Source organism: Rutilus rutilus (genome assembly GCF_951802725.1).
Source record: "Rutilus rutilus genome assembly, chromosome: 1".
NCBI lineage: Eukaryota > Metazoa > Chordata > Actinopteri > Cypriniformes > Leuciscidae > Rutilus > Rutilus rutilus.
The window spans coordinates 62954547-63016674 of record NC_140209.1 but is presented as its reverse complement, the minus strand read 5'-3'; the positions used below and the strand labels follow the sequence as shown (position 1 = coordinate 63016674).

The 62128-nt window shown below is 36.7% G+C and overlaps 1 protein-coding gene across 1 annotated transcript; it reads right to left on the bottom strand.

The window, feature by feature from the left end:
* Positions 1-9083: 9083 nt before the first annotated feature.
* Positions 9084-45804, bottom strand: LOC311295497 (protein NLRC3-like). The gene is made up of 6 exons (XM_084416922.1): positions 45632-45804; positions 34417-36354; positions 30379-30552; positions 15332-15505; positions 10301-10356; positions 9084-10223 (listed from the first exon to the last, which is right to left on the bottom strand). The coding sequence occupies exons 1-6, from the start codon at positions 45775-45777 to the stop codon at positions 9670-9672; spliced, it is 3042 nt and encodes a 1013-aa protein (XP_084273048.1). The 5' UTR covers positions 45778-45804; the 3' UTR covers positions 9084-9669.
* Positions 45805-62128: the final 16324 nt, after the last annotated feature.

Genomic DNA, 62128 nt, shown 5'->3' with positions numbered 1-62128 from the left:
CAACGCACACAGACATCAAGAAACAGCATGAATCTCAACAATGGTGACAATCAAAACAAAACAAAATATCCAGATAATCAGATCAACTCCAGCAGCATAATTTACTAAGGCCACAATGCATGCTGGGAGATATGGGTGAGTTTTGATTGGTGGTACCCAGCATGCACTGCAGCATGAAGCACTTCATTGATTGTCACCATTGTTGAGAGTCATACACTGATTCTTGATGGCTAAGTAATAATGTAGAGGAAAAAGTTTAATGCATTAACTGTTTTTAAAATCCTTTATATTATTTGACAAACAACATTGCTCTCATGCTGTAAAATTAAATGGCTTCTATTATAAAACAACATTAAAAGCACAAGTCCTATATAATCAAAACATCAGACACCGAATAAGATCAGGGATTCAGGCAATTACATGATGATGATTTCATCATCAATAAACAGCCAACATCACCTGATCTAATTTTCGCTAGGCTTTTTAGCCACAACAAATGTGTTTTATAAACACACAATTATAGCAGTCAGAGAAAGTTTTATATTAAAGGGGTGGTAAAATGCCCTTTTCACAAGATGTAAAATATATCTATGATGTCCCCAGAGTGTGTGTGTGAAGTTTTAGTGCAAAATATCCCACAGATATTTTTATATAGCAAGTTAAAGTTATCACTTTTTGAGGGTTTGCAAAAACGCACCGTTTTGTGCCTGGCCCTTTAAATGCAAATGAGCTGCTGCAGAGGGCGGGGTTTCAAGAGCTCCTGTGTGTTAGCGGCTGCTATTACCTCACGCAGACACACTAAAATGACAGAAACTGTTCTGCCTTTAATGTTAAAACGGAGTCAGACACAGATGGAGAGACTCAAGAAGAAGTGACAACATGTAGAATGCAACAGGACGTCTCTGAATGGTTAGTTGATGAATTTATGTTGCTGATGTGGAGTTAACTATCTTCAATTAAGATATTCTGTCATGATAAATCTATAAATCGCTCATATAGGAACTGTTGTGAGATGCACACAGAGTGACTTTCTATTGCATGTGAAAAGATGGATGCTAAAGTTTGAGCTGACTCACAAATGTACTCTTATACAACAACTTTTCCTCTTCTCAACATGGACTGCGTGTTCCCGGGGGCGGGGTTTATGTAAATTCTAGGGTTAGTGATGTCACTAACCCAGGAGGAATGTCCTGTAGTCCCAACCAGCAGTTTGTTGTAGTCCTTTTCTTTAGACGCAAATATCTTCCTTTGCTTTGAACTTTGAGTATTGTAACTTTGCAGATGTATTTTATTCTCAAACAGCAACATTACACACTAACTAAAGTTAGAAAAGTGAAATCATAATCAACCACCTCTTTAATCAAGAGCCCAACTAAAGCAAACGCTAACCACCATCATGGTGACTTTAAAATACAACTATTGATTTCATTAAAATGTAAATTAAATAAAGTAAATCTGGTTAGTAATAAGTGAAGCTGGTAATGCTGTCTGTGGAGTTGTTTACTCCTCCTCTGCTGAGATCTTCACAGATTTAATGTGCTGCCATGCATGTCACATTTTTTTGTGGTGCTTATTACGCCAAACAAACATTGGGTTTAGACGTCAACCTGACTTTCATTTTCAACCAAAATATGACGTCTGACTCCAACTAATCCAACGTCTTCCTGACGTCACATTGACGCACTGTGCCTGCTGGGTCTAAACCTCTTTTAACTATAAACCATTGCTTCCAGTCTACCGTTACATGAGCAGTAGCGCGGGAAGGGGGGTGCTGCGGGGGCTGCAGCCCCCTCGTCATAGCATCAGCACCCCCAAGTGGGGGGCTGTGGACAGTGGACTAATAATATTGTACTTTAAAAACGTGAAATAAAAATAAATAAATGGACAGCGTTAACTAACTCTCTTATGCCTAATTAAGTGAGTGTTCAAGCTACGGAGAAAATGAAATAAAGTTTGAATTTGTCATGCTTTGTTCTGATCAGAGCACGTGAGCGGAGAGCGCATTTCTGAATATTCCGCTCCCTCGCTCATTCCGCTCAGGGTCGCTCGCTCAACCCAGAATAGCCTGCTGGTACCAAAATATGTGGAATAAGGGCTGCCTCCGACTAAAGTTTTTTTAGTAGTTGTTCATTTAAGCCATCAGTGGACAAATCGCCCCTTTATATTAATTTTATTACTTAAATAGGCTATATACAGGTCAGGATAATGAGCGTGTACATAATATAGCCGCACTCAAGCGCACGGCCGCACGCATTAAGCTTGCCACAAAGAACCGGCAAAAGTATGAATGTGTCCAAAATAGCAAGGAGACATTTAATTGTTTATTAATAAACTGGTGTTTTCTGTGTCACTGCAAAGATGGAGTTGGCGACGTGGACTCGCCATGAACGCCAGAGAGAAATGCATGTGAAATACACATTTCATATGATATAATCAGAGAGTAGCCCATTTCTTTTCGTTTTGAATAGTTTCGTTTAAAAGTAGACTTTTCAAGCTTTCTATAATAGATATATAGCATATTTCTCAAATCTGTGAGGCACAAGCTGAGTTTCGGCGCCCTCCAGTTCACGTGCAATGCAAGTGATCATGCCGGTGCCTTATTACATTGTCTGCTATATATTTGCGCTACAGGCAATTGGTTAATAAAACATTGATCAAAATTAAGATACAATTTATACAAAACGAAAATCTTCTAAAAATTGTTTTTCTACAAAACAAAACTCAATGAAGTGGTAAAAATCATGTCTTACCCACTCCATGTCTCCAGTCATATTGCATCTCATGATGTATCTTTATCTTTCTCATGCTGCATATGCTCACTTTCATAATCAACATCGATTAAATTAAAAAATAACATTAGCCTATAATATTTAAACATAAATATGAAACTAAATGTTTTCTTTAATGGCTACAACACATACAGTACAGAGAAATTTCATGTCTTGTCGTTGGCCACAACATAATGACGTCACATATTTTCCAACCCAGCCCCCAGCCCCCCCTCCATGAAACAGCTTCCAGCGCGCCTGTACATGAGTGATCATTGGGGGGACATTTTTGTTGTGGTGTGTATGCCGACTGTTTTTTTTTTTGTGTGTGTGTTTTTTTAATACCTGATCTAAAGTTAAAAATATTCATTATTTGTAAATGTTTATAAATGTTTGCAAATAATTTAGTATCTTTATGGGCATTTTATTTTTTAGCTGTGACCACATTTATATAAAGATTTTTAAAATTAAATTATGTAATGATTTAGAGTTTTTGTGACCATTCCAGCAAACTTTGTCCTTGAAATAAATGTAAGTGTTTAAGTGACGTCATTTGCGCTTACTGGAATGCCCAATCAGTGTTTTTTTTTTTTGTTTGTTTTTTTACAAATGAGTAAAACAGACGTAAAAAGAGGTGGCTGAGGATATGGGACAGTGAAATAAGAGGAAGACATCTGTGTAGGGGAATCTGTTAGTAACAGGAAAGAGGATGTGATACTGACACGACTATGTATTGGGCAGACAACACTAAATCAAAGTTTATATAAAATAGGGAAACATGAAACTGGAAATTGCGATGAATGTGGATATCCAGAAACAATAAATCAGATATTAATAGAAAGTACAGTAGCAAACAATAGTGAACGTTAGTTGTCACTAAAGGAAACGGCTGTAAGCAATTATGCACTTCAGGAAATATTAGGAGCAAATTATAGAATTCGTAAGGATTCATTTACATTTTTGAATGATACAGTACTGGTAAATAAGATTTATTCATATTTATACATATGTAAGCTGGAGAAACTGGAAGAACTGGTTGAGGAACGACCACTCCTCGAGAAGACAAAGGACCTTTCTGGAAATTACACTTGAACTCTCTCTTGTGAAACTATACCTCTCATTCCTAATCTACATTTCTTCCCCTCCTCCCTCATGCTAATATCACCAAAATTCACCCAAGAATCTCCATAGTGTAATATAGCGTATAATGTGAATAATTATCATTACACATGTTTGGTATCATTTGAAATGTCTCAGTGTGACTGGTATAAAGGTCTCATTTCCAAATAAGTAAAACAAAAGTTAATAAGGTTTTTAAGAGTTTAGAGATAACTGGTACACAAAGGAAGGTGGTCTCCAGACAAATGGTCTCCTACTCACAAAAGGTGTCAACTCTGAATGTAAATTCCCATTGTTAGCAGATGTTTCCATGTGAAAGAAGTTTCTGTCTATATAATGAAATGCAACAAGAGGATCAGCACGATTCTATACCTCAGATCAGCCAGTGATGTTGAAGGACCTCAAAGACTTCAGCATCATGTATTTCCTAATGTCGGGTTCGCATCTCTTCTCTATATTCCAGAGCATTTGATGTTTTGTATTGATTATCTTTGAATTGATCACGTAATTGGCATGATACATTTACCTGACCTAATAAATTGTAAACATTTGATTTTATTCTAACGGACTCATTATTTAAAGTAAAGAGTTAAAAAGGAATAGTCAAACATTCATTCACATTTAACAATGCACAGATATCATTAAAGCCTTTTCATTTATGGAGTCATATGAAATAACGAGAAAATACAAATGAGAAAATGTATTTAATTTAATCAAAAATACTTTGCCACGTGGAAAGCTGGACCTTCCCCGCTGATCGGATCGGATTGCGACCTTTGGACCGATTGAGCGCGGGCTCACACACACACATATAATATAATATATATATATGGGTCATTATACGAAAACGTGCCATTTTGTGTCCCTCAGAAAAAAAAAGCTCTGTAAATCTTAATAAACCATAAAACAAATAAAATATTTTATAATTTAGTTTCCATAATATGTCTCATAATATAAGAATAAATTAATTTCTGTTTCTTTTGTTTTTAAAGGATTTTAATCACATTTTTTGTGCAAAGCATCTTGCAGAAATGTTGAAAATGGCCTGTCCCTCAGTATGATTTTTCTACTTCTACTTGCTATGGAGGCCAAAAAAGTCAAACTATCATAAAAAAAAACATATACTTGTATAAAGCCTTAAGTGTCAGTTCATTAGTCATGAATGGATTTTATTCTTAACATGTGTCAAATTGTGAACACTAAGGCACATAATGTGGTGTCATTACCTATACCTCATGGCTAGTTATGGCCGTCAATAACATTTTCCGTCAACCCTGTTACCATTCCAGGGTAACAGGGTTGACGAAAGTATGCTTTTGTGTGTCTTACCCATGTTGTATACCCAAGAAGGGTTAAATCAAGGGCAACTGGACTTGGTACTTTCATATTTGAAGATGTTTTGCCTCTCATCCAAGGGGTTTCTTCAGTTATAAATGACTGATGGGGAGTGCCAGGTATTTAACCTCTGTGGGGTTGTCACCCCTGAGCCAACCCTTCTTGGATAACTATGACCTGGATGACTGAGAATTTTCACAGACGTACTTTTCTTACTAATAGTATTTACATAATATACAGTGGGGAGAACAAGTATTTGATACACTGCTGATTTTGCAGTTTTTCCCACTTACAAAGCATGTAGTCTGTATGTAGTCTTTTTATCATAGGTACTCTTCAACTGTGAGTGACGGAATCTAAAACAAAAATCCAGAAAATCCCATTGTATGATTTTTAAGTAGTTCATTTGCATTTTATTGCATGACATAAGTATTTGATACATCAGAAAAGCAGAACTTAATATTTGGTACAGAAACCTTTGTTTGCAATTACAGAGATGATACGTTTCCTGTAGTTCTTGACCAGGTTTGCACACACTGCAGCAGGGATTTTGGCCCACTCCTCCATACAGACCTTCTCCAGATCCTTCAGGTTTCGGGGCTGTTGCTGGGCAATACGGACTTTCAGCTCCCTCCAAATATTTTCTATTGGGTTCAGGTCTGGAGACTGGCTAGGCCACTCCAGGACCTTGAGATGCTTCTTACGGAGCCACTCCTTAGTTGCCCTGTCTGTGTGTTTCGGGTCGTTGTCATGCTGGAAGACCCAGCCACGACCCATCTTCAATGCTCTTACTGAGGGAAGGAGGTTGTTGGCCAAGATCTCACGATACATGGCCCCATCCATCCTCCCCTCAATACGGTGCAGTCGTCCTGTCCCCTTTGCAGAAAAGCATCCCCAAAGAATGATGTTTCCACCTCCATGCTTCACGGTTGGGATGGTGTTCTTGGGGTTGTACTCATCCTTCTTCTTCCTCCAAACACAACGAGTGGAGTTTAGACCAAAAAGCTCTATTTTTGTTTCATCAGACCACATGACCTTCTCCCATTCCTCCTCTGGATAATCCAGATGGTCATTGGCAAACTTCAGACGGGCCTGGACATATGCTGGCTTGAGCAGGGGGACCTTGCGTGCGCTGCAGGATTTTAATCCATGACGGCGTAGTGTGTTACTAATGGTTTTCATTGAGACTGTGGTCCCAGCTCTCTTCAGGTCATTGCCCAGGTCCTGCCGTGTAGTTCTGGGCTGATCCCTCACCTTGCTCATGATCATTGATGCCCCACGAGGTGAGATCTTGCATGGTGCCCCAGACCGAGGGAGATTGACCGTCATCTTGAACTTCTTCCATTTTCTAATAATTGCGCCAACAGTTGTTGCCTTCTCACCAAGCTGCTTGCCTATTGTCCTGTAGCTCATCCCAGCCTTGTGCAGGTCTACAATTTTATCCCTGATGTCCTTGCTCAGCTCTCTGGTCTTGCCATTGTGGAGAGGTTGGAGTCTGTTTGATTGAGTGTGTGGACAGGTGTCTTTTATACAGGTAACAAGTTCAAACAGGTGCAGTTAATACAGTACAGGTAATGAGTGGAGAACAGGAGGGCTTCTTAAAGAAAAACTAACAGGTCTGTGAGAGTCGGAATTCTTACTGGTTGGTAGGTGATCAAATACTTATGTTATGCAAATTAAAATGCAAATTAATTATTTAAAAAAATCATACAATGTGATTTTCTGGATTTTTGTTTTAGATTCTGTCTCTCACAGTTGAAGAGTACCTATGATAAAAATGACAGACTTCTACATGCTTTGTAAGTGGGAAAACCTGCAAAATCGGCAGTGTATCAAATACCTGTTCTCCCCACTGTATCTTTTCTTGCATCACACTGGTTTTTGCTCTAGTTCCTGAACAAATGTGACATTTCAAAGAATTTCACAATTTTTAATGAATAAAAAGGGGTTAAATGAAGAAATAGCATGTTAAAAACGTGGTGACATTCAAACTTTAGTGCATTCACTCATTAATGAGAAGTCACTGATTAGATGCAATATGGTTTAAGTTGAACAATATTAAGTTGTGAGTGTTTTCTAAGCTCACGTTCCTCCGGGTCCAAACAGAGCACAGTAAATGATGAAGTGAAACTCATGTGATGGAGGACATGAACCTCTGCGCTCCGCTTGATTTTAACTTGATCTTTGATTCAGGTCAAACTGATTTACTTTAGTTACAGGGACAAAATAATTATGTTAAACTTCAATGAAAATCTGATGTTATATGTAATAATTCAAGATCCCAAAGCAAATATGTTGAAGTAAAACTGTGTGTGAGTTCAGTTTCCATTTGTACATGTTGAGTTTCTTCAACTTTGATGCACTTTACAGATGAAAGAGATTTAATGCTGATCTCTGATAATCTGCTGTGTTTTCTGTTTATGAAATGATAAATTGCCAGAACGGATGTTCTATGTAATATTTGTAAATGAGGTGAATTTGAAATAAAGGCTGAATTGATTGTTACTCTTTGTAAGTCTGTTTATTTGACTGTAATCTGTTTTGTCAGCGTTGTGTTTTTGATAATTAGATGTTAATGGATGGTTTAAACTGATTCACCCTTTTTTATTTCAAAATCTTAATAAATAAGTGCAAAACATGAAAATAAATATATTGAGGTTATATATACACGTGTTTATATACACATGAGATACCTCTCTTTCTCATATATATTTATAATGTTTGCTTGTAAATAACTTTATTAATTCACATTGTAAACTCCTTCCTGAACAATTTACCTTTCCTCAGCTTCGGCCTTTCAAATGTCAAAACTTTACAGCAATCGTTTTCTGTTCAACTATTATTTTGCAAATCAAACAAAACTAATATTAACATTCAGACGTCAAAGAACAGTAAGAATATTAGTTCTTCACAGACAACTAGTCAAAGCAGTGATTGTCCTCTTTCTCATTAGATTTTCCTTCTGCTAAACTAGATCTGTGTGTGATTCCAGTAGAGAGACAAACATCAGCCGAGTGTTTCATTCATTTCAGCTTTATTCACACCTGAGGTCTGACGACACCAGATATGAGACCGAGAGCAGAACTCACACTTTACTCCAGTCAACATCTGCTTCATTTCTCCACACAAATCACTCTCATTTTCACTGTTATTGCACAGGGGAAAACAGCGCATTATTAACAATACACACTGATCTTGTAATGGGGCATGTTGACACTTATCTGGGGGAATGAGAAACTCTTTCCATTAAAAACAACAACAACCATTCATTTTGAATCGTAGTGATAGAGAGAGAGAGAGAGAGAGAGAGAGAGAGAGAGAGAGAGAGAGAGAGAGAGAGAGAGAGATTGAGAGATTAATCATATATTCCTGTTGTTTCAATGACAGAAAAAATAAACAGAGCATTTTTTTTTATTCATTTTTTTATTCAACATAATTCAGATGTAGTCTCACATATAAAGTTGTTTAAGGACAATACAGTATGTACTATTATTTTTACATAAACCACATTCGTTTTTAAACTTGTAGAAAATAATACAAAAGTTTTCTAAAACCATACGAAACAAACACGAATACTGTGTACATTTATAAAAACTTGATACGTTTTGTTTCTTACGTGTTTTTTTGGTAACACTATTTTACAGTGTCATTGTTACACATTACATGTATTTACTGTAGTAATAGCTATAAATGAACCATAACCCTATAGTACAAACATGTACTTAATATTACTCAGTACTTAAATATATAATTACACATTAAAATAAAGTGTGTTTTACTCTGATTTTGATTATTTGTCCCAGACTCATTTACTTTCCTGTTCAACAGTTCTTCTGTATTAGATTCAGTCCAAACTCTCTTTTGATGAAGATTCATAAAGTGATTCAGTCAAAACTGGACATTAAAAAGCAAACGTGTAAAAACAGTGAAACTCAGGGTGACAAACGTTTATCATGAATGAAAATAACAGTCAAAGATCAACAACTGAAGAAACATGTTCAGACTGAAACAGGAACAAGCGTTTATTGACCATAAACTACAATAACATGATTAAACTGTAATAAAACATGTGAATTAACAGTGAAATACTGGAGGTGACAGTAGATTAATGTTCATTTTACAGTTATCTCTATGATTATATAGATTATGCGTTATTCATTTCACATTATTGATTATAATAATCCTTTGAAATCCAGCAGTTTTAATCAGATCATCTGAAGGATTTTAATAACAATAAATAAAGTGTGTGAATATCAATAACGGTGATAATGCAGTAACACACACAAAAAGTTACACAACTGGAAAAATGACAATTTAGTGAGTGTGTGTGTTTATGTAATTACACACTTCTGCTAAAAAATAAAATGTGTTAAATGGTACCACATTTTCTTAGTAATTTTTTTTTTTACAGTGTGTGTGTGTCAGTCAGTGTGTGTATGTGCGTGTGTCAGTCATTGTGTGTTTGTTGTTTAATGTGACACAGAGACACTGAAGAGTTATTATTAAGTCTAAATCCAGCATAAAGGGGTTCAGTGAATGTGTGTGTGAATGTGTGTAAGTGTGTGAGTGTGTGTGTGTCAGAGACGCTGTAGAAGGACAGAGTGCCGGCCGACACGTCCACAAACACTCCTACTCTCTTACAGGATCCTGAACCAGCAGAAACAGCAGTGGAGTTACTATTGTGACGGACAGTGAGTCTGTGATCATAGCAGCTCAAACTCCAGGACTTCTCATTACATCCAAACTCACAGTCATCTCTCCCTCCTTTCCTCTTGATTCCTTTATATGACACTGATATTTCAGCATTTCCACTCCGTTCAGCCTCCCAGTAACAGCGTCCAGTCAGACTCTCTCCACACAGAACCTGAAGATAATAATCAAATCTCTCTGGATGATCAGGATACGACTGTCTCTCCCACACACGCGTCACCTTTCTGTTCTTCTCAGACAGAACGAGATGAGTGTGTGCTGTGTTTGGATCCAGTGTGAGATCAACGGCATCTGAACACAAGAACACACACATTACAACAGCAACATTTACAACAACACACACTAAAACTGTGTGTTTGAGGACTTACATCTGTGTAGTCTTGATGTCATCATGAACTCTTTAACTTCTGAACCGTGATCCACACTAGAAAACACACACACACACACACGAACACACACACACACACACACACACACACACACACACACACACACACACACACACACACACACACTTGACATTGGCTTGCATCGAGGGACAAATTAATTCCTACAGTGTATCGATATTAACAAAAATAAAATAACCTTAAGTAATGTATAATTACGACACACGTCAAGCTTTTTTGAACTTTTTACACACAAGAAACGCATTCAACGTGGACGCTCAAGCGGTTGCCATGGTAACGAACAACACCTGCTTGTAAAGTGAATGATCATATCCTGTATCTGAGACTAAATCACTAAATACTGAGATCAACAGAATATTGTGTTTTTCTAGCGACGGCGTCTCAGTCTCCACTGGGCTTCAGTAAAATAATAATGCAGTTATAAGTGTGTAGAATTTAATCTACATTATTAAATAAGTGCAGTAACAGCAGCTGCTCTTCTTCTACTTCTTCTTCTCTTCTTCTCTCTTCCCTCTTCATTAAAGCTCCACTGAAGGGTTGCCAGATATCACAAAAAAATAAACAAAACTGAACCAGAGGAACAAATATGAACAATACACTCACCTAAAGGATTATTAGGAACACCTGTTCAATTTCTCATTAATGCAATTATCTAATCAACCAATCACATGGCAGTTGCTTCAATGCATTTAGGGGTGTGGTCCTGGTCAAGACAATCTCCTGAACTCCAAACTGAATGTCAGAATGGAAAATAAAGGTGATTTAAGCAATTTTGAGCGTGGCATGGTTGTTGGTGCCAGATGGGCCGATCTGAGTATTTCACAATCTGCTCAGTTACTGGGATTTTCACGCACAACCATTTCTAGGGTTTACAAAGAATGGTGTGAAAAGGGAAAAACATCCAGTATGCGGCAGTCCTGTGGGCGAAAATGCCTTGTTGATGCTAGAGGTCAGAGGAGAATGGGCCGACTGATTCAAGCTGATTGAAGAGCAACTTTGACTGAAATAACCACTCGTTACAACCGAGGTATGCAGCAAAGCATTTGTGAAGCCACAACATGCACAACCTTGAGGCGGATGGGCTACAACAGCAGAAGACCCCACCGGGTACCACTCATCTCCACTACAAATAGGAAAAAGAGGCTACAATTTGCACAAGCTCACCAAAATTGGACAGTTGAAGACTGGAAAAATGTTGCCTGGTCTGATGAGTCTCGATTTCTGTTGAGACATTCAGATGGTAGAGTCAGAATTTGGCGTAAACAGAATGAGAACATGGATCCATCATGCATTGTTACCACTGTGCAGGCTGGTGGTGGTGGTGTAATGGTGTGGGGGATGTTTTCTTGGCACACTTTAGGCCCCTTAGAGCCAATTGGGCATCGTTTAAATGCCACGGCCTACCTGAGCATTGTTTCTGACCATGTCCATCCCTTTATGACCACCATGTACCCATCCTCTGATGGCTACTTCCAGCAGGATAATGCACCATGTCACAAAGCTCAAATCATTTCAAATTGGTTTCTTGAACATGACAATGAGTTTACTGTACTAAAATGGCCCCCACGGTCACCAGATCTCAACCTAATAGAGCATCTTTGGGATGTGGTGGAACGGGAGCTTCGTGCCCTGGATGTGCATCCCACAAATCTCCATCAACTGCAAGATGGTATCCTATCAATATGGGCCAACATTTCTAAAGAATGCTTTCAGCACCTTGTTGAATCAATGCCACGTAGAATTAAGGCAGTTCTGAAGGCGAAAGGGGGTCAAACACAGTATTAGTATGGTGTTCCTAATAATCCTTTAGGTGAGTGTATATATCTATATATAAAGGAACTAAATAAATAACTTTTTTACAACAAAAATGAACAATCACTGACTTTGACACTATATTCTTCTAGATCTGCTGTACAGCAAAAACAAACTTTGTTGCATTATTTTCCTGTTATCACTGTAAACCTGCTTTGAAACAATTTGTATTGTAAAAAGCACAATATAAATAAAGTTGACGACTGTTCATGCGTTTATGTTTTGGATGATTTTGTTGATCTTTAATATTATAGTTATAAACAATATGACTGTCACAGTTATGTTCAGTTAGTTTGTTTTCATCAGTTAGATGTGTTCCTTTGTTTGATTTTTCCTGCCAGTCATCAGTTGTCATGGACACTCACCTAATCATCATACCTGTTCGTAATCATTTCATTATCTCTGTTTAGTTCCTCTGTTTTCAGTCTTTGATTGTTGGTCGATGTTTGCGTGTTGTGTGTGTTTACCACATGTTTTACACATGCACTGGTAAACCTTCTGTCTGTTCCTGTGTTTGTTGTAATATTAACATCACTTCTTATTGGATCCTGTCTACCTTCGTCTTCATCTCCATCATCTTGTGACAAAGACATCCTTTGAAATGCACTGCTGTTATAATAACATTTTCTCTGTTCTGTGATGGAGAATTTGTGATGGGGGGGGGGGGGGGGGGGGGGGTCATTGAGAACGTGTATAGTGTGAAACTAAATTTTAATTATTTGGAAATTGACTGTGAAATAAAATGAATTTATTTTTCACATGCTGTGTCATAAATTGGTAAACAGACATGTTCGAGAAGGTTATCTGTTTGGGCGATCAGTGTAAGATGGGGGTCTCTTAAAGAGTATGATGGGCAATGAAGAAGGAAGATACACTTTCTATGACTTTGTGAGGTTTCTACAGTTTCTATAGTATCAGAGTCCTACACAGTAAATTCCCCGGTGTTAAATTTAACACCGCCCGGTGTTCATATGGGAACCACCAGCAGGGTGTTAAAAGTAACACTGAAGCAGTGTTAGAGTTAATGAGATAATTAAGTGATTAATTGAGTGATGATTGTTCGATTATTGAATACACCTGATGATAACAAGCAGAATCGCTGAAGAAAAGAGAAACACAAAAACTATGACTGAATTCCGGAGATGAAATCAACTGAAGATAAAAGACGAAATTAAATCTCTGAAGATCTCAGCAGAGGAGGATTAAACAACTCCACAGCTTCACTTATTACTAACTAGTTATTGAGAATTAATAGAGGTGTAGATGTTGATGTTTTATTGGAAATAATATGTTTTTGCAAGTTCACCATTATGGTGATCAGTGTTTGCTTTAGTTGGGCACTTTGTCTCTTGGCTTTGTTATGCAAGTTTGTGGTCTTTGTAACAGTGTTTACCAAAACACATTTTTTTGTTACAAAGGAAGCCAGAACCAAAGATGATCAGGTGATGTAGTTTTAACCATCATGAAGTTGAATGATTCACTAATCTCATAAAGTAGCAAAAATGGTTGTTTGTTATTAATATATTCTTTTTCACCAAAGAAACTTTCGTGCCACAGATCAGACATTATGAATATTTTTCTTTATTATTTTATTTTTTTTGAACATTGTGGAGCAATTTATTTAAGACACACACAGACATTAAGAATTAGCATATGAATCTCAACAATGGTGACATGCTTTGTGCAGCAATGCATGCTGGGTACCACCATATTATAAAACTAATGGCTCCCAGCATGCATTGCAGCATGAAGCATGTCACCATTGTTGTGATTCATAAGCTGATTCTTGATGTTAGTGTGTGTGTCTACGGTTAAATTTCTCGCAATGTATTTAGAAGTTAAGATTCAGAATGTTTGATATTTGGCAAAAAATTTGTTATGATGATTAAATATACATCATATCTTTGTTTATGGTTTCCTTTGCAATAAATTATGTGTTTTAGTAAACACCATTACAAAGACAACAACTAACAAAAATATAAATTGTCAAACCACCCAACCAGAGGAAATACTGATCACCATAATGGTGACCAAACATTGTAATACAACTTCAACATCTAAAAATGTGTTCATTCTCAAAAAGACCTTCTGTAGATGAATGACAGAAAAAAGGTCAAACTGGTGTGTAATAAAATCTATTTCATGTTTTTTCAGTTGATTTCATCTAAGGCTTTGTCTGGAAGTCAGTTGTAGTTCTTGTGTTTCCCTTTTCTTCAGGTGTCTATCATCAGGTGTCTTCAATAATCGAACAATCATCACTCAATTAATTACTTAATTATCTAATTAACTCTAACACTGCTTCAGTGTTACTTTTAACACCCTGCTGGTGGTTCCCATATGAACACCGAGCAGTGTTAATTTAACACCGGGGAATTTACTGTGTACATTCTTTTCTACACACATTGTCACTAACAACTCATATGCTTTATCACTTTGTCTGAATTAGAGGGTATGAGACAGGAGCCTGGTGTTTTTTGATGCCTTAGGTAAACAAACCACAGCCCATTGTCGGCTGTATGGGCAAAACAACATTATAGCAAAAATAATAATAATAATAATAATAGGATACTCTAAAATACTCTAAATTATAGGGCTAGTCACCTTTATCTGAACTAAAAAAACTTTCAGAGAGAAATTCAGTCAATACACTAATGCAAATGACAAGGGAAATTTATTGTATTTGGGGTCAAATTTTGTCATTATGACATATATGTTGGGGTATGATTTTCAATTTGAACAGCTACAATAATTTTGAAATATTTGAACACCTAAATGTATTGGTTATTAAATTGAGTATTTTTGGTTTGCTATCATTGGTTATTAAATTTAGTATTTTTGGTTTGCTATCATATTTCATAAAGACATTGATCTGGCAGTGATCGGAAAAGGTGGTTGAGCTTTGATGGTAAATGTACTAAAGTTGGAGGGGCTTTTATTTGTTATAGTATTATCTACTGCCGAAGACCCCAGAGTTGTAAGTGAACTGTCCACAGGAATCTATTATAATTCTACAATTTAGAATGTAAAAACCAAAGTTTTGACAGATATGCACCAATGTTTGTTGACTCCAGTATCCTGGTTAATAAAGAAGTAGTAAAGTGTCTATTGACAACCTCAACTATTAAAAACTCTCAGTCTCACACGCACACCAGCCAGGATGATTCTTACTGGTCCACTTACTTGAGTTTGTCCAGTGTGCAGTCTGGATGGTTCATTGTATCAGAGAGCAGCTTCACTCCTGATTCTCCTGGGTGATTGTAGCTCAGATCCAGCTCTCTCAGGTGTGAAGGGTTTGAACTCAGAGCTGAAGCCAGAGCAGCAAAACCTTCTTCTGTCACCATACAGCCAGATAATCTACAACAACAAGTGTGTGTTCATGTCAGTGTGCTTCATTTTTATAGAATATACACTACATTAAATACAGCAGGGGTTTTCAAATTGGGTGAATGTGAGCCTCCCCTTAGAGTAGGTAAGGACAGCCGAGCCCCCCCTTCCCCAAAATCCCGTCCGCCTGTCCTAACCCACACACACACGCCTCTGCAGTAAATGCCATCTTTTGTGTGCTCCAGGCAATGATGAGTTTCAATAACAACTGATAAAATGTAAATATTATTTTATTTCCACAACTTTCTTAAAAGTGCATTCATAAACGATTCTTTGCAACAGCAAATAATTTCCAACTTCATGAAGGTCTAATTGAGGCTACTTTTAAAATCACTGAACATCAGTAGGCCTAACCACAAGTCAACAAAACACGCTTAACATGTGCAATCGGCGCCAGAGCTACCACCGACGACACCTGACGGCTGAAATCGGCACGGTGTGTCTGGGCTTTAAGCGCACATTTGAAGGAGATGCACATCATCTCGAACAAAATCAGCAGTGGTGGAAAGAGTACTGAAAAAACATACTCAAGTAAAAGTACCATTACATTTCAAAAAATGTAGTGTGAGTAGAGTTAAAAAGTACTTGTCCAAAAAACTACTTGAGTAAGAGTAAAAAAGTAGCTTTTTAACCCTCTGAGGTCGGCAATCACGCGACGTGATTTGCTCTGTTTTTTTCTTATTAGTTCAAACCAGAGTCCAAATACTCTGTTGACTTTGATGTTACAAACCAGTTTCATACATCAATCGATCCTGTTAAGTGTGTATTGTTTTTGTGTATACTCACAATAAAAACAAAGTGTTGTGCTTTTGGCCAAATAAAGAAAAATAAACATGATGTGAGTTCTGCTTTCTCTCTGTCAGTGAAGTCAATTCTGAAACGAGTCCGAAAATGAACCATAACTCCGCGAATACTCAGTCAAACAGGCATACAGACACACAGGCATGAAGCTTGAATTCTCTTCTTTTAAATGATTATAATGATTATAATTTTTATAAAAAAACAAATATTCTCAGTTTATGTAATCTGTATGAAAAGAGCGAGATGTCAGTCGTTCTCATCTCAGCTAATTATTTTTAATGTGACCCCGCCCACAGAGAGCGCGCGCTATTCAAACGCAAATGACTGAGGCATCCAAGCAAACTGTGATATCTGCCAAAAATATCTGCCGCCTCAAATAAGCTTTATTAAAAATAATTTTTATTGTGTTTCATTAGTGACAAATTTGGGGAGAGGATACATATTCCAAAACTGAAAATATGAGAATTAACTTCACAATTACTAGACATGTTTTCCTTGGATATTATACAATTTGCAAGCACAATTTGTGAAAAAAATTAATAAAAATGAGATGCTTCCAACTGTGAACCAATTTGGTAGAATATATATATACATATTGCTCTTGCATTCTTTCTTGTGGCTCAGTGACACACCTGAATGAATGGCTCATTAAGTATGCGGGCCCCATTGTCTCCTCAGGTGTGAACCACTAAATATGCATGATGGTGTTAGATCGTTGACGCCCACTCGCATATGGCCTTTCCAAACAGAAAGTGTTTTGCAAAATTTAAATCAATGTATTGTGTTATGTGAATGATTAGGGAGGATGATTTTCACATCGTTTTGAAGAAAAAACTCTAGGCGACAACATCCATTAGTCAAAAGTCTTATTGACACATATTTAGTATGTGTTTTGTGGCCTTATTTCAGAAACTTTAGTTTGTAGTTTTTTCAATAACCACACAGCAAAAACTCCAGTGTTAAATTAACACTCCTGGGTGTGTATATGAGTCCACACTCAAGAGTGTAAAGTGTTAAAATATGAGTATTAAATTAACACTCAAGAGTGTTCAAGTTAATGAGCTAATTAAGTGATTAGTTTAGTGATGATTGATCATTATTGAAGACACCTGATGTTAACAAGCACAAATGGTAAGTCACCATTATGGTGATCAGTGTTTGCTTTAGTTGGGCTCTTGACCCTTATATGTTTACTTTAAATTTTGCTTGTCTGCTGTTATTGATTTATAACAGTCAGATGAACAAAGACAAAATTAGATCTGATGGTGTTGGTTATGTTATGACATAATCATGTTGTGATCCAAAAAATAAAACTTATTGAGCTAGTTTGGTTTAACTTGTTAATTACAGCAGCTCTGTGATTCTACAGCATATGCTTTTCAGTATTTTTCATATAATCCATAATATTTAAAAAACATTATTCTGATCAAAAGACTTTCAAATGAATTTATTCAGAAACACAGACATCAGTAATCAGCCTGTGAATCTCAACAATGGTGACATTAATAAAGCATGTTGCAGTGGCTGCCACCAATCACAACTCATTAATGGCTCCCATCATGCATTGCGGTATGAATAAATTATGATCTGAATTGTCTATGTAATTTACTTTTCCTAATTGAATATTCTGCTCGTCACCATTGTTGAGATGCATAGACTGAATCTTGATGTCTGTGTGTGCCTAAAAGAAAGCTTTTTTTTTTTTTTTTTACAACTTTTAAGAAATCCTTTGTATAATATCTAAAATTCTGGATATTTATGCAGAATCACAGTTATGCTGTAATCAACAGCATAAAACTAAGTCAGAAATAAGGATCTTAATGAGTTCAGTGATTAAGTTCAAATGACGATTGTCATAATATAACCAACACCATCAGATCACTTTTTTTCTTTGTTCATCTGGCAGTTATAACTCAGATACAACAGCCAAAAAAAAACTAAAGTAAACATAAAAGGGTCAAGAGCCCAACTAAAGCAAACACTGATCACCATAACGGTGGCTTACAATTTGAGATTTTCTCCTTCAGTGATTCTGCATCAGATGTCTTCAATAATGATCAATCATCACTCAATTAATCACTTAATTATCTCATTAACTTTAACACTCTTGAGTGTTAATTTAACACTCATATTTTAACACTTTACACTCTTGAGTGTGGACTCATATACACTCCCAGGAGTGTTCATTTAACACTGGAGTTTTTGCTGTGCATGCATAAACATTATTCTCTCAAAAATACAAACATGTACATTCATGTTGCTCACATATTATGGTAGCCATGTTTGTGCTAAATAGAGTGTAATTATACCTTTGCCATTAATATGTTTATAAGCAACTGAAAAAAGCACAAATGTCAGGGCATGTCAGAACATCTCAAGGACCCCAAAAACACCTCAGACCCCAGAGGGTTAAAAGTACTCGTGAGTAGTGAGTAGTGAGTAGTGAGTACTGAGCTGTGGATTCTACCCCATTATAATAAACACTGTGCACTACAATTAATAAATGTAAAAAAAAATTGCACTTACTGTAATTCACATTATATTTTGTTCTTTGTCAGAAAGATTGAAAAATGCATCAAATCAGTACACTCATCACCATTTAAATCCTGTAATATGATTTAAATGGTGATGAGTGTACTGATTTGATGCATTCTTTCTGACAAAGAACAAAATATAATGTGAATTACAGTAAGTGCAATTTTTTTTTATATTAAAAAAAAGCATTTAAAATTAGGCGAAAGGCCAGAGCCTGAGCATGCTATTGTTGCACATAAAATATCAATATTCATAACTGTGCAAAAAATTCAAAAACCTTTAGAAACTCATATGATAGTTCAGCATCACACACCATGAGATGGGTTAAACCCACTAAGCAAAATGATGTCCGAAAGACGTCTTTTCAATGTCTTTGTTACAAAAATCGGACGTTGAAATGACGTCCACTGAGGAGCCAGAATGAAAGTTTTTATGACGTCTTTTTTTGACGTGTTCTGCACGTCCGATATAGACGTTCATCGAACCTTCGTACAAGTTTAAAACTAGTTCAGATGTGGCCAATGTGGACATATTTCAACATCATTTATGGTCTCATTTAGACATAATTACTTTGACTATTGCTGTCAGATGATCTTAGTGAGAATTAACAGAGGTTTAGATGTTGATATTTGTTTAATTTGAAGTGTCACCATTGTGGTGATCAGTGTTTGCTTTAGTTGGGCTCTTGGTCCCCTTTCTTTTTACTTTAACTTTTCTTTGGCTGCTGTAAAAGTGTGTTTGTGTAACACAATTGTTGTGGCAGAGAAAGCCTAGAAAAAGTTTGAGGTGTTATCAGCTCACTGTTGATGATGACATAATCATCACAAAATGGGCATCTGTGTTTAAAGTTTTGTGTTTATATTTGGCATTCATAACCACCAACCTTGTGGAACTGCATTATTGGTGCCAAAAGCATTAAAATGATCACTTATTTGAAGGTGTATAAATAGCATGTGCTCAACAGCATGATGTTTTGAGCAAATGTATCATATAGTCACACACAGACATCAAGATTGTGCATATGATTCACAACAATGGTGACAATTAAAAAAAAAAAGCTTCATGCTGCAATGCATGATGGGTAGCTTTCGTAGTACAAAACTCATCCTTAATTCCCAAGCTTTTTTGTTTTGATTGTCACCGTTGTTGTGATTCATATCCAAAATCTTGATGTCTGTGTGTGACTATATGATACATTTGCTCAAAACATGTGCTCATCATTTTAATGCTTTTGGCACCAATAATGCAGTTCCACAAGGTTGGTGGTTATGAATGCCAAATATAAACACAAAACTTTAAACACAACATTAAAGGCCCATTTTGTGATGAGTATGTCGTCATCAACATTGATCTGATAACACTTCAAACTTTTTGTAGGCTTTCTCTGCCATAACAATTGTGTTACACATACACACTGTTACAGCAGCCAAATAAAAGTTAAAGTAAAAAGAAAGGGGACCAAGAGCCCAACTAAAGCAAACACTGATCACCACAATGGTGACACTTCAAATTAAACAAATATCAACAGCTAAACCTCTGTTAATTCTCACTAAGATCATCTGACAGCAATAGTCAAAGTAATTATGTCTAAATGAGACCATAAATGATGTTGAAATATGTCCACAATGGCCACATTTGAACTAGTTTTTAAACTTGTACGAAGGTTTGATGAACGTCTATATCGGACGTGCAGAACACATCAAAAAAAGACATCATAAAAACTTTCATTCTGGCTCCTCAGTGGACGTTATTTCAACGTCCGATTTTTGTAACAAAGACATTGAAAAGACGTCTTTCGGACATCATTTTGCTTAGTGGGGAGAGATTAATTAATACCCAATTTCTCTCCAAAACGGTACCAATTTTAGTGTTTTGATAAATGAGAATCACTAATATTCACTTAATGCACTGAAAAAGGCTAAGATAGTAGGCTAACACTAATTACACTGTAATTCCATGCTATTAAATATGTTACAATTTAAACGTAAATGCATATTGTTCAAGAAGGGGTGGCATCATCCCTTACATTTTACACGGCTACATTTACTCACATTGTAATGCTGATAATATAATTTGTAAGGAAAATTGTGCATTAAATAGGGAAGTTATATCCGGGAAACTTTTACAAAAGAAACAAACACACACACACACACACACACACACACACACACACACACACACACACACATAAATGCATGTCTCTTTGTAGTCTCGGCGAAGCTGTTTTATCAGCATCCACACACAAAAAAACAGTTGAACATGAAAAACGTTTTTGCGCAAGTGCACTTGCCAAATAAAGACGGATCGTATGAAATGGATCAAAAAAAAAAAAAAAAAAAACGAGCTGTTGTTTATTAACGAGTTGTAGTCACGCACTGACAGAAATGCAGTTCAAGTTAACGCCATGGTTCATAAGGTGCACTGATACTGAATCTGGCGACATGGCGAGTGCGAGACGTGGCAGTGCACAGATCGTGACGCGCGTCTCTCTTTAATGAGATTGTGAAGTAAATGGGAGCGGGAATTCACCGCATTATGAACCGACGACAATACTACGTGGGAACGGATTGCGAAAGTGTGGGCACGGTTTATGAATTCGTGGGTACAGATTGCAAAAACTGAAGGCACGGTTAACAAGTCTGAGAGCGCGGATTAGAAACTCGTGGGCACGATTTGTTAAACCGAGGGAACAGTTTGAGAATTCGTGAGTACTTCTTATAAATTGAGCGGACGGATTGCAAAACCGTCGCCATGGATCGTTTTTTTACTCACACAGGTGACTTCCCGGGCTCCGTATTCTCCCTTAATGCTGACTTCTGTTGACTTGGGACAAGGAAACGACACATTTTAAAGTTAATACTCGCACACACAATTACAGTTATTTTTTCTTTGCGCGCCTCACCTATTGAAAACCGCTGAAATACAGGGCTCTTCCACTGGCAGATTGCTGGCTAAATTCGACCCATCAACCGTCTTTACAAGGACCTTTGATTGATTGCAATAAATGATGTCGCGATTACCTAATTTCACAATTGACAGTGATTAAAATGGTCACGTTATTAAACCGTAAGAGAATTTGGAAGCTATGGTTAAAAATTTAAGAAATAAACAATGAAAATTAGTCGTTCAGACTTGCGCCCTCTGTCTGGATACTCTAGGTAAGGAAGGGCGCGTGCAAAGCATGAACTTTTAGCGCATGTGAAACTCTCAAAATGAAAACATGGTGGAACTATGCAATCTCCTGGACCTGTATTCGCAGATGTTAATTAAGCTATTGGGGCATTTTGGCAATCTAAAAATGATTCAGGAGTGGTTGATGACGGGTATACAATATGCAAAACATTCAGTTGAAAAGTGTCAGCAAAAGCGGTGAAAACGTCTAATATGCTACAGCGCCAGAGGGATCATCCCCATCCACGCCCAGATGAAAGCAATAATTTTAATAATGTTACTTCTATCCAATAATCACAATAAGCTATGCACTTTGTTATTTTGATAAGAACAAGGTCTCAACCTTTTAAATTAAAACAATAAATACCATTTTAACACTTTAATGCATGTGACAGATCGCTATAGCCACATATCTGTTTCACTAGTTCACACTTACAAATAAGTCAGATAGAATAAATGCGTATTTGGCGTGCTGTCCGAGGAGAGGGCTCCGGGCTCGGTATTCGGCCCGAACCCAGAGTACTCCCCCCGTATTCCTGGCTGTGAAAGAACAAGCCAAGGGTGAGGAGTCGGGGTGGTGGAGGGATGCTGAAACTGTCAAGGAAGTTAGGTGAGTTGACAGAGTGAATATATATATGCTTCCTCTCATGCTGATAGGGTAGACATGGTAATTGTTTGATGAGATGATTGATAGATTGGTTGATTGATTATTTGAACGTGCTCCTCCCGAACTTTGTTTATAAAACATCATTTAAGCGGAAATATGGAGCGCACCTGAACTGATCATCTCTGCATCTGTGCATCTCTGCACCTAAACTGATGATCTCTGTATATGTGCATCTCTGCACCTGAACTGATCATCTCTGCATCTGTGAATCTCTGCACCTGAACTGATCATCTCTGCATCTGTGCATCTCTGCACCTGAACTGATCATCTCTGTATCTGTGCATCTCTGCACCTGAACTGATCATCTCAGTATCTGTGCATCTCTGCACCTGAACTGATCATCTCTGTATCTGTGCATCTCTGCACCTGAACTGATCATCTCAGTATCTGTGCATCTCTGCACCTGAACTGATCATCTCTGTATCTGTGCATCTCTGCACCTGAACTGATCATCTCTGTATCTGTACATCTCTGCACCTGAACTGATCATCTCTGCATCTGTGCATCTCTGCACCTGAACTGATCATCTCAGTATCTGTGCATCTCTGCACCTGAACTGATCATCTCTGTATCTGTGAATCTCTGCACCTGAACTGATCATCTCTGTATCTGTGAATCTCTGCACCTGAACTGATGATCTCTGTATCTGTGAATCTCTGCACCTGAACTGATGATCTCTGTATCTGTGAATCTCTGCACCTGAACTGATGATCTCTGTATCTGTGCATCTCTGCACCTGAACTGATCATCTCTGCATCTGTGCATCTCTGCACCTGAACTGATCATCTCTGCATCTGTGCATCTCTGCACCTGAACTGATCGCTGTACTACTAGTTTGTCATGAACGCTACCTCTGAAAATCCCCCCGTCTGCCACCAGAGGTCTCCCTCACCTGAGTATTAGCAGTTGGACTACAAATCTCAGAACTCACATACCTGGACTGATTGCAGAAACATTTGTTCTCCATTTATTGACTATTTAAGCATAACATGGAGAACAAATCTCCCTGTGAATCTCCCTTGGCAGTGGCAGCGCTAGGATGAACACCCTCTGGGAACTGGTCACATCCATAGTACCACCACAGACATCACTCTACAAGCTGGAATTCTACACACAGAGCAAACATGCTTCTAGCCTCATACGTTCCCCTCACAATCCACTCATCCTTTGTCTACCTTGTCTTCAGAGACACAATCACATACATCAATAACTGTCATGGTAATGAAGGTGGACTGGTTCAGGTAGATTTGGTCATCGCCATGGTGACGGTAAGGACACGGAGACAGGAACCCCATTAAATGACTTTAATGTCCATCAAGTTCACTGGTTACATTGGTAAGGATGGTTACTTTCATGTGTGTATATGTGTGTGGTCTAAACAAAGGAAAGGAGAAATAAATGGCAAATTAAGTGAGCTTAGAATAAACATGATAACATTACCACATGTAAATTACCAGATAACATAGCAGATGTAAAGCTGTACTCAGCACTGTAATACAATATACAAATAATGTGCATCCTTAAACTTGTTAGCTTTATGAACCGAATACACATGCATATGCATTGGTCAATATACATTAGGTGTACATTTGACAGATTAATCACACTTATAAACTAACATGAACTAACAAACTAACATTGAATTAGGCAGAAATATATGGAAGCAGATTAGTCTCAAATATAATTCACGCAAAAAACATGATTCACAAATGCGTAGACAATTTCACATGCATGAAACCTAATTCACGTGCACACAAAAAAAATCCACGTGCGTGAAAAAAAAAATATATTCACAAAAAGCAATTCACATGCGCAAAATAAAATTATATACTCATAAAATACATTTCACAAAGGCAAAACACAATTCGTAGATATACAACTGTGCACAAAAACCTTTGAATGTTTAAAATGTACGAGTGTATTCTTGCATTTGAATGTGCAAATCGTCATTCACGTACGAATCGCCTTAGATATGTGTGTGTGTGTTTTTGAGACTTTCCTGGCAGCATAACACTCGTAACACAGAGCAGTCGTACTCTTTAGCCAATCAGATTTAAGCTTATCAATCGACCAATCAGTATCACGTGAGGGCGGGCCTACCTACATGTTACGTCATCAGCTTTCGACCAGTTCATGGCTGAGCAGAGGTAAGTGCAGTTAATCGTTCATTTCTGTGTTAACTGAAGTTAAAGAAGTTTGAGATCAGTTGAAGCAATAGTTTATGAACTATTAACTGATGTAAGCAAGTGTTGTTGTAATCAGATGTCCCATATCGTGTAAAAAATGAAGAAGAATGATGCTTGTTTTGTTGTATTTTAGCTGAAGGTACAGACAGCTCTCACAGCTACAATCACGCTAATGAGTGCAAAACAATCATCTGTGGTCAATACCCATCGAGATTGTTCTTTAAATAATAAGATTTCAAATAATAAGAAAAAAATGAGAACTAAAACGAGAATCAATATCAGCGCGATGTTTTCGAGATGCCTAGAGCTCCCATAGACAGTATATAAACGAGAGCTCCACGTCCGAGACTTCGACCGCTTCTACATGTACTTTATTAAACAGGTGAGCACATTTACATAAAACTAATCAATGTTATATAGTTCAACAATGATAAAATGTTATAATATGATCTGTATGTTATTCTAATGTTGATATAGCTTACTGCTAGTCTCATACAGACAAACTAAAACATAAATTTCAACACATTGAAATGCAGTTTAGTGTGATAGTGTAATGTTAGACCAAGTGAAACAGCGCTGTGTTACCTCACAAGTTTAATTTGTCTAATAAACTGACCTGTGAATTGTAATTCTGCACTTGTGTGTAGTTCGGTAGAATGAAATGTCCATATTCCTTTTATATCCGCGGGACTCGCGTCGCGTGTGGAGCTGATAGCTGTCTCTTAGCAATCCCGAACTGCTTCATATCACAGTCATGATAAAAGCATCTATGTATTCAGTCATCCATAAACATTATTAGATCGGTCGGCTTGACGTTGACGACAAGATCCATAGTTCTTAGCAAATGTTGCGTCATCAAACTGCGCCTTTGTTATTGTAAAGAGGTTAGCGACCCCTAGTGGCGAAAAATTCCATACTGTTTGTTTAAATTTCTGCATAATTAAGGGTGTCCACTTTTGAGCGACAGGTGGATTCCCGCTGCTGTGGTCACTAGTCATCATTAGCCGTTTGTCTGCTGTCTGTTAGCCGTCACGTTACCTCAGTTCATTGTCTGACTGTAAAAATAAATAAATTCGGGAGTGATGCGCTGCCAAGATGGCGACGGTCGGCTATGCCCACTTTAGGCTTCAAAAACGGTCTTCAGAAACCTACGAGTGACGTCACGGACACTACGTCCATATTTTTTTACAGTCTATGGTTTTGACAAATACTTTTAAACATATATTTAAATCAGATAACTGTTAATAATAACATTATTATTATTAATAATATGCAGGGAGCACCCAGCAGCATTCTGTAAACATTTTGTAAAACTTAAAGACTCTATTTTAATGGTTAAATAAAATTTTAGAAATCAAAAAGCATTTCTAGTTAATTGAAATCATCAAACTTATTCAATTTATTTACAGTTTAACAAAAATTACATTTTTGGGGCCCTATGAAAAACTTTTATTTTGATGGGTTGCCGTGGAGATCTTTGAGTTTCTGTATGTTTATGATATGACGATAGCTTTTCTCAGTTGAAGCGTTAAAAAGCGTCATGAAGTGACTCAAAGCAGATCTGGAGATGATGTTTATGCAATGATGTCCTCATATAATGATGCGGCTGAGGCTGAAAACAGCGCAAGCGTCACACGTGCTCCAGTGTGTGTGTGTGTGTGTGTGTGTGTGTGTGTGTGTGTGTGGTAAATTAAATCACGCGTCAGCGCCATTCAGTTAGAGACACGCAGGATTCATATTTAAAAAGTCTTTTTGTGGTTTAAAATTCGATTTGATTTGTACAAATTCCGTGATATTCCGCTTTATACAGTAAATTCCGTTTTTATGACTGGATTCCGCGATTCCGTCTGTCCGATTATATTGAGGTGTTTTGCAACTTCAGTGTAGTGATTTATTGCAACTTCAGCAAAGTCTGCTGCTACCTTAACTTTGAGAGACAACTGATAAGTGATCAGTGAAGCAGCTCCAGTCAGCAAGTGCTTGCGGTGTGAGAGAGCAAAACTTTCAGTGCCTTCAGCTTTCTGCATTGATTGGCCGGACTTGTGACTCCCAACAAATCAGATGGGAGGGGACATTGGTCTAGTCTACAGAGTGGTGAGTTCCGACAGAGGTGGCAGCGTCAGAGCACATATAGCACATTTCAAAATTAAATTATTTTATCAGCAATTTGGTTTTGAAAATGGCCGTTACCAATAACCATATAAATGCTTAACCCTCTGGGGTCTAAGGTGTTTTTGGGGCCCTTGGGATGTTTTGACATGCCCTGACATTTGTGCTTTTTTCAGTTATTTATAAACATGATAATGGCAAAGGTGTAAATTCACTCTATATAGCACAAACAGGGCTACCATAATATGCAAGCAACATGTATGTAGATGTTTGTATTTTTAAGAGAATAATGTTTATGCGTGGTTATAGAAAAAAATAAAAATGAAAGTTACTGAAATAAGACCACAAAACTCATACTAAATATGTGTTCACAAGACTTTTGACTAATGGATGTTGTCGCTTCGAGTTCTGGCTTCAAAATTATGTGAAAATAGTCTTGCTTTATCGTTCACAAAAAAAACAATACATTGATTTAAACTGTGTAAGACAGGTTTTGCTTGGAAAGCCAATATGCGAGGGGGGCGTGAACGAGGAGTGGTTTACACCTGAGAATACAATGTCCCACCCACTCTGCATAATGAGCCATTCATTCAGGTGTGACACTGACTGAGCCAAGAATGAATGCAAGGACAAAAGATATATTTAGAAGACTTATATTGACCATTTAAGATTTTGCTTACATCTATCTTGTAAATATGTTTAGCTATTTTATTAAAAAGGTTACAATTACAACAATAATTACAATTTCAACAATATTTCAAGTGTACTCTTTCTTTGTAAAAAAATGATTATAGGCCTATTATCATATGTATTCATTAGTTTGAATATAGCCAACATTGGAACAGCTAACATCTAGGTTGATGACTTTATTTTTTACAAAAATAGTATTTTATTTATGAGCAGAAATTGTTAAACAAAAGCTTATTTGATGTGGCAGTATATTCTACAGTAAAAACTGTACCCAAATCTAGTCAACAAAATGTTGTCTTTCATATTTCGCCTGACTGTAACGTTGTTTTTATGAAATATTAGGGCATATAAATGTTAATTTGCAGTTTAATACGTTGCTTATACAAATAGCCTACATTTTATTTCAACATATTTCAGTCGATTTTTACTCATCTCAGTATAGCAATACAGTTTGCTAAAACATCATCATTCATTCACACACAGAAATGCGATTTAAATTTAAACTGTCTTTTTGCGAGCTGTGGTAAACAGCGCGCATCTCTGCCGTTCATTCATTCACAGAAATGCGATTCACTTGAGAAGGAAAAAAAATGTACTACAGTATTCCTCAGCTCAGTCGGATCCTTGCTCCTCGAAATACCCACACTTCTGAGGTACATTTTCCATTATTATTATTCCTCACAGCGCTGCGAGACGGTGTAAACAAGTAGGCTACAATGGTCTGATTAAACTTGTGTTTTCTCGAGCTGATATGGGGGCGTTCACAGGTTTGCGTGGATTGCCTCAGTCATTTGCGTTTGAATAGCGCGCGCTCTCCGTGGGCGGAGTCACATTAAAAATAATTAGATGAGACGAGAACGACTGACATCTCGCTCTTTTCTTACAGATTACATGAACTGAGAATATTTGTTTTTTATATAAATTACTTCATTTAAAAGAAGATAATTCAAGCTTCATGCCTGTGTGTCTGTATGTCTGTTTGACTGAGTATTCGCTGAGTTATTGTATCACTGACAGAGAGAAAGCAGAACTCACATCGTGTTTATTTTTCTTTATTTGGCAAAAAGCACAACACTTTGTTTTTATTGTGAGTATACACAAAAATAATACACATTTAACAGAATCGATTGATGTATGAAACTTGTTTGTAATATCAAAGTCAACAGAGCAAAATGAATCTCTTTTGAACTGATTAAAAAAAATCAAAATAAAAAATGTCGACCTCAGGGGGTTAATATCGGCACCGATAATTGGTCAACCACTAATGTCTACACGAACATTTGCTCGTGTAGAGCTGCAAGTCTTAACAAGATGATATAAACAATATAGACAAGATGAATAAACAGTTGCTTTTAGTCATTAACACACACAACTCTGGCAGGAATTACGAAAAACAACACACGAACCATCTCTATATGATAGAGCGAAAACTAAACTAAAAAGTTCTGCGCACAGTCACCCGACCAATGCTGCTGTTTGATTGGCTGTCCGTTCGTGTGATTGGAGCATGATCACTACGTCAGCTTGTCCTGTATATTTGTTGGATGTATAATACTGGTGTCCAGCAGATGGCGCTGCTGACCTCCTCTTCTAAAGTCATACTTGCACACAGTGAAATCTTCTAGACAACCCCTGCAGGCCTTCTACAGCCACAACACATTCCTGACCCAGAACTCACAAGGTTTCTTAGAATGTACTGTCAGCAGAATTGGTCGGACTGGAGCAGCTTCTTACGCTGGGCTGAATATGCTCAAAATTCCCTTCAGAAACCCTCCACTGGCATTACCCCTTTCCAATGTGTCCTGGGACGTCAACCACCTCCATTTCCCTGGTAAAGGGAACCCTCTGAGGTACTGGCCATTAATGACTGTCTCCGACGGAGCAAAACAGTGTAGAACCAAACACACGTCCAGCTTCAACGTGCAGCAAAAAGATAGAAGAAACGAGCCTATTATCACCGTCGTTCCAACTCCAATTATGCACCAGGACAGTGGGTCTGGCTTTCTCTTCCGGATCTTTGTGTACGTCTGCTCTGCAAGAAGCTCAGCTCCAGGTATGTGCGTCCTTTCAAAATCTTAAGACAAATAACTCCCATATCATATTGTCTCCAACTGACTAATAATTACTGCATTTCTCGAGGTTCATGAGTTTGTCACATTCTTTTAAATAATCTTGATTTCTCACTTGTCTGCTTTTTTGGGCGAGTCAGAGTGAACGGCAGCACTAATCGAGTCTCATGAATGCAGCCATACTTTTGTTAAGTAACAAATTCAATTTTGGTTTGTTTTTCACCAAATACTGTTATATACCCTCCAGAACACTTGGAATATATGACACATGTCGCATGGGACCATTCTGTGATACTTCTGCATATTTTTTCAGCTTAATGCTGTTCGCTATTCACTCCATTATGTGAATGGGTGCCAGTGGGATTTTTTTTTAAATTCTCCTATGGTCCAAAAAAAGAAGGGCATATTGCATTAGAACAACAGTGGGTGAGTAAATGATGACTTAATTTTTGGGTGAAATATCCAGTTGCATAAAATATTAGAATATAACACATTAACAAATATATATATATATATATATATATATATATATATATATATATATATATATATACACACACATATATGACAGCTTACTGTTATTTTGCACAGACCAGTTGAAATCCCCTTAAATACCTCAATTTGTTGAGTTGACAGTTTGGACTCTTAAGTCCAATAGAGAGCAGCTTCACTCCTGAATCCTGCAGGTCATTGTTACTCAGGTCCAGCTCTCTCAGGGAGGAGTTTGATGATTGTAGAACTGAAGCCACAACTTCACAGTGCTGATCACTGAGATTACAGTGTGTTAATCTGAAAAAAGAGAGGACTCTGGTTAAAAGGCATGCTGGTGTTCCCACCAGATCGCACGACTTCCTTGGTTAACCAACTTCAACATAAAAGATCATGCTGATTGACATTCTGGTCTTTTTTAAGGAAAATGCGCCAATTTAAATAGACATGACTTCACATTTCATGAAGATTATGTGTATCATTTTTTTATGTCTTTGTTTATACACACCTTTATAGTGAAAAAAGTCTTGTTAGCTGAAGATTGTCATTTGAAAAGATTTTTTTTAGTTTTGTCTTATTTATTGATAGTACTGTGACACAAAGATGGGAGAGAAAGGAACAGGATCAGGAAGCGACCTTGAATAATACTGAATCTCTGTTATGTATTTTTAAATTTTATTTGTATTACAATTTTCACAATACACATTGTTTCAATGCTGCAATTAACCTCTAAATATAGTGGTTCTAAACCCTGCTTTTAACCCTGGGTAAAGGAACGTTTCAAATTTGTATGTTAGAAGTGGGATTAGCACCACTTCTTACACAGAGTAATGAAACCCTGGTCCGGAGAAGGATTAGAGTCACTTTTGTGCAGTCAGTCCCACATTGCAATGCCAAACTTGCACAGTGTAAAACGATACAGTGTTAGATTGTTATGGCTAGATGCTTAGCAACGGACAGCCAATCAAGTCCCTCATGTTCACGTATTGGACAAGTCACAGAAATTGTATAAACAGTTGTTTAAGCGTTTGATGGGAAACATTTCAAATAGCAAATGGAAAATTTGCCAATTGGAGTGAAGATTGAGCTTTTCATTCTTACCTTTACAGTCCAAAAAGACCATATAAAAACTTGATAGCATTCAGCAATATATAATACAGCCACAACCCATTCCTCAACAAACTTGATTACACATTGCTATTGATTTTGTCACTGATCTCCTGGCCTCCCAGGGTAACACTAATATACTACAGTTTTTTTTTTTTTGTTTGTTTTTTTGATAAAAGGCATGTCGATTAACACCTCTACTAGGGCTGGGTGATATATAGCATCACATTGATATGCGCATCTCGTCAGTAAAGCCGGTTCCTTGATTAGTAGTAAATCGCCATCACCTGCTTTCAGATGGAGCGGCATTTACTACAATAGAGCCGTAGTTAACTGACAAGCTGAGCCATATCGCATTAAAGGGGACATATCATGCTAAATGCACTTTTTTAGCCCTTAAATGCATTTTGTTGTATATTTGGAGTGTTTAGAAGTACAGAAAAGATGAAATTATTCTCTTCAGGTGCTTCGTTGATATCTTTATATTCTGTTTTGGTCATATTTTTCAACCGGTTCAGATTTTTCTGTTATCTATGACGTTTTGCGAACTAATACGTCACAGTATTTGCAGTGGAACTGCCAAATAAGGACATTGACTTCCGGCCCAACACTTCGAGCAATCCGCCATTATTATTTATCGCTGCAATTTTGTAGTACAAGCTGGATGCAGAAGTTACGAGAGGGTAAGTTAAAATGTTCGGTTGTTGGATGTAGTAACCCACACGCTTCATTACACCGTCTAATGTAGATGAACTGCCGCGCTTGTGGCGCATGTTTGACTGAAAGAACGAGCAAAGAGAGAGAGAGAGAGAGAGAGAGAGAGAGAGAGAGAGAGAGAGAGAGAGAGAGAGAGAGAGACAGAGACCAGGTCGCGCGGGCGCTCTCTCTATCTCTCGGAGCCCTACAGTCTATGGTGTAAACATGACTTCACCGTCTCCAAAAGACGCTGTCTTGCTCGCTCTCCCTCGCACATATTAATCAAAATAAATCGACACGGTGGTAAAAGGTCGGAAGACCAAAGTTTCATGTGTAAATACAGTACACACCATTGCGATACATCCATATGAAGACGTTGTTCTGTAGGTTCGTCGTCTACATTTTTATCTCGCTCCGGCTCCGACTCTGGCTCGAACATGTAAGGCTGGCTGGACAAGTCTTCCGTTGTTGACATTTTGTTAATAACGTGTGAATAAAAAGTTTCTGTGCCGCTAGTAATCCTATCTCTGCTATCAGACTACAAAAATGGCCGAACGGGGTGGAGTTGAACCTCTGCAACCTGGAGAGGGGGCGGGGTATGAAGTGTCTCAATGTTTTTTAAAGAGACCGCACCAAAACGGGTTGCTCTGAGACGCACATCAGAAAAGGGGTAAAAAGGGGGCTTGTGGAGCTATAATAATGAGGAATTCAGACCCAAGCATTGCAGTTCCGCTTTATATAGACTACAAATGTATGATTTATATGTAAAAAGGAACAATTTAAAAGCATGATATGTCTCCTTTAATATCGCGGACGTATCGCCAGCGATAATTAATGCGATATGGCTCAGCTTGTCAGTTAACTACGGCTCTTTGTACACAGCACAAACTCCAGTGTTAAATTAACACTCCTGGGAGTGTATATGAGTCCACACTCAAGAGTGTTTAAGTTAATGAGATAATTAAGTGATTCATTGAGTGATGATTGAGCATTATTGAAGACACCTGATGTTAACAAGCAGAATCACTGAAGGAGAAAATCTCAAATTTTAAGCCACCGTTATGGCGATCATTGTTTGCTTTAGTTGGGCTCTTGACCCTTATATTACTAACTTTAGATTTTGTTTGGCTGCTGTATCTGAGTTATAACTGCCAGATGAATGAAGAAAAAAAAGTGATTTGATGGTGTTGGTTATATTATGACAATCATCATTTGATCTTTATGTTTTTGATTTATGCTGTTGATTACAGCATAACTGTGATTCTGCATAAATGTCCAGAATTTTAGATATAATATTTCAAGTTACTAACATAAGATACTTTGCATATTTCACCACCAATACTTCAAATTAGTAGTGATTTACTACTAATCAAGGAACCGGCTTTACTGACGAGATGCGCATAACAATGTGATGCGATATATCGCCCAGCCCTAACCTCTACCTAAGCTCCCAACAGCTTTCGAAACAGTAGAACATTTCATCCACTACATGTTTCGCTATCATGTACTACCTGAAGATATTGTCTCAGACCGGGGTTCACAGTTCACATCTCGGGTCTGGACGGCCTTCCATCAATTCATTTTAATTATAAGCCTCACCTCAGGATATCACTCACAATCAAAAGGTCAAATCGAAAGCTTAAACCCAGAACTCACAAGGTTGCTTAGATTGTACTGTCAGCAGAATCGGTCGGACTGGAGCAGCGTCTGACGCTGGGCTGAATATGCTCAAAATTCCCTTCAGAAACCCTCCACTGGCATTACCCCTTTCCAATGTGTCCTGGGACTTCAACCACTTCTATTTCCCTGGTAAAGGGAACTCTCTGAGGTACTGGCCATTAATGACTGGCTCCGACAGAGAACATGCAGCAAAAAGATAGAAGAAACAAGCCTATCATCACCATCGTTCCAACTCCAATTATGTTTTTTTTTATTATTATTGTATATATATATATATATACAGTATAATCTTGATTTCTCAGTAGTCTGCTTTTTGGGTGAGTCAGAGTGAACGGCAGCACTAATCGAGTCTCATGAATGCAGTCACACTTTTGTTAAGTAACAAATTAAATTGTGGTTTGTCTTTCACCAAATACTGACATATACCCCCCAGAACACTTGGAATATATGACACGTGTCACATGGGACCATTCTGTGATACTTTTGCCTCTTTTTTTAGCTCAATGCTGGTCACTATTGACTCCCATTATGTGAATGGGTGTGAGCGGGAATTATTATTATTTTTTTTATTCTCCTTCTATGGTCATTACCGTGCATTTACCAGAAGAAAATCTATAATTATGGGGGTATTATGTGACTTTTTCAATTCAGTTGATATTATGTTCATATTTTCACACTCACAGAGCTTTTCTGCAGTTCCTCAGAGCAGGTAACAGTCTCCTTCGACCCTCTTGTGATGATGTGATGCTGTACTTTTTAAGGTCAAACTCATCAATCACCTCCTCTGACATCAGGATTATGTTTGCCAAAGTTGAACATTGTGCAAGAGAAAGATTTTTGACGTGTGTTCCAGATTTAAAAAATGCCTGCATTTCTTCAACAACAGAATTATTCTTCATCTCAATCAAGCAATGCGACAGATTTATCCATCTTTCAGGACTGACATTGTTTTTTTGACCTCGTTTGAGGTTGTGGATTATTTTCTTGATGCTCTCTGGGTTGTTCTCTGTGTGAATCAGCAGATCCTGTAAGAGTCTCTGGTTGGACTCCAGTGAGACGCCATGAAGGAATCGAAGGAGAAGATCCAGGTGTCCATTTTTACTCTTCAAGGCTTTATTCATTACTTCCTTAAGAAACACATCCAGAGAAACATTCCCACACTGAGTTCTGGACTTTCCAGTGAGGAACATTTTCATAACTTCACTGTTCTTGTATAAATAACAGAGAAACACATACAGTGCTGCAAAAAACTCCTGAAAGCTGAGATGTACAAAGCTGTAAACCTTCCTGTGATAAATCACAGATTCCTCCCTAAAGATCTCAGTGCAAATCCCAGAATACACTGAGGCATCAGTGACATCTATGCCGCTCTCAATCAGGTCCTCCTCATAGAACATCACATTGCCCTTCATCAGCTGATTGAAAGCCAGTTCAGCAAGTTTCACAATCACTTCTCTGTTGGACTGCAGGAGTTTCTCTGGATCTCTCTCTTCATACTTCTGGTTCCTCATTTGAGTTTGAATGAGGAGGAAGTGTATGTACATTTCAGTCAGAGTTTGAGGGATTTCTGCACTGAGATGTTTCAGGATGTTTTGAAGCACAGTGGCTGAGATCCAGCAGAAGACGGGTATGTGACACATGATGTGGAGGCTTCTTGCTCTTCTGATGTGTGAGATGATTCTGCTGGCTTGATCCTCATCACTGATTCTCTTCCTGAAATATTCCTCCTTCTGAGTGGCATTGAATCCCTGAATTTCTGTCACACGGTTTATATATTTTGAGGGGATCTGATTGGCTGCTGCTGGTCTGGTGGTGATCCAGATGAGAGCAGAGGGAAGCAGATCTCCTTTCATGAGGTTTGACATCAACACACCCACTGATGAAGACTCGGTCACATCAGAAACTTTCTCACTGTCTGAAAACTTCAGTGTAATTCTGCTTTCATCCAGACCATCAAAGATCAACAAAACTGTACATTCATCATAAATCTTTGAGTCCAGATCTTGAAGTTCAGGATGAAAGTCCAGCAGAAGTCTGTGAAGACTGTACTGATGATCTTTAATCAAGTTCAGCTCTCTAAATGGAAGCACAAACATGAAATCTACACCCTGATTGGCTTTTCCCTCGGCCCAGTCCAGAATGAACTTCTGCACAGAGACGGTTTTTCCAATTCCAGCGATGCCTTTAGTAAGAACAGTCTTGATATTGTCTCTCTTCTCTCTTCTCTTCTCCTCATATCCTAGTTCAGGTGAAGGATCAAAGATGTCATTGCAGTTGATTGGAGTGTCTTGGAGTGTCTTGTAACTTTTCTCCATCTGTAGCACCTCATGTTCTTCATTCACTCCTTCACTCTCTCCCTCTATGATGTACAGCTGTGTGTAAATCCTGTTCAGGAGGGTCTGATTCTCTTGTTGTTTGATTCCCTCAAATACACTCTCATACTTGTTCTTCATGCTGGTTTTGTGCTGGTCTTTGACTCTCTGCAGATCATCATGCACTGGCTGGTGAGAGTCGAGCTGCAGGGCTGCTTCTGTGTCATGATGACTGATGTGTTTCTGACAGGAGGAGGATGTGCTGGTCTGACAGGACACATCTCTGATCTGGTCAGCTCTCACACCACTGAAAACACATTAAGGAGACAGAGACACAAAAACAAACATAAAATACCTTTGTGAACAAAGAAAAAATATTTAAATAGGTTTAATATGAAAATCATACCACATGTAGAAATAAATGTACATGTAGATGGAGATGACAGATGATATATTATAATAGAGACTGCAAACTAGAGGTCTACACAGAGCACCAGAGATCCTATATATTTTAAATGGTCAGCCGGGTCCGGGTCGGGTCCCAATCTATTACTTCGGATCCCGGGTCTGTTTAAGATTGTGTGTAATACCCGAGTTGATCGGACCCGGATATGAAGGTAATATGATGCTTTAAAGAATCACACGCGCAGAGTAAGATTTGTGAAAGTTTACATAAGATTGCAAGCGTAAATTAAATTTGCATGCTCAAGAAAAGATTTGAGGTGTAAATCGTCTTTCAAGTGTAAGAAAAAAAAATGTTTGCAGCATTTTACTGTTATTCTTAAGTGTAATTCGTGTATTGTGAAACTGCATAAATAGGATCTGTATTCTACTGACTTCCATTTTTCCGCGCTTACACTTTTGGCACGGTTTATGCGCACAAATATGACAAAAAGTATTGCATGCCTGTGAAGAGCAATTTGCAAACGAAAGCAACAGAGTCAGGAACTACAAAACAGATTAATTGTGCAAACTTTGTGTAAAAAAAAAAAAAACTGTTGCAAATGTCTAAATGGCTTGTTGTGTGCAAGGGGCAAAAAAGTTTCCGAAAGAACCCGATTTGTGCGTCTTTCTTTTACCTGCGCTTCCAGTTTTGGCACGATTCTCTCACTCACTGAGTTTTGCAAGCACAAAGAGGAGGGCGGGTCCATCTTCTTCAGGTAGCCAATCAAACAAGCTTCTTGCTGACTCTCAATTTACTCTTATCTGATTGGTTCAATATACATGCCAGTCACCAGAACACATCTTATTCTTCATTTGGCTCAGAAACGTTCTCGTTGCCAAAATGGTACATTTAATGCACACATACAGCACATGTTAAATAAATAAATAGCTTGATTTATTAAAGAATTAAAGAAGCGCATCATGTTTCTATGGCAACCAGAGCTTCTGCAATGACGCAATGATTTTACCACTTGACGATTGGCTCTTTTACTTAAAAGGCGGGACTTATTCCGCCAAGCCGCACTTTAAACTTTCTCCCATTTTTATAATAATATGAATGAACCGTCTTGTTTAATCTTAAATTTTCGGTGGTCAGACTCGGTGTAGAGAGCACAGAGATGATAGCAAATAAATAATGCTAACGTCAGCGGCCACGGCACTGAACGAGCAATCGTTATTATAGTTCAAAAGAGCAAACAGTCAAAGTTATTGTGCGAGTTAACTCAAGTCGAAATGTATATCTGCAAAGTCGCATTTGTCATCCGTCACCGTGACATCAAGTGGACTTTTGAAGCTGAAATAATGAGCCATTCGCCACGACAACCAGTTTGGGAAGCGCTGATTTTATTTATTCCTAGCCAGAATTGTCTTGTTTCAGTTTTTATCAAGATTGATCATTTCAGTACATCACTAATTTAAAGGACAACTGTCAATATAACACTGATGCAACACATGTAACAAAAATCATTCCTGTGTAAATGGAGGTCTAAGAGAAATGACAGAGAGAAGCATAAAAAAAACACTATAACAAAGACACTTTAACAAAGTGAAAGGATTCCTTTCCTTCCACTACTTACTTTTTATACATGTTAAATAGCTTTAGCCATATGAAATGTAAATTGTTTGAACATTTGTGCATTCTGTGTTCATGTGTCTCTCTCCATGATGATACTCACACAGGGTCAAAGGTACCTGCTCCATCACTGAATTTTGTGGGCTCTTGCCTCTTCATGGACACACAGTTGGATACTGGAGAAGCTGCTCTCTTTCTCTTCCTGTTGTTGACACTGAGAAAAAAAAAAAATATATATATATATTTTATATATTTTAAATTGTTTCTGTGCAGTTTTTTTTGTCTGCTCCATTAAATTAACATTGGGCAACACTACTGTAATTTATAGAGCAGTATGTGTATTATGCATAGTTTTACAGAGAAAACATGTTTTATTAATGGTAGGGTAAACAGGGCTTAAGGACCACCGAGGTAAATGGTGCATTTGATTTTATTCTCCTCTTAACCACTAGATGGCACAAAAAAACGAAACATCCATGTTTCAAGATGCACATGGAAATTTGGCTGATCCTTCACACTGTAAAAAAATTCTAACCCTCCCAAATCAAAAATTTCAAGTGACCGATAACATCTAAATTTTTCAATTGGCCCAAGTGAAATTCTGTAAATTTCAATTGGCCCAAGTGAAAATCTGTAAATTTAATTTTATAATTTACAGAATTTCACTTGGGCCAATTGAAAAATTTTGATGTTATCGGTCACTTGAAATTTTTGATTTGGGAGGGTTAGAATTTTTTTACAGTGCATGCGATCGTGCAAAGTTTATTCTGTGCTAAATTGATCTAATATTTAATTGTTTTTAAAGCGTTATTGATTTAATTAGCCGTTGAGAATCGCTAAAATTATTGAATATATTTTGGGGGGAAAATATTCCCCACCAGCGTTTTAAAAAAAAAGTTGCAATTCACCGCCAGTGTTTTTGATCATTTTCACAAATTTCATGGCCCCCAGAATATTTTGTTGTATGAATATCCGAACATGCAATATATCAAAAGAAAAAACAGACTTTTAAACAAACAAAAAACTGTTATTCTAGCTTTAGTTTATCAACACTTGAACGTGGGTCTCTTCCAGAGGACTCCTGCAGCAACATCATTCATCTGAACCTCAAAGAATATTGACATTAACCAAAATAACTAAGCTGTTTTGTGCCTATAGGAGACACACATTATCTGTTTAACTGCTTTTACACAATTTATATTGCAAAACAATATCATTTAAATAAACACTTTCATTGCAACTGCCTCACCGTAATCCCAATTTGTTGCTTTTTGCAATGAAAAAGAGGGATGGATCGAGATTTATATTTGCTCTATACTGAAATAACATTGAACATGTTTGGATTTGGTAGACGGTATTTGGTCTGAGAAGTTTGAAAATCTCTGATATTTTTTTTTGGAGTGGCAACTTATTATTGGAGCATTTTGCAAATATTTTCCATTTTCCATTTTCCTTTAGTTGAACTGACCTTCCTAGTACTAAGCTTTAATTTCAGAGGTCATACAGATGATTTTCAGCAGGCATCTGAAAGTTTAACTGGTTAGGGCCCTCACAAGCACACTCAAACGAGTTTTCCATGTTTTCTTATAGAAATGATAATATAAGTGGGTAAAGTTTATGAATTAAAAGTTGAGCAGAATGAAAGTTAATGCTGTTCAATGGTTTCTGAGATTAGTGGGTTTATTATATTGAGCAACATTTATTCATTAATTCAATAGCCGGGCAAAGATCATCAGTTATGAAAAGAGCTCAATTCAGCTACAGTTTAAGCAGATCGACAGAAGATAGTGTTGTTATTCAGCTCAAGTCAGTTCAATGTTGATTCACTTCAGTTCAATAAGTAAAAATGTTCCAGAGATCCTCAATTCTGAAATAAATTCAATTCAGCTATAAAGTAGATTGTCAAAGACAATATTGTCATTATCGAGCTCAATTTAGTTCAAGCTTTTGTCACCGCAGTTAAAGGGGTGGTTGATTATGATTTCACTTTTCTAACTTTAGTTAGTGTGTAATGTTGCAGTTTAAGGATAAACAACATCTGCAAAGTTACAACGCTCAAAATTCATAGCAAAGAGACATATTTGCTTTTAAAGAAATCGCTTTTTAAGGACTACAACAAATGGCTGGTAGGGACTTCACGACATTCCTCCCAGGTTAGTGACATCACAAACCCAAACATTTACATAAACCCCGACCCTGGGAATGCCATTTATAAATTAACATGACAGAATATGCTAATCAATGACTAGAAGATAACTACACATAAGCTATCTAAAATCACCAACTAACCATTCAGAAACGTCCTGTTGCATTCTACATAGGGATGTCCCGATCCGATCCACGGCATCGGTATTGTGCCGATACTGGCCCAAAACGCTAGATCGGATATCGGAGGGGAGAAAAAAAAATTATCCGATACCTATGATCCGATACCCATTAGGGGTGGAACGGTACATATTCGTACTGAACGTACGTTCAGTGCATGGATTTACACAGAGAATACACGGTATAAAAATAAATAAAACTCGTGTGCACATTAATTAATGTAATACGGAACTAACTGTTAGATACGCGCATATGCGGGTTCTTATAGGGACACCTAATCTGTAGCCCCGCCTTAGCTCTGAACGCTTCAAACGTTCACTTATATATAAGTGATATAAGCTTCAAACGTTCACTTTATCATTATACGCGCGCGGCACGTCCTATTCGCTTTGGACGCGCGAATGGATTCAAACTGTTCAAGCATCGAACTAGACGCAATAGACACGAATTTGACGTTCTATTCGCGTTTGGTGTTAACGCAGCAAAATGAACAGGCTGCCATGTCAAGATTGCAATGCTGGTGTGTGTGTGTGTGTGTCAGAGAGAGAGACGCACGGGCGCGATCGAACAGTGGAAACATAAAACATACTCCGTCATTTTCATACAGGACATCATTAAAACTGCAAAAAGTGTTTAGCCTACTTATATTTGTGTAAAACACAACATTGTGCTTTTGTCAAACTGTAAACTCTTGTCAAACTGACTGTCACCCAAAATCACACACACACACGCACACACACACACAGTTTAAAAGCAAAAATGATCTCATCTTTTGGACATTCATCATATTGCATTGGTTTTCATTTCTTGTCCTAAAACAGCACAAATCTGTTTATTTTTAAGTTACACATTCTACATTGAATAAAACAGAAAATCAAATCATGTTTTAATGGTAGTATTATTTTATACAGAAATAAATTATTTATAATTCAGATGAGAATAAAGTTAAAGTTAATTAAAATTTTAAGGAAACAAATATATTGATCTGAAATATAGCAAATTAATTTTAAATTCATTCAGGTTACCAAACATATCTCAAGGTCTTTTGAATAAAGGGTGGCAGTCTTTCATTATCAACTGTTGTTGTGGACTATATGGAGAAGTATTTGTTCTCCATTTGAGTGAGATGTTTTTATGTGGCTAATTGTGCAAAGTGCTTCCATATATTTTATTATTAGTAGTATTAGTTCAAGAATAAAATAAAAATATCGGATTGATATCGGTATCGGCAAATAGCCAAAGCTGCGGCATCAGTATCGGTATCGGAAGTGAAAAAGTGGTATCGTGGACATCCCTAATTCTACATGTTGTCACTTCTTCTTGAGTCTCTCCATCATTGTCTGACTTCGGTTTGAACATAAAAGGCTAACAGTTTTTGATATTTTCAGTGCATGTCTGTGTGAGGTAAGAGGACACAAACTGTTGAAGCTCCACCCTCTGTGCCGGGAGCAGCAGCTCATTTGCATTTAAAGGGACAGACACAAACGGTGTTTTTGCTCACCCTCAAAAAGTGACGATATTAACATGATATATAAAAATATCTGTGGGGTATTTTGAGCTAAAACTTCACATACACACTCTGGGGACATCAAAGACTTAATTTACATATTGTGAAAAGGGCATTATATCACCCCTTTAAATCGATAATTCTATAATTACAAACATTCTATAAACCCTCTTCACAAAAAAATAAACATTTCTTAACTATAATTACTAACAGAGCATTAAATATATGTATTAAAGGGGTCATATAATGGTACATGCACTTTTACAAGTTGATTGTACTGAAATGTGTGTTGGCAGTGCCTGTACACAACCATCATATAATGATAAAAATCCATCCAGTTTTTTTTTTAAAGCCAATTTGTGTTTTTGTCAAACAGCAACCCCTAGAGTGGCTGTGGAGTACTTGCACTGTCGTAAATATATTAGCCTATATTATAACGTTTTTACATGATTGCAGCTAAATCACAAGTAAATAGTCTATAGTCTAGGCCTACTGTATAATTTAATTTCTGTTGTTTTTACTGGAATGTAAACATTACAAAATGCCAGATAACATCAATTAAGTTAAATGTACGTCGCATTATTTCATAACATTGGCCGTTATAACATTGATGTTTAGACATTAGACATGATTATTGCAATTTATCATAATAGTTTGCAAATTGTGCTCGTTCATACTATTTACAACCTCTACGTTAGGCTTATTTATGTCCTGATAATTATGTGAGATATTGAAAGCTGTTCTCATGATAATCGCAGAAATTATGTCAACAGCGTCGTCTGATATCCCTCAGGACTATGTGATAAATACACCTCACAACACCTGAGTTCAGCTGGCAAACTAATTTGTGAGGCATAGCTATCTGATTTATCAGAACGATTCCATTTACACCTGGTCACATAAATGTATTTTTGCGAAATGGATTTAAATCCGATCTTCAATTCTCGCGCTATATGCAGATTGAATGGAGTGCACGTCACCGAAAGCAACAGATATGAGCTGCATTTCATAGATCATCAGCTAAAATTTCAAAATCAAAGACCGCAATAGCCTAAGAGAGAGCAGTAAGCCTGGTAAGATCATTTCGTTTCTTTACTTTTAATGATGAAGATTGTGTGTTAAGCGTCTGCGACTTACTTTCACTTTGATTTGCGATAGTTTGCACGTTGGCTTGATGCAGTTGCTCATCTGTGGTGATGCGTGTTCCAGCGCGTCGTCATATCTGGATATAACATATAGTCTATAACACGCTCTCACACGTATTAATTTTTATTTTTGGGAGGAGTACAATTTGGTTTCTTTCAACAACCATATGCATTTACACTTGTCCAGTTTCGTCTGGAATGCGTCTCAGATCTCCTCCTGAAGTGGTTTGAGGGATCGGATTCAAATCCGTCTCGAATGCATTTGGGAGGGCATTTACACCTGGACTTTTCACGATCGGATAGCTATCAGCAGCCCCCATGACAAAAACATACGCACGAAAGCCGAAAACAAACACTGGTTGACCGCTCACGTCCAAATTTGACGAAATGGTGGGGGAAGTGACGTATGCCGTAAAGCAGTCAAATTTTGTAGTTCTTTTTGTGCTCTGGTTACTACCTGAACCCTGAAGTTACATAGTGCCAGTAAAAACGATACAGACCCTGTCAGGCTATGGCAGACGTGTCATTCAACCTATTGTAAGTCGATGTACCATCACAAGGATCTTGGAAATATATTATGAAGGTTGACAAGTTCCATGTTGTTGCTTTAATCTCCTTATATGTTTTCCCGTCTCAAATCAAGCCGTTCGACCTAGTGACGTCACACGGTCGGACGCCCCTCCCACGATTGTTGATTGACAGCAGCGTTTCAACACAGACCCGCCCTCGCTCGTGAGCGAGCTGTCAATCATAGTCCGCCATTGTTGATACGCTGGAGCACTGTCTATGAGCAGAATGGCGTCTAAGCGATTGTGGTGTTCTGTTCTTGGGTGTAATAACGAACACAGCAGTCATGCTGATGTTCCTAAATCCGAACCGCTGAAGACGCAGTGGCTGAGTTTTTTGAAGGGAATATTCCCCACGATCAACAGCAATGCTTTCATGTTTGTGCGAATCATTTCACACACCAGACTGCTTTACAAACGAGGGTCAGTAAAGCTGGTTTTGCTAAGAAACTGCTCCTGAAAAAAGGATCGGTACCAACTATTCGTGTTCCTGCTGCATCTCCAGAAGAACTGAAGTGAGTGTAACGTTTTATTAACCTTTATATTAATCTTTGCAAATCGCTTGCTGCACGCTTCACAATGAATGCGGCTGTTTACACTCAGGGTACATTACGGCATGTTTTCTATGTACGACGTTCTCAATATAATTCATAATCCCACGTTTATAATGAACAACGCGTTATGGTTATTGTGTTATGGTTATAACAAACGGTGTACGCACAGAATAGAGGGGCGGGGTGAGCAAAGCTCATTATCATTTAAAGACACATGCACTTAAACGGCGTGCTGAAAACAGAGCTGTTTTTGACCAGGTAAAATGAGTGTTTTCTTACAATACTAATGAGAATTTTTAATTAAAGTATATTACAAACTTTTCATTTAGATTCTTTCATCTAAAGAATCATATTAGCTTGTACAAAAATGGCATTATATGACCCCTTTAATGTAAAATAGTGTAAATTAAACTTAAATTTGAAGAGTTCATTTGCAAAAACATATCAGATATCTGTTTTTGCAAAAAAAACTAAAACAAATTTTAAACGTAGCGTTTATCGTTTTTTTGCAAATGAGCTCTTCATTTATTAACGGTGAATTAGTCAATTGCCTTTTGTCAGTTACAGGTGTGTTTTTTTTTCTTTTCTACTTTTTTAAAACGGTCAATAAACTCGCAGACCACTGGTGAAGTGAAGCAAAGAAGAAGAGCAGAAAAAACAATATAAAACTAAGAATCATAACTATAAATTATTAGAGTCGTCGATGTTTATTTAATATTTTGAGGAGTGACTTTAGAATATTTTAACTGGAACGGCACACTAGTAGAAACTTTTTCATTTTATTTACATTTAATGCAAGTTCAATGTAAAACTTTATTTTTACTTCTGTTGTTGCTTGCTTTCACTTCAGCAATAAAACCCTATGTGTCTTTTATCAAAAGAGGCCAGTAGTCCAAAGCATTCATGAAATTAAAACCCTTCAAGTTTTTAAATCACCAAATGGAGTTTGAATGTCACCTAGCGGCCATTTTGGCTACTGCGCCTAAAACTCCCAGAGCATATTGATAGTTTGAGACAAATTTGAAAGACAACAATGGTTGGACAACAATGGCACTTTGACTTGCAGTTTTAGGTGCCCAGGCACATGTTTTATATTAATAGAAAATAAAAATAAATGTAAAGCAGCACATTAAGTTCAGCATCCATTTAAGTTTGGATTTTTTTAGTTTTTTTGTTGGATTTAATTTTCCAGTCTATGTTTAAGAATAGGATCGCCAGGTAAGAGGCGAATGAGGCTAACTAATTATCTGGATTCCAAGACTATCATCTATAAATATATTCAATTTGAATACATATTTAATATAGCCTTTTTACCCTTTATTTTAACAACTATTTGTGCACCCATAAACACACTTGTGTTTGTGTGTGTTATTGCCAGTATTGTAGTTTTTAGGGGCAGTGAATATAATATAATATCTTGTCTATGGCGCCAACAGAATCTGGACAGGCCCTGAACTTCATGATACTCACACAGGGTCAGAGGTCACAGCAGGTCCATCACTGAACATAGGGGGATTCATCATGGAGTTGTTACTCTTCATGGACACACAGCTGAATCCTGGAGATGGTCCATCACTGAATTTAAGGGGATTATCCATGGAGTTGTTACTCTTCATGGACACACAACTGGATCCTGGAGATGGTCCATCACTGAATTTAAGGGGATTATCCATGGAGTTGTTACTCTTCATGGACACACAGCTGGATCCTGGAGATGGTCCATCACTGAATTTAAGGGGATTATCCATGGAGTTGTTACTCTTCATGGACACACAGCTGGATACTGAAGATGGTCCATCACTGAATTTAGGGGGATTATCCATGGAGTTGTTACTCTTCATGGACACACAGCTGGATACTGAAGATGGTCCATCACTGAATTTAGGGGGATTATCCATGGAGTTGTTACTCTTTATGGACACACAGCTGGATACTGAAGATGGTCCATCACTGAATTTAGGGGGATTATCCATGGAGATGTTACTCTTCATGGACACACAGCTGAATACTGGAGATGCTGCTCTCTGAGTGTGAACAGACGCCTCCTCCTCTCTCTCCCCACACACACTCATTTTACAGGTACAGTTCTCCTCCTCATTTTACAGGAAGTTTGTTCCTTCTCTTCCTCCTTGATGAGACTTGATTCCAGACCTGCACGTGGACACAGAAAACATGCACAAAACACATTGACACATTTAATTTAAATAGCATTTATTTTACTTTAACTTAACATCAACAGTTTTTCTCCAGTTATTGTAAATGTTTTTTTTTAGAGCAACATGTCGGCCACACTTTCAAACACAGCGTTTAAACACTGGATTCGCCTTCACTTTAATGACACTGCTGAACTCTTGCAGGTGTTTTTCACAATCCGTTTTTCGTCTCGCATTAAGCAAATATGATGTTATTTTTACACGTTTGTGTGTATATCTACGACTACAATTCCTTCCCCAGTCATCACTGAACACACATTACAATAGCCTATAGATTATATAAATAATTAAATAGTTTAAAGTCAACCAAAGATTTAAACATTAAACAAAAATTCTCCTGTTAAAGGGAAAAAAAGTGCAAGTTTAACAATTTTCGTGAAGTATCACGCAAGTAATTTTCCACTTTATCATGTGTTTGAGTTTGAGTTCGTCATAAAGTCTGTTTAGACGCAAATACTTACAGCTATAGAAAATTTAACGAACTTACTGTCACATGTGCTGATTTTCCATCTTCCGAAATGGCGTCTTTACAGTCATCGGCTGCTTTCGGTTTCACAAATGTCACAGGTAAATATACAGCTCCTCCTCCTCGAATGGATTCCTTGCACACTTCCGGGTTTGGAACGAGGAAATAAATTACAGCAGGGACACTTGTATTGAGGTAAATGCGAAAAAATATAAATAAAAATAAAACAACATTTGGGGATTAATTTGTTAATGGACAGTATAAACACAAACAAAAGTACTACAATTTAGAATTTTGGTAACAATTTATTTTGATGCTGTCTCTTTTGAACATTCTGTTGACTAAGTAACTTTGCAACTTTATGTCAACTATCAGTCATTAGAGTATTAGTAGACAGTCTGCTTAATATCTGCTTACTCTTTATTGTGATGAGACATTCTACTGACTAAGTAAAAAGAAAAGAGTAAAAAAAAAAGTCAAAGAGTCTCTAATTTTGTTGCGTCTTCTGTCAAAAAAACACAAAGTTTGGCATTAATAAACGTGCATTTGAAATGGTTTATGTAAAAATTGTAAACCATACACTATTGTATTAATGTATAAGAGTATTAATGTGATGTATCACAAGGAAGATTATACATTTTCATTGTAATAAGTTATTTCTTTATTTACATGTATTTTTAATTGTTTGTTTAATTTTGGTAATAATGACAGTCTACCTGTGTGCGAGGCTGATGAGCACACGCACTATTTGCTTCTCTCTGTGAATATCACTGTGTGAACAAGAGAGAGAGACAGAGAGAGAGAGAGAGAGAGAGAGAGAGAGAGAGAGAGAGAGAGAGAGAGAGAGAGAGAGAGAGAGAGAGAGAGAGAGAAGCCAATGCCCTGTTGATCCACTGTTGATCTATATTTATTTACGGATTTAAAAAAAAAGTTGTGTGGTCCTTGTGTGTGTCCGGTCCAGACATGCTACACTTGCACTAATAATCACCATAAAGTGCCTTTGAGACTTCACAATTTCCCCCCAAAAATCTGAGATTTTCCATTTAACTTTATATGTGTTGTATTAAGGAGACATTAGGCTGTTAGAAATGCATATTGGTCAAGCTCCAGCACTTTTTATAAATTAACTGCAAGCTGACAATATAAGAGCAAACCATAAAATATGTCCACCCTGTCATGGACAAATTCATAGTAGAATAAATACATTTTCATTGCATAGTGATTATAAAATGTAGATCTGAGGAAAGAGAATGTGTCCCTTTCCCAACAAAACATTTTAGTTAATGGTAAAAGTATTTTGATAATAATGAAGTTACTGCTTAAATATGTATTGCCCAATAAAATATGCGATAGTTGCACATTCTATTCTAAATAAAATCTAACAACAAAGATATTTAGTCAAACTTTAAAACAATACTAACCTGCCCTCATTTGTTTATTAAGAAACCACACACAAGGTTTTGTTAACTTGTTAAAATAATTAGATCATTTTCATCATAAAAGTTGAAAATGACAGGGTGGACAACAAAGTGACAGGGTGGAACTTGGCATGACAGGGTGGACAAATGCTTTAATGGAGGAACTAGAACGGGGGAACATTTTAAAAACAACAGGAACTTCAAGAAACCCTTAACCAATATAGAAGAAGGAGGGGCCTGGCTCAGACTGATTTTCAGGAGTTGCAAATGTCCATGTCATGGAACAGGGTGGACATTTTTTTGGCTAAAGTTAGTATTTAATGAGCACATGGTGTACAGCAGTTAGCAAAGTGATTCACTGTTGAAGCTGACTGTGCACTGTTTAAAATGTATATTTAGAATTTATGAAAAGTTTTTATATTAACTAATATTTCACAATGACAAGGGTGGAGATGTTAAGCTTGACAACACGCAACTACAAACACAATATGATGAAAATTAGGAAATATAAGTGTAGATTCTTACTGTGTGTGTTGCAGATGTTTTAACATCCACTGAAGAAAGACCAAATGGGGGAGGGGATGTCACTGAGTACATCAGTTGGTTTCTTAAAGGGGCGTTTACCCCATAATGACAGGGTGGACAGCAATTTCAGGGACACATGCAAACTGCTTAATATTATTATGAAAATAAAATATAAATAATCAAAATGACTTGTTTTATTAAATAGCTTGCTGAGGACAATAAGTATTTATTTTAATTTTATGTAATTTAACCACTTTTTACACTCACTGAATTTAGCTGAGCAGCGTGTGGGACATGCCAAAATCACATACATCCAATCAAAGAAAATGGTATAAAATCAGAAAAACACATTTCAAGAGACGTATCATTGTTCTTGTATGTGTGTAAGTGTTTGGCCATTTATAATACAACCTCAGAATTTCATTATTTTGCATTATGTTCATGATGACTGAGCGATTCTGATGAGGACACCAAAGGCACTTTATAGTGATATTGGCCTTGGCAAGAGACAGAAAATCTCAGACACCGAATATTTCAGAACAGCCTCCCGAGGAGAGGCGCGCTCTGCATTTAACAGTATGAGGGGTGAAATGTGCCACTACCAAGGCTGGATCCCAAACGGCACACTTCATGTGGACTCGCGGTCTCGTGGCCTTAAATTGTGCCCCCGATGCAGACTTCAGCCAAACTCGCACTTTCGCTCCCTACACACGAGTTACCTACACTGTAAAAAATAAAATCGTAAAAAAACAGTCATTGACTGTCAGCTACGGCTGCCAAACAAAAACCGTAAAATTAATGTAAAATATCCTAATTTAAATTAAGTGCAAAAAACTTTTACAGAAATTTTCCTTAAATGTTTTACGGAAAAACAGTGTTTTTTTTACAGCTATTTCCTGAATTATTACGATCAAACACCTTCATTGTAAAAAAATCCCATAAAAAACAGTCAAATGACTGTCAGCAATGGCTGCCATACAAAACCTGTATAATTAATGTAAAATATCCTAATTTAAATAAGTGGAAAATACTTTTACAGAAATCTTCATTAATCTTTTTAACAGAAACACACAGTTAAAACACAGTTAATTCACATTTTTTCTGATTTTTTACTGAAAAACATGCAGTTAATTATATGCATGATTTGCTGTGACTATATGTCACTACATCAGCAACTACACAGTTACTGTCTGTTAAATAAAGTGACATGCAGCATATCATCAGTGTTTCTCTGCTCATCCTGGACTGAAGCTCAGGCTCTACTCTTCAACACAATGGTGACACACAAAACACACCATACAGAAACACTTTAAACCCCAACAGAACATTAAACACTACCAGATCTCTCAGGATCTCAGCATCTTCACTTATTACAATCCAGACTTTATTTCTTTCATACTAACATTCTTATTGAGCATTAACAGAGGTTTAGAAGTTGAAGTTTTATTGAAAAGAATAAAGTTTGATGTCACCATGATGGAGATTAGTGTTTGTTTTAGTTGGGCTCTTGACCTTTTAGTGTTTTACTTATGTTTTTCTCTGGCTGCTTTAACTGTGTGTCTTTGATGCATATTTGTTATGGTAGGAATCCAAGAGAAACTCAGATCAGATGATGATGGTCTCTTTTTAGTGATAATAGTCATCATGTAGTGTCCTGCTTCATTGATACCACCTGAAGTGTAATATCTGATTAAGTAATTAAATATTTGTTGTTAATTTTTGCATGATAAAACTGCTATATAAGATCCTGCAGTGCTGTGATACTCAGATTTTATGAAGTCATTATACAGAAAATGTTTTGACAGGATTATATAGACTCACTCAGACATCAATAATCAGCGTATGAATCTCAACAATTGTGACAACGGAAAAAAATCTGAACTACTATAAAGTCACAAAAAGGCTTTGTTGGTTGTCACCATTGTTGAGATTCATATGTTGATTCTTGATGTCTATACTACAAAAAATAATAATAATTAACCAGCTCAAAACTTTTTCCATATAATACATATCTTTTTAAATTTCAGATTATTACAATATTGTTGCCAAGGATCATGTGAGAAATTATCATTATAGATAATAATGTAAAATATAATAAAAATCATTATAGACTTTGTATACAGCTAAATTCAATCTACATATTATGTAATCTAAACTAATATATTCAGAGATTTGGCTGTCATATCAGTGAATCAGATCATCACAATGACTGTAACATCACTGACGAATGACCAAGATCATCTGATATTTCTCCTGCATTTATTGCTATAACAAATGTGTATTAAATACACAGTTAAAGCAGCCAGAGAAAACTAATGTTAAAAACTCACGGGTCATGAGCCCAACTAAAGCAGACACTGATCTCAATCATGGTGATATCAAATTTATTTTAAAGCTGTCAGCTGCGGCTGTCAAACAAAAACCGTAAAAATAAAGTAAAATATCCTATTTTAGAAGTGCAAAAAACTTTTACAGAAAATTTCCTTAAATGTTTTACAGAAAAACACTTATTTTACAGCTTTTTCCTGAATTATTACGATTTTAAAAAACTATATGAATTTGAGAAATTATGACATTATAGACTTTGTATAAAGCTAAATTCCATCTACATGTAATTTAAGTTAATATATTCATATTTTTGACTGTCATATCAGAGAATCAAGCCATCATATGATGACATCATCAAAGAATGACCAAAATCATCTGAAATTTTCTCCAGCATTTATTGCTATAACAAATGTGCATGAAATACACAGTTAAAGCAGCCAAAGAAAAACGTAAGTTAAAAATTGAAGTCATGAGCCCAACTAAAGCAGACACTAATCTCAATCATGGTGACATCAAATTTATTTTAAAGTTTTTTACAATTTATTTAAATTAGCATATTTTACTTTAATTTTAATGTTTTTGTTTGGCAGCCGCAGCTGCCAGTCATTTGACCCTTTTTTTAAGATTTTTTTTACAATGAAGGTATTTGATCATAATAATGCAGGAAATACCTGTGAAATAACAGTGTTTTTTCGGTTTATTTAAATTACCATATTTGACTTTAATTTTAAGGTTTTTGTTTGGCAGCTGCAGCTGCCAGTCATTTGACCCTTTTTTTAAGATTTTTTTTTACAATGAAGGTTTTTGATCGTGATTATTCAGGAAATACCTGTAAAATAACAGTGTTTTTCAGTTTATTTAATTTAGGATGTTTTACAGATTTTTGGGGAGCTGACAGTCATTTGACCATTTTATCATTTAACTGTTTTCTTTCTGTTAAATTACAGATTATATTTGTAATTTTACATACATTTGAAAACAGAAAAAATACTGTATGAAAAATACATCAAATGTTCTGTATAAAAAATGTGAATTACTGTAATTTGTCATTAATGTCACAATACCTAAAATAACAGCTGAATTTTTATTTTACAGATATTTTTTGTAATTTTACAGTGTTTTGAGTACAATTTAAAATGAAAGATAATGATCGTAAAAAAATCACAGTTATTTTCTGTAAAATTAGGATTTTTTTTTACAGTGTACCCAGAAATCATTGCGAACGCCCAATCAGATAAATGAGGGCAGGAGTTTCGTGGCTGTTTGACTTTCGGTGGCATGGCAGAGAAGAAGATTTTTAGGTGTAAGTTTTATTAAGATTTAATTACAGAGATTATCATCATAAATCACCCAGACATGGCTTTGACCAATAGCACAATTGATAATGAACACATTTAAACATATATGTTGGACTACTGCCTGAAAATGAATACTCTTATAGTGGGTAATTAAGGCAATTCCATTTCCCATTATTTAGGTATGATTTCATTATTCAATTATAGTCCATTATTTTAATACCATTTAATGCAAGGAATTTTGTTATGTTCAAGAATCTCTATCGGGTTACCGTAATTTGAGGTTTTATACACCCATGACAATTTATTGTAGTTTTATATAAATGAAGAGTTCAGATGCAAAAACCTCTAAATGCCATCTGAAATTTCCTCCTAGAATGACCATTTTTATGAAGCTCGTATATTTAAGTTCAGTAATTTCACTTAAATGGCAATGAACATTACCTATTAATTGCCATTTAAGTGAAATTATTGAAATTAAATATACGAGCTTGATAAGAATGATAATTCTAGAAGAAAATTTCAGATGGCATTTAGAGGTTTTTGCATCTGAACTCTTCAAATTATTCTTAATTTCAATTATTAAATGTACAAGTAAATATGGATAAACGTGTGCAAAAATAGAAGTATCTTTGTGGCATAAAAAGTTAAAACCATGCAAATACACAACAATTAAAGGTAATAGTCCTCCACTAAAGGTGGATATAGCCTGTGTGGGGAACTGTTCTTGATGCTACATGCCATGTGTTTGTCTTTATCTGATAAAGGGGCGATGAGAGGACACTGCAGTTTATTCGGCTACGTGTTGAGAGAGATTTGGCCTTTACAGGCGTGAGGAACACCTCTGCTCAAGGGTTTGAGCAAGTCTGTGTTCTGCATTAGCAAATATGCAGTTGTAAGAAATAAATCACTGCGTACCCATTTTTGTAATCCGTCTGTTAGAGAGATTATTAAAGCAATGGGACTGCAAGACATTCTCACACCTCAACAAGCCAGAGAAAAGTGGGAAAACCTCAAAAGGAAATACAAGGTATTTACACTACAAACACTACATTGTAACAGGAATCAATTTAACGTGAAATAAAGTGTAAAAAAAGTATTAAGTTTAATGCATTTGTTTGTTAAGAATCAGATTAATACTGTTATAGGATTTGTGCCTGCCTAAGAAGGATCTGAGACAGATGAAGGAAAGTTAACTGCAGCATCATGGCCATTTATTGAAGCTATGCATGAGGCCGAATGTGCTGCCAGTGGACACCTTTTCATCTGGTCACAGTTCCCAGATCAGCACCCCGACAGAATGCAAGGCTGGTCCCTCTGGTGCTGTTGATGCTGATTTACTGGAGCCTTTCCCCACCTTTCCTGAGCCAGGACCAGCAGCAATGGAGGAACTGTGAAAGCAGGGCCTTCAGAGGCTGATCATACCTGTGGATCTACAACACCAGAGGGGATTCCTACACCGTCCACAAAGCCAAGTGCAGGGATGGAGAAAAAAACCCTCAAATAGAAAGAGGCGTAGTGAGGAAACCTCCCTTGAAGTTATCAGAGAAATAGCAGCCAAGCAAGACCGCCGTCAGATGGAAGCAGAGCAAAGGAGGAACCGGAGTCTCTAAGAGCAGAACGGCAGATGGACCAGATGCTTTCAATATTAGATCAATTAGTGGACCATATGAGTAATAAGTCATCTCAGTTTTAGTTTTTTAGTATTTATTTCAGTAGTAACCTTTTACACATTTTTTCTTGACTGCACATCTTGATTTATTTTTTTAGTAATGTTTGATTTATTTTTGTGCTGCAGATGGAAAACGTGGAACTGCATTCACATTCAGAATAGGCTTTCAACAAATCTGAGATGGAAAAAGTGTGTGTGTGTGTGTGTGTGTGTGTGTGTGTGTGTGTGTGTGTGTGTAGACAGATGCAGTTGCAACCTAAATATGTAATGACTGTTATTAAAAAAATAAAGGCTAAACATGAAATTACCACTATAACCAGATTGTGGCAAATGAGAAGCTATTGGCTCATTGAAACCCTAATTTTTCACATTTTGCTTATTAATTTATATTTAGACTATAGCCTGCTTAAAATCACTACATTTAAGAAATATAATTTTGTAAAAGTTTAGCACTTTTTTGTACAGAAGTATAAAGTACACTGTTAGACCTTACCGGGTTTTTTTACAGTAAAATACTGGCAACACTGTTGCCAGTAAAATACTGTTAATTGTACAGTTCTTTACTGTGGTCTAGTTTGTTTATGTAAAAATGCACTAAATTCTAATTCAAATGAACTAATTACACTTGCAGAAACCGACTGCCTTAAATTGACCAACTGTCATTTAAATGTATTAACTAAAATTTATAATGCATTAATAATGTGAGCAAAGTAAAACTGTGAACTTCTTTCATTTGAGACCACTAATAAACTATTGTACATAAAAAGATGTCCACTGGACCAGCAACTACACAGTCACCGCCTGTTAAATAAAGCAACATGCAGCATATCATCAATGTTTGTAGATCTTCTCCTGGACTGAAGCACAGGCTCTACTCTTCAGCACAATGGTGACCCAAAAAATTAATTTTACAGTAAACTACTGGCAACAGTGTTGCCAGTATAAACCTGTTTTATAACTTACAGTTTATTACTGTTAAAAAACATTTTGTGGGTGTGTCTTTTTATCTTACACTGTTAACCCTTTCAACCCCACAGGAAAATCCACACTACAAAGAGTAAAAGTAACATTGAGACAGTGTTGCAGTGAGTTAATTAAGGGAATATGTAAGTGATTGTTGAGCATTAGTGATGAACACCTGCTGTTAATAAGCAGAATCACTGAAGAAAAGAGAAACACAAGAACAGAAAATAAAGAAACACAATAAATACGACTGACTTCCAGCCATTACACATTATTACACTTATTATTAACCAGTATGACTTTATTTCTGTCATACAGAAGTTGTTATTGAAAATGTTTGTTTGAAGTTACCATTATAGAGATCAGTGCTTGCTTTAGTTGGGATGTTGATGCTAAAACATTCATCTTTCTTTTACTGCTTGAGCTGTGTTTTTGCAAATCACACTTGTGCGCACACAGTTTATGAATGATTGTGGTTGTAATGCTTATGATGACAAAATCATCATATTGCCTGTTCATTCACTAAGGAATTAATTCTTATTCATTCAGAGTTTTATCCTCGATCAAAAGTGTTACATTAGCACCACTGTGAAACTACAGCAATAAATTACTATGACTCTTTTTTTAACACATCATGCATAAACCAAAAAATGCATAAACCAGAGCTACACTATGTTTTAGAAACACAGAGATATCACAATTTAGCACATTAATCTCAACAATGGTAGCAATATTTCTTTTTTTCTTTTTTTTTATTAATATTCCTGCAGCAGTGCATGCTGGGATTTTTATATTATCCTGGAACCCAGCATGCATTGCAACATGAAACTTTTCACCATTGTTGAGATTCATATGCTGATTGTTTATATCTGTGTGTGTCTGAGTCAAACAGGAGTAAAATAAAATTGAATGCACTATATGATTGTTGTTTTTCAGAAGACCTGATAACAGAAATATTGATTTCATTTCGGAGATTCACAGATTTATGCTAAATATGACATACCCATAATTTCAATGGATATATACAGGAATAATCTGATAATCAGGTAGTACAGGATGATTGTGACATCATCACAAAAGAATAAAACACTTTATAAACTACCTCTTGACTTTTTCTTGCCATAACAAATGTGTTTTATAAACTCACTGTTACAGCAGTCAGAGAGAGATGAGTGGTAAGAAGTTAAGGGACAAGAGACCAACTAAAGCAAACACTGATCTCCATCATGGTGACAACAAACTTTATTATTAACTAAATCTTTGTTAATTCTCAACAAGAACTTTTGTACATGTATGAAAGAAATAATCATAAACTGGTTTGTAAACTGGTTTCACACTCAGTGTTGCTGGAAGTCAGTTGTAGTTTTTGTGTTTCTCTTTTTTCTGTTCTTGTTTCTCTGTTCTTCAGTGATTCTATCAGGTGTTCATCAGTTTCTCAATTCACTCACTTCTTTTCATTCACTCTGTCAAGTGGATTATATTAGTGAACTAATGTAGGGAATAGTGAATGAGGGTATAGGGTGTGATTGGGAAAACAGCCTCTGAGTGTCGACTTTAAGCACTGCTCATTTACAGTATATTCCTGTAGGCTTTTTTTGTTTTCTACGGTATATTACTGTTTTAATGGAAAATGGTATGATATTGTCTGAATTACGCCTTTTTTTACAGCAAGGGTTAACAGTGTAGGAACAGTCCCCAAATGTGTGTGATGCTGACACAATACTGAGTATATAATACAATACTGTTTACTACGTCAACAGCGCATATACACATTAAAAAAAAACAAAAAAAACACACAGTTTAATTAAAAAAAGAAAGAAAAAAGAAGCAATTTTGTGTTTAGTTTACTCCCCCTGCTGTACCGAACCGTGGCTTCAATACCGAGGTACGTACCGAACCGTCATGTTTGTGTACTGTTAAACCCCTACAATTTATTAATTAAAAAGTAAAAATGTAAGTGAATAAATCACTATTAAATCTGGCAGGGTGGTTACGCTGGGAATGCTGCTGGATTCAGGATTTCTTCTTTACTCAAACTGACCGACACCAAAGCCAACAAACCAGGCGTGAACCTCCTCCATTTTGTTGCCATGGTGAGTGTCGTGATGATGTCACAAGAGCCTCACTTTCATTACGCCACTTCAAATGAAAGGAAACTACTAGATTATGTCATTATGATGGGATGGAATCAGTTGGACAGAATTCTAGATCAAATTCAGCATGAGTGATTTTTCTTCTTCTCACTACTAAGTCTGTGAAGAAGGATAAAGACTTGCTGATGTTTCCCAGCCGCTTGAGTCACGTCGCTCCAGCTTCACGATCAGGAGACAAACAAACCTCTCAGATCAGTCTAGAAGAATATCAGCGGATGAGTGTCATGAAGCCAGTCTGGGTCAGATTCACCCCAACATCAACACAAATTATATGTTACATTTAATGTAGAAAATAAAGATTTAAAAATAGGCTTTGTTTGTTGTGACGTCATTTTCATCAGCTTTCCACAAAAACAAGCCGTGCTCGTAGGACATGATGTTCCTCAGTGGATAATATTAGAGAGTGAACGATCAGCTGTTTTTGTTGTCAGGTCGTCAGAAGAGTCTGTGCTGGAGGATCTTTCTCGACTACAAAGCCGAGTCTCAGAGCTCAGAGTCAGAGCTCAGGCAGATGCTGAAATCCAGATGCAGACCAGAACATTTCTAGAGGTGCGTGTGTGTCCAGATCATGTTCACAGATGCTGATGCTCCTGTTCAGCGTGTAAGTCCATCACTTCTTCCTTCAGGCTGTGAGGTGAGGCTGAAGGAAGCTCAGGATGAGCTGGAAAGCTCACAGAAGAGCAGCAAGGCTATGGTGGAGTTCCTCTGTGAAGATGACAAGTCCTTCAAACTGGAGGAGGCCTGTGTGATCGTCCACGGCTTCTGCCATCGCTTCCAGAGAGCCGTGCGGGCGAGCAACACTGATGCTGACTGCACTGTCTCTTTAAAGACTAACTACCAAATCAAGTCCAAAATCACCAGAGAACTAGAGCTGCTCCTTTAAAACAAGCTGTTTTTCAGCCTTTTACAATATTAGATATTAATCTTCCTTCATGGAGTTTCTCTGAAATGCCTTAAAAGTTGTTTTACTGTCTTTAACTAAATAAATGCAAGGGAGAATCATCATTTATATTCACCAAACTCTTTAAACTAAACTAAAGTTGAAATGAGAGACTCTATTGAAACGTCTGTCTAAACTCTTATTGCATTCGGCTCCGTTTTGACCCAGAAGAGGTACAAGCATTTTATTTATTTTTTAATAAATCTATAGTTTTTAGTACAAAGATGGAATTTTGTAGGTTTGTTAAGACTGTCAAAATAAAATATAAATCTGATTTTATGTAAGAAATATCAACCATTTAAACTGTGGCTTTTGCGTTCGGGTCTGTATTGACCTGAAAGTGAACTGTAGCTTTACACATGAAATTATGCTGATGGTTTTCATCTATTGGTTAGATTTGTCTAAAAATGAATTCTGTAAAATACATTTATCCTCTTTCCTACACAAACACATTTGATCCTTCCCACATTTCCCACAAAAGTCCACATTTCACTTTGCTGCCACCTATTGATGAACCATTGCAGCATGAAAAGATTCAAGCTGTTTATCATCTCATTTTTTCATATGGAAGTAAAAGTTTATTGATGAAATGTTTACAATCAAAATGTTCATTTTACTGAGTAATATTGATGTTGTTTTGTTGGAAAAAGAATATGTGGGTTTCATAAATTTAGACTGTTTTGAGCAGTCATGAGTTATAAGTTTCAAATGAATTTAATTAAATCCATTGAAGTCAATGAAGTCCATACTGGTAATTCTCTTATTATATGTTCTCATACATTTCATCTAATGATATATTCAAATAAAATGTCTCATATTGATACAAATGTATCTTTTCTGGTTTTTGCTCTAAAAATTTAATTTCTAAGAATTTCTCTTTTTTTTTTATTAATAAAAAGGGGTTAAATGAAGTAAAAGCATTTTAAAACCGTGGTGACATTAAAAACTTTACAACTTTAGTGCATTCACTCATTAATGAGAAGTCACTGATTAGATGCAATATGGTTTAAGTTGAACAAAGTTCTGAGTGTTTTCTAAGCTCACGTTCCTCCGGGTCCAAACAGAGCACAGTAAATGATGAAGTGAAACTCATGTGCGCTCCGCTTGATTTTAACTTGATCTTTGTTTCAGGTCAAACTGATTTGATTATTACTCTTTGTAAGTCTGTTTATTTGACTGTAATATGTTTTGTCAGCGTTGTGTTTTTGATAATTAGATGTTAATGGATGATTTAAACTGATTCACCCTTTTCATTTCAAAATCTTAATAAATAAGTGCAAAACATGAAAATAAATATTTTGAGGTTATATACACGTGTTTATATATACACATGAGATACTTCTCTTTCTCATATATATTCATAATTTTGCTTGTACTTAAATAACTTTATTAATTCACATTGTAAACTCCTTCCTGAACAATTTACCTTTCATCAGCTTCGGCCTAAATGTCAAAACTTTACAGCAATAATTTTCTGTTCAACTATTATTTAGCAAATCAAACAAAACTAATATTAACATTCAGACATCATAAGAATATTGAGTTCTTCACAGACAACTAGTTAAAACAGTGACTGTCCTCTTTCTCCTCCAGCAACACTTGCATTAGATTTTCCTTCTGCTAAACTAGATCTGTGTGTGATTCCAGTAGAGAGACAAACATCAGCTGAGTATTTCATTCATTTCAGCTTTATTCCCAGCCAGCACAGCCATGTGGGGCCCAAATGGGTTTGACCTGGGCTATCTAACTGGGACCCAGCCAGTTTTGTCCTCGGGTTCCATGTCGGCCCCACATGGGTTTGCCCAGATGAAATGAACACTGCTTAGTGTGCACACTACAGGCTGTTTAATGTAACACTGAATCAGTGTTGGAGGTAATGAGATAATTAAGTGATTGAATAATGATAGTGCATTATTGATGAACACCTGCTGTTAACAAGCATAATCACTGAAGGAAAGAGAAACATAAGAACTACTTCCAGCCACAACCTTGGATGAAATCAACTGAAGATAAAATACATAAAATCTCTCAAGATCTGATTAAACAACTCCACAAACAGCATTACTAGCTTCACTTATTAGTAACCAGACTGACTTTATTTCTGTCAGACGTCTTCAGAAATTCTTATTGAGAATTAACAGAGGTTTAGATGTTGATTACTTATTTGAAAGTAATAGTTTGGTTTGATGTTACCATTGTGGCGATCAGTGTGTGCTTTAGTCGGGCTCTTGACTTTTTAACATTTGTGTTTCTCAGGCAGCTGTGTCTGTTTGTTATGGCGAGAACAGCAAGACAAAATATAATCAGATGCTGTAAGCCGATTGATGATAAGAATATAGGCATCGTCAAGTAGTGGCTTAACTCACTGATATTTTGTGTAAGGTTTGTACGGGTAATATGTCATTCATTTTGTTTTATTGTTGTGATTCTACAGCAAGAGATCCAGCACAGTTTAATCAGAACATCAAATGATTTTTAAAACCCCATTTACACATGTTGGACTACTGAAAGTTCTACTTGCACACAGACATCAAGAATCAGCATATGAATCTCAACAATGGTGACATGCTTCATGCTGCAATGCATTCTGAGTAGGGCTGGGCGATATATCGCACAATATTGTTAGGCGCATCTCGTCAGTAAAGCCGGTTCCTTGATTAGTAGTAAATCACCATCACCTGCTTTCAGATGGAGCGGTGTTAAATTAACACTCCTGGGGCTGGGAGTGTATATGAGTCCACACTCAAGAGTGTAAAGTGTTAAAATATGAGTGTTAAATTAACACTCAAGAGTGTTAAAGTTAATGAGATAATTAAGTGATTAATTTAGTGATGATTGAGCATTATTGAAGACACCTGATGTTAACAAGCAGAATCACTGAAGGAGAAAATCACAAATTGTAAGTTACCATTATGGTGATGGGTGTTTGCTTTAGTTGGGCTCTTGACCCTTATACGTTTACTTTAAATTTTACTGTTGTTTGTCTGCTGATATTGATTTATAACAGTTAAATGAACAAAGTAAAGTGTGATCTGATAGTGTTGGTTATGTTTTGACATAATCATGCTGTGATCTGAAAAATGAAACTTATTGAGATAGTTTAGTTTAGCTTGTTAGCAGCAGCTTTGTGTTTCTACAGCATATGATTATCAGTACTTTACTTATAATCCAATATATTTAATAAACATTGTTCTGATTAGTGGTGGAAAGTTTGATTCTTTCCAGAGACTCGTTCATTTTCAGTTCGTTCACCAAAATGATTCGTTCAGACTCGTTCACTGATTCGTTCAGTGATAATTTCTTCATATTAGATATATACTGCAGCAGGTGGCGAAAAAGAGTGTATTTTATGTTATGTTTTAATGAACGTATTTACTTGTTACAAAAAAAAGTGATTTGGCTTTGTTAAAATGTGTGCCTTATTTACTAAATTAATAACATAAGTCTAAATAAGTGGTTCAGATGACCAAACCAAGGTTTTCTTGCATAATTAACATTTTAATTATTTAGTCAGACATACACATTCATAAATCTGGGATTATATTAAACGTTGATGTTCTGTATGTTGAATATGAATATAAACAATTATGTGCACACCTATAACTGCGCTTTGAATGAGATTAAATCACATGCTAAATGACCGATCTACCCAGTACTCTCATTCACGAACGAAAGTACCAGTTCAATTCGTTCACGAACGAGATCTCTCCCTCTCGTTCAGACTCAAAACAGAGTGATCTCAGCAGTGATAGGCAAATTCGTTCAGTAGATCCAACCAAATACATGCCCCTTCACAGCCCGAACTGAAATGCTATTTGCTGACGTTATGAGACCTATAATACTGTCATATTTTTTTGGTTTGTTTTAGTTTTTAGAGAAGTGCATACATGAATAAAACGTAATGAATTTATTTTGATAATACAAAATGAACACAAGTAGCCTAGTCAAGTAAATTGTTCAAAGTGCAAAATACCACAAAACTAAGACTAAAACA

Excerpts from the sequence above, each read along its gene's own strand:
- LOC311295497 (XM_084416922.1), bottom strand. The coding sequence starts at position 45,777 with ATGAAGAGTAACAACTCCATGGATAATCCCCTTAAATTCAGTGATGGA. Across the intron at positions 15,506-30,378 it reads TGTCAACTCAACAAATTGAG|ATTATCTGGCTGTATGGTGA; the intron begins GTATTTAAGGGG and ends TTGTTGTTGTAG. Across the intron at positions 10,224-10,300 it reads GACATCAAGACTACACAGAT|ATGCCGTTGATCTCACACTG; the intron begins GTAAGTCCTCAA and ends TCTTGTGTTCAG.